At 47.4% G+C, this 68875-nt stretch overlaps 6 protein-coding genes across 7 annotated transcripts; 1 reads left to right on the top strand and 5 right to left on the bottom strand.

The window, feature by feature from the left end:
* Positions 1-2546: 2546 nt before the first annotated feature.
* On the top strand, positions 2547-3555 carry LOC117896938 (allergen Tab y 5.0101-like). Its single transcript, XM_034805480.1, has 3 exons — positions 2547-2677; positions 2737-3131; positions 3195-3555. The coding sequence occupies exons 1-3, from the start codon at positions 2558-2560 to the stop codon at positions 3538-3540; spliced, it is 861 nt and encodes a 286-aa protein (XP_034661371.1). The 5' UTR covers positions 2547-2557; the 3' UTR covers positions 3541-3555.
* Positions 3556-8117: 4562 nt separating this feature from the next.
* LOC117898652 (xanthine dehydrogenase-like) lies at positions 8118-13072 on the bottom strand. The gene is made up of 6 exons (XM_034808224.1): positions 12907-13072; positions 11479-12401; positions 11111-11344; positions 9240-11052; positions 8564-9184; positions 8118-8506 (listed from the first exon to the last, which is right to left on the bottom strand). Exons 1-6 carry the CDS (start codon positions 12947-12949, stop codon positions 8322-8324), a joined length of 3819 nt encoding a protein of 1272 aa, XP_034664115.1. The 5' UTR covers positions 12950-13072; the 3' UTR covers positions 8118-8321.
* Positions 13073-13815: 743 nt separating this feature from the next.
* LOC117898653 (indole-3-acetaldehyde oxidase-like) lies at positions 13816-18811 on the bottom strand. 2 transcript variants are annotated; one of them, XM_034808226.1, is made up of 6 exons: positions 18580-18811; positions 17055-17977; positions 16687-16920; positions 14195-16628; positions 13952-14133; positions 13841-13870 (listed from the first exon to the last, which is right to left on the bottom strand). In XM_034808226.1, the coding sequence occupies exons 1-5, from the start codon at positions 18617-18619 to the stop codon at positions 13952-13954; spliced, it is 3813 nt and encodes a 1270-aa protein (XP_034664117.1). In that variant the 5' UTR covers positions 18620-18811; the 3' UTR covers positions 13841-13870. The 2 variants fall into 2 exon arrangements, with proteins under 2 accessions (XP_034664116.1, XP_034664117.1); XM_034808225.1 differs by having other exon boundaries at positions 13816-14133; positions 18580-18810.
* A 559-nt stretch (positions 18812-19370) lies between these two features.
* LOC117898651 (xanthine dehydrogenase/oxidase) lies at positions 19371-23819 on the bottom strand. The gene is made up of 6 exons (XM_034808222.1): positions 23511-23819; positions 22718-23452; positions 22198-22431; positions 21702-22146; positions 20615-21649; positions 19371-20560 (listed from the first exon to the last, which is right to left on the bottom strand). The coding sequence occupies exons 1-6, from the start codon at positions 23763-23765 to the stop codon at positions 19428-19430; spliced, it is 3837 nt and encodes a 1278-aa protein (XP_034664113.1). The 5' UTR covers positions 23766-23819; the 3' UTR covers positions 19371-19427.
* Positions 23820-23900: 81 nt separating this feature from the next.
* LOC117898654 (abscisic-aldehyde oxidase) lies at positions 23901-29085 on the bottom strand. Its single transcript, XM_034808227.1, has 7 exons — positions 28650-29085; positions 27863-28017; positions 27051-27791; positions 26767-27000; positions 25614-26705; positions 24852-25560; positions 23901-24791 (listed from the first exon to the last, which is right to left on the bottom strand). Exons 1-7 carry the CDS (start codon positions 28687-28689, stop codon positions 23992-23994), a joined length of 3771 nt encoding a protein of 1256 aa, XP_034664118.1. The 5' UTR covers positions 28690-29085; the 3' UTR covers positions 23901-23991.
* On the bottom strand, positions 28929-34343 carry LOC117898655 (xanthine dehydrogenase-like). Its single transcript, XM_034808228.1, has 8 exons — positions 34254-34343; positions 33451-34191; positions 33167-33400; positions 32023-33114; positions 31261-31969; positions 30398-31197; positions 30208-30325; positions 28929-29230 (listed from the first exon to the last, which is right to left on the bottom strand). Exons 1-6 carry the CDS (start codon positions 34326-34328, stop codon positions 30398-30400), a joined length of 3651 nt encoding a protein of 1216 aa, XP_034664119.1. The 5' UTR covers positions 34329-34343; the 3' UTR covers positions 28929-29230; positions 30208-30325.
* Between the last annotated feature and the right edge of the window lie 34532 nt (positions 34344-68875).

The raw sequence follows: 68875 nt of genomic DNA on the forward strand, positions 1-68875 counted from the left end.
TGACGCGCCCACCAGACGCCATTATTGCGCCCAGGGACCCCCCTCAGCACAGCCCCAACCCCCCTCAGTGGTTCCCCCATTGGCAGAGAGCAGACATGAAATGCATTAAACATTCACAATTTGCAGATTATTTTTAACGATTTTAAATACACATAAAAGTGGCTGATGATTCCGCTGCTGTCCTGCTGTCGCGGACTGCCAAATGGATCACAAATGTGCACTGCGGCTGGGGTCGAGCTGAGGGGGGTCTGGGTGCCAAACGGAAGTAGGCAGCCGAGCGGAAGTTGCACCACCCCTCGTTGCACGTTAAACCTGCCACAGCGCAAGATACTAAGCGGATGGGGTGATGACTGTTAAAATCAGAAATCAGCGACAAATGCAAAATTAATTAAATGTTGCGACTTTGAGGCCTTCGTAGAGGTTTATGCGGGTGAACGTGTGCGATGAATTAATGCTGAATTGACACTGAAAAGTATTAATTATTTAACATTTAATGGCAACAAAGAGAACATTAATTTGTGAACATAAATCACAATGCAACAATCTCGCACTGAAATGCCTCATCCAGCTAAAGTTGCACTCAAAATTGTTCCTAATTTTCCCACTTACTGGCTGCACCTGCCCTTTGTGTAGTTCCTCCCCCACTTCCTACTCAAAACCTCTTGATAAGCAGGAAACATTTCAATTACAATCCATAAACAATGAAGCCCCACGGCACTTGAGCATTTTGTTTAATTAATTTTAATTTCGATTCTGCACAGCTCCACGCCAGAGTTGAAATCAAGCCAGGGCCATGGCTGGAATTGGGACTGGGACTGGGACTGGGACTGAGACTGTTGCTGGTCCTGCAGCTTTAGCTCAAGTCCCAATTTGGGGAATATCCGGCCAAAAGTTCAGCTCCTTGAGGATTTCTTTCACGCGGCAAAAAGGCGAGTGCCACAGCTGAGAAAAGCTGATTGCTTCAGTTTCCATTTGTAATTGTTGTTTTCCCGAGCTCCCCCTCCCCGCTCCCACTGCATAATTGTTGTTCTTGTTATGCGCTGCACTTTAATTACACACTTGCGGTCATTTAAAATTATTTCACTGTAGTTGCTCAGCGGCAGGGGCAAGAGCAGCAGCAGCAGCGGCGGCCCCACACAATCCACGGACCCTTCGTTCTGCTTTTTCCGCCAAGCTCATTTTCTTTTTGCGCATTTTGCCCCAGCTTATCTGTGAAATGAATACAAAATAAAGCGCCAAAGAAATGAAAATGAAAATGGCAAAGTTAACACTTGTTAAACTTTCAACGAGATCGTTGCTCTTCCTCCGCTGCCTTCTTATTTTGTTGTTGTAAATGATAGCACAGCAGGGCAGGGCAGGGCAGGGCAAGGGGAAGGACTGCGCAGTTGCTGCAACAAAGTGGCCAAGTGCCCAGGCGAATAATTAGCCAAATAACCGTGGGGCATAAGTTCAAGTGCAACAAAGTTTGTTGTGCTGCCAGCAACAACAATGTTGCTGCCGCTGCCGCCAACCAAGTGATAGACAAATCAGCAGAAAAAAGCCATAACAAAGCTAGCTACACTGAGAAAAAAAAGTCACATAAAAATACACTCTTTGCATCGATGAGAATTTGCATTTGTTATGCAGAGATTTATGGGAAGCTTTATTCGAGAATTTACTCTCTTTGCAAGCAGTTCCTTGCCCTCAGTGTAGCACTAAAGTGCAACTGTAAACTAGTTCACAATGTAGTTCAGCAGCAGGCAACGGTCGGGCGGGGCAGTGAGCAGTTGGGCAAGCAGTTGTAATGCAATACGTGAAGCAGTCCGCTCACGTTGTCAACATGTTGCTGGTGTCCGGGTTCGGGCACCAATACGAATATGTTGCCAGCACAATTGACAGCAAATGCAAAGGCGCTTGGCATGCACCGCATGTTGTCTGCGCGGCGAGTGCTGCAAAACTCACTTCATGGTGCAAAAGACTTCCCAAAGCCATAAATTGTTTATAGTTTTGCAAGGTGGGCGCCTGTTTGTAGCAGCTGGAACGGGGGGTACGATAAGGGGACACACGTACCATATCTTCCATTTAGCACTCGTCTCAAAGGCACAGTCCGAACGAAGTTTTGCACAGTTTTGCTTATGCGTTGGCGCTGATGTTGAAGTTTTGCCGACGACGACTGCCGTTTGACAAATGTGCCAGCCACATGCGCCAAAGAGTGTCGGGCGGCAATGTTGTATCTGGTTTCTACCTACCTCGCTGCCGCCTAATCAATGCATGAATGAGGAATGCCAAATGCACTGCTTGCTTAATTTACAGCAAATGTGCGAGGCATAGCATAATGGCAGAAAGGGAGTGGGAAGAGTGCGGCATATTGGATGGAGCTTTTAAGCGAAATTTCGATATAGAAATTTACAAAGAACAACTGCTGGTGCAACCAGAAAATAGATGTGTATTATTTTAATTTCCTGGCAAATATCTGCCATACGACAGATAATTTCTGAGAACAACCCAAGCGAGGGGCTTTATATGTGCTGTAAATCGGAGACCAAACTGTCAGTTTGCGCCTAGAACTTCCCACAAAATGTGCATCAAATGTTTGATCGTGTTGCTGCTGCTCTTTCTACCCTACGGACTGGGCAGTGGCAAATATTGCGATCTGCCCGCATGCGGCGAAAATAATTTGGCCTGCGACAACAAAGGCGTAAGAGGCGTTACATCTAACGAGGGAAACCTTCAATCAAAAGTTAAATTCTTGCGCAGCAAATCAACTCAAAGTGTGTGCCAAATACACGCATCGTGCCCATGACTGTCTACCGCAATTCGCTGCTGAGTGTCTTCAATGATTTTCGCAACAGTGTGGCACGCGGGGATCGGCGACTCAAGCCAGCGGCACGCATGGCCAAGATGAGTTGGTCCACGGAACTGGAGCACATGGCCAAGCTGTCGGCCATCTCCTGCAGCATGGACAAGTTCTGCCTGAGCACCGAGAACTTCTACTATGTGGGCTCCATCTTCGATGCGTTCAAGTATCCGGGCCGAGTGTACGAATACGAGGATTACGAGATTATTCTATATCTGATCAGTGGGTGGACCAACAGACTGGCGGATATCTCCTTGGGCATGGTCATTTATATGCCGGATTATGTGGCGGATATGTGAGTTTTAGCCACTTTTAATAGTAGTCCTTTAAGGCAGTTTTTATTTTGTTATTTGCCCAGGAAAATCCTCAACGCTGCGCTGCTCATTTCGGAGGCCAACACCCACGTGGGCTGCACGGCCATGCGCTTCACCTTTGCCAGCTTTCATCATTTTGTGCTCGTGTGCGCCTTCAGCACGGATGTCTTTATCAATCGGAGCCTGTACAAGCTGTCAGCCTCGCCGGGCAGCGCCTGCAAGCGGCGCGACTCCACATACCCCGCGCTGTGTGCCGCTGGCGAGCGTTACCACAATGAGCGGCCGCTGGCCAATGCCACGCTGCTGCAGCCACCCGGTGGCAATGCCATGATACAGCGTAATCCAGATTTGGCCACCTTTTATAATTACAATTTGTACAATTACGGCTGAGCAAAGGAAAGCTTTAAGTTCACTTTAAACTAGAAAACATTTCAGAATTTCGGTTCATATTTTTTTCTTGTTCATTGCCCGCTGGCTAGACTAAAGCACACGCCCCCACAGCGTGGAACATTGCCCAATAAAATCAGTGCACAAAAAACACAAATAGTTAACAGCCAGACGGGGCGGTGGGGAGACTGGCAGACAGACAGCCTCGATAATCACGGAACGCATTTGCATATCAACGCGCTTCCGGGCTGATGTCCTTCGCATGCAAATGAAAACATTAGCGGAACACACGCGGGATAAGCTCAGTCCTCTCAGTTCTCTCATCCTTGCCAGAGAGAGAGAGCCAAAAGCGACAGCGACAGATGCAGATGCAGATACGGATACAAGTGACACTCGTCGCTGCTTTCGCTGCTGCTTAAATATATATTTCAATTAAAATTTTACACACGAATAAATGCAGAGCCACGCCCAGCACATTAGGTGCCCATTTCCGAGCTCCCCAGCTACAGCAGAAACTTCCATTCTGGTCCCAGTCCCTGTCCCTGTCCTCCTGCTGCTGCTGCCAGTGTCCAACTTGTGTCGCTTGTTTATGAGCGTCTGAAGGCCATGAGAGCAGACAGGGCCGGGACATGGCCATAAAATGGTCCGAGCTTACGAGAGTGCTGCATGCATAGGGATGAGCACGAGGACGAGGCTGAGGATGGGGCTGAGGCTGAGTGTGCACAGGGATCAGTGCTGGCACAGTGCTGGTGCAGAGGCGGGGCAGACACGGCACCACCAATGGAGCATGCTGAATGTCCACAGAATTATTCAAAAGTTTCATGGCCAGCCAGGGACAACGAGCAGTTTGGCATTGTGACAAGAGGAGGCTGAATGGAGTTTTCCACCGGAGCAAAATGATGAACCAAGGACACATCAAGTGTTTATGCTGCAGGAAGTTTTGAACACAGAATTTGCTGGGGAAAGCGCTTTAAAAATGTCTCAAAATCTGACCAAAATCCTTGTCAGACTTGTGGCAGCAGAAGCAGAAGCAGATCTCTGCTGACTGTCATATCTTATCCACAAATTGGCTGCTGCTGCTGCTCCGCCCTCTGGTTGGGTTTCCATTTCAAGTCGAGGCCCTGAACTTGAACTTGCAACTGTAATAATAATAATAATGCAGATCCCAACTAACAATCCTGCCGCTCCTCTGGGTCCTCTTTTTATTTCTTGTTCATGGCCAGAGCTCACCCTTTTGGCTCTGTCCTTCCGTGTCTGCGGCCATTGTCTGGCTTGCATTTCAAATTCTAAGCAAATTTGTCCACCAAAGGGATTGGCCGGGGGCCGGCGCAACATTTTATGAGCGTGCCCGTGATGCAGCGACTCAGATATGGCCAGAGAAACGTCTGCTCTGGGCTCCGACTCCTCCGACTCTGCTCCAGTTACCAGTACGAGCGCCAGCGCCAGCTCCATTTGAATGGGTTTTCTCTCGCTGCTCGTTGCTGCGTCTGCCGCTGGCACACAAAGATGTCCTGGTGTGATTTATCGCCGGCATAGCTGGGATAATGGCCACGTATTATAATATTTGCCGCGCCCAGTCAGGCAGCGAGGCAGCCACCGAGGCAGCCGTATGCTTATCGGCGGCGACACCACCACCGACAACGACAACGACAACGTCAACGTCTAGACTCCTGCGGTGCAGCTGGGCCCAGCAAGGCTTCCTCTGCTTTCCTTTCCTTTCCTTTCATTTTGTGCTTCTGGCTTGCAGTTTTCATTTGCATTTTGCCAGAGCGGAAAACTGCATGCAGTTTATTAAATAGAGGAGCAAAAAATAAAAAGGGAAAGACAAAAAGCGAACTCGCAAAATTAAGTACATCATTTCGGGGTTGGGTTCTTGGTTTGGGTTTGGGTTGATTGTCGGATGCTTTTGGCGCATATCCTGTGGCCAGGACAGCACTCTCGACACTCGCCTCATTGTTGAATTTTATGCCGCAACGAATGTCTTCCAGACACCACACAGACAGACAGACAGACCGGCAGAGGGGCTTAAATCGTGAGCCAAATACATAAAATCTACGCATGCATGGGCCCCCCTCCGCATGTGCGAGTGTATCCTTTGCCGCATCCTTTTCCACTTAATGCCGACTGCATTGTGCACAGATATACATATCCTTTATGCCACATATATATTTGATATCATTAAAATTTCCAACTTGCCACTGCAGCAGCAGCTTGTCCTTGCCATTGCCACTGCCACGGCTGCAACTCCTTTCCCGGACTCCTCCTCGCCGCGCAAACATGAATAGTCTGAAAAGTCTGGATTTGTGCACACACAAAAAGAGAAAGCAGAAGCAAAAGCAAAACTATGCATTTATGATATTTTTTCAAGTTTATTTGCTCAGCGGACTTCACAAATATTTCTGCAAAAGTTCTGGGAAGAAGGAAGAATTTCGCCTGAGCCGAGCTACTTATTTGCACATTACTTTCCCCACTGTAAAATTCTTAAAGTTTGCATTGGCAGAAACCTCAGCAAAGGAATGATGATCCTCCCACCCCCCGAGAGTCCAACTTTTTATGAAGAAATGCCTGCAGGTATCCCAGTGGGGAAATTTAATTAAATTTAAATCCAAATGGGACTTAATATGCAGTCGCTTCGTTCATAATTAAAAAATACGCAATATCCGATTTTCAATAACCCCAACATAAAAAAAAACAACCAAGTGCCTCCAGATGATGGCAGAAAAAAAGGGAAAGACCGCCAGGACGTCCTGTTCACGGCCAGGGCCAACAGTCGCACGGGACGAATGCCACTGATGGGCGACGACAACGTTGAATCGGACGACTGCAAAGGACAAGCGGGCGTAACTCAATCTGTGGATATGCAAAAGGGAGTCACCAGCCAGACGCACTACCGCGGGGACAATGATAGCCCCAAAGAAACAAAAAAGAAATTACTTAAAGAATAAAATCAATTCCATGGCCATTTGCTGCGCTGTGTGGCACACAAAAAGTAAGGGCATATGTGGCTGGCTATAAAGGAGGTTTCGGACATTTTGGGGCATTATTTTAGGGGATTTTTTGCTGGCAAATAATTGTCTCTGGAGTGCTTTTTGCATTACATTGTTCCAAAATAATTTCTCTAGGGTATTTCTATTTTTCGTACATCTTTTCCACACCCACTAAGCCATCGCAATTGTTTTAATTTGCATTCAACCTTTTCTGAGTAAATTAAAAAAGTAAATTCTTTCACTGCAATGACGACTACGACTCCGTGCAACTTCTCGTCCGGCCAATAATTCAATCAATTTATTTGCACTTTAGTGCCGCGGAAAGGGGTGTCACACACCCACACCCACACCCAGAGCCGTGAATCTCTCTCTCTCTCTTCAGCAAAAGAAAGCTGCCGACGATTCGGGAATAAAAATGAAATCAATTATGTTGAAACTTCTTTTTTTGTGGAGCGCGCCGCACCGCTGGCTATGTTGTAATTAATACAAAATGCTGTGTGGCCTCAGACACAGTCGGGGAACCCCGTAGTCAGGGAGGGAATGGCACGTTATAGCTGGGGGCATGCCAAAAAGTTGAGTCTTTGCCGCAGTGCCCGTTGCCCATTGCCCATTGCGGGCGAACTCAATTTGATAAAAATTTCATTTACAATTGCCGTCGCCATCGTCGCCTCCGCGTGGCAATTGGGGGGCAGTCCCTGCCTGCGCCCAGTCCGTGTGGGAGTCGCCAGTTGGCGCTTTTTGGCCAGCACTCGCCTGCCAATTGTTGTGTTTATTAATTTAATTTGACAGTCGCCTCTGCCTTGGGGCCAATCGACAGCAGCTGTGCACGGTTGTGGTTTTCCAAAGGGTCTGCTGGAAGATGGTTTGCTGGGGCGAGAGACTATATTCGTTTTGCGGTGTCCTCTGTGGTTGCAATTAGAACATTAGAGTGGATGGAAGTATTACAAATAGAAGGGTAAGAATAACAGACAGAATGTTGGGAATTAATTTTACATTCAATTTCCGATTGATGAATGCTTTGCTGATCTTTATCGTGGCAGCAGATTTTCATGCCAATTGACAGTTGGTAAACTCAACAATCTGGCAGAGTAGCTTCCGCCACGATCTATAGCCAAAAACTTGGCTACCTTCAGCCCTCTACTTGACACATTTCTCTATCTAGCTAAGTGCTAAGGACTATCATTTTCCTACACACCCTGGGTGCCATCGTTTGGGCAGGATCAGTCTAACAATGTCATTAGGGCTGTCCTCATTAACGGCACAGCAGTTGGTGAAACTAGAAATATCCATTAGAGCCATCCTGCCGCTGCCTGCCGCCTTATGCCACGACCGCAGGCGCATTAAAGTGCCGCGCGTGAAATTTCAATACAGAAATTTACGTTTGAATTGAATAAAGAAGAACTCCAGCTTGGGGTGTGTCCTGCCTGCCTGCCTGCCTGCCTGCTGCTGGTGTTGAGGTGTTAAGCATTACAAAAACGAAGCAAGAAAAATGAAAAAATAAAAGCGGAGCTGGGGGACTCCACGCCACTCCCTCGTTGACCCAGGCCGGAGGCAGCGTCGCTGTTCGGACGTTCGCAATGAATGTCATTTGGATTAAGCGTTGGATAAGTTTTTAATTTATTGTGCATACAATACCAAGGACTGCTCCTCTAGGTAGGTTAAGTGGGGGGTGTACATCCTATGCATATCTTGGCGTGCTTATCGGAGCGTACCCATCGCTGCCGCAGGCCACGTGCCCGTGTCTCACGCTCTGTCCACCGACGGGCAGCAGATCTTCTGCCCCGCTCCTTGTGCCACTTAGTTCAGCTTGAACTGGCTGGCGGGCTCGGTGCCGGCGTGGAGTACCAGATACTCGGGCGTCATCGGGGCATTGAGGGTGACCCAGGCCCTGGGCACACCGGCATCATCGCGGGCGGATTGCAGGGCTTGCTGCAGGGCAAAGGCCACAGCGATGGCCACACAGATGGCGGGTTCACCGGTGGCTGGAACAGGAACAACTTTCATTGGATGACAGTGGGCAAATGGATTAATAAGCTCACCCTTTGACCTCATAAACCCAACCTTGTTGGGGCTCTTGGGCAGCATTTGGATGCGCAGATCTATGGGAATATCCTTGGCGCCCGGAGGCTTGTAGGTCCACGTGCGATTTGTCAGACATTCGCCGGTCTGCTTGTCCACCACAATCTGCTCACTCGTCCAGTAACCCAGGCCCATCATTAAAGCGCCTTCCATCTGTCCGATGTCCACATAGGGATTCAAACTCTCTCCCGCATCCTCCAGGAGATCCACGCGGCTGATCAGATAGTTGCCCGTCAGAACATCAAATTCCACCTCCGTGAGGCAGAGGCCGCACACCGCATAATTATCCATGTCGCCCTGCTTGTAATGATCATTCGCTATGAGGTTGATCTTGCGATTGTACGCCTCGTTGATGAGCTGCTGCCAGTTGGAGGGCTTCACCTCCTCCCTGACCGGCGCCAGGCGAGAGTTCAGCGTGTCGCAGGCCTTGCGCACAGCAAAGCAAATGGACTCGCTGCCCACGGAGCCGCCTGTGCCCATGGCATTGGCTCCATTGATCGTTTCGCTGGCCTCAATGCGCACCTGTTCCATGGGAATGCCCAGAGAGTGGGCCACCACTTGGGATATCTTTGTGTTCATGCCTGAAATGGATGAGAGTTGAGTTAAGGAAGAGCTGAAGGGTTGAACAATACTCACCCTGTCCCATTTCGATGCCTCCGTGTGTGACCACCACAGTGCCATCGCTGTGGTAGATGGCCACCGTTGCGGGGTACTGTCCAAAGTAGCCCATTTGGTACTCCATGATGGACAGCCCCAATCCGCGCTTGCGCCAGCGATTCTCCTTGTTGTAGGCAATAATCTCAGAGCGACGTTCCTTGTACAGCGTACTAGCCAGGAATCCGGGCATCATTTCACCCATTTTGTGATTGGGCAAAATGTTTGCATAGCGCACATCCGCGGGGTCCTGCCCAGTCTCGAAGGCAATGTGCTCGAGAATGTTCTCTATCATGGCAATGCCTTCCAATGATCCCGGCGCACGACACGGAGTGTTGGTGGGTGCGTCTGTGTACACCAGAAAGCCATCCAACTTATAGTTATCGCTGAACTCGTAGCAGTTCCTGGACACCGCCACGCCATGGCCCATGTGGGATTCGTTGGACAGGTAGCCGGCATCCTCGAAGAAGCGACTGACGAGGCCCACGATCTTGCCCGACTTTTGCACGAAGAAATCGTAGTCACAGTGGAAGGCCCAGCGCTTGCCCAGTGTGCTCATAATGGACTCCAGCGACTGCACAAAGCGCACAGGACGATTCAGCTTGTAGGCAGCGATGGAAGCGGCAGCAGCGGCGAGGTTGCAACGCGTGGCCTTGCCTCCATAGCCACCTCCTAAGCGGCGGGTTTTCACCTGCACTTCGTTGACTTTGAGGTTGAGAATGTTGGCAATGAGATCCTGCGACAGATCCATCCATTGTGTGGTGACATGCACTTGCATTCCACCCTCGAAGGGCACTGCCACAGTCGTTTGTGGCTCCATGTAATAATGATACTGCAGGCCCAAGTCCAGATGTCCGGAGGAACTCACATCGAAGTGTTCTCCCTCCAGATCGAGGTTTTTCAGCGTTGACTTGTATCGATGCTCCAGACGCTCACAGGATGAAGCTCCCACCTTGTTCAGCACATCCTTAAGTGTGGGCAACACTTCCTTGGCTCCTCCTTCGTAGCTCAGCTTCACCAAAGCTGCGGCGCGTTGGGCCAGCGCGTTGGAATTGGCGACAATCACACCCACGGGTTGGTCGTGGAACTTGATCTCGCCCGTGGCAAAAATCTCCTCGTCTTCGGCAAAAAACATTGGCTCGCGTGTCTTGGGTCCGAGATAGTTTGGTCCTGGTATGTCCTTGGCATCCAAATAAGCCACCACTCCGGGTATGGCTAATGCAGGCTGCGGGTCCACCTTCGAGACCTTTGCACCAACTTTTTTGGCGTGCACAAAGGAAGCCCACAGCTGGTTCTGTTGCGTGGGCAGATCGTTGGCGAAGGTTGCTTCCCCAGAGCACTGGATGAGTCCCTCGTGCTTCTCCGTGGGCTTGGTCACCGGATAATGCTCCTCGAAGGTCTCAAAGTTCTGTTTTCCACTCGACACTGGTCGCTGCAGCAGGGCTCCACCCAGAGCGAAGCGACTGCCCACTCCCTGTTTCCTCTGTTCTGCGGTCTTCAGCAGAAACTTATAGAAGAGTCCGCAGGCGAGTTTGCGTCGATAAACGGGAGAGGCATCGGGCAGCACCTCATCGGGTTGCAGAAGAGCCGATAGCTGGCCAAAGGCCTGCTCCACCAGTCCATTCTCATAGGGATTGCGTCCCAGCAGCAACTTCTCAATGGCCGTGGCATGGACAAACTCCGGGTTGATTCCGCCAAAGCAAATTCTCGCAGTTTTCACCTTTGAAGCGTTGTCCAACTCGAGCAGGAAAGCGGCATTGACATAGGCATGAGCATTCTGGGCACGTGGCATGATCTGAGGATAGGAAAACATATGAGTTTCGAGTCTTAAAAGATTATAGGACAGATCTTACCTTATAGGAGTCAAATAGAAAACGATCCTTGGGATAAGCGGGGAGAACTATTCCCCTTATGATCTTGCCTTCCATCGGTGTCTTCAGATAGCAGGCAAGGCTGACAGTCGCCTGCTTGACCAACGACTCCTGGACAATCACCTGTGCGTCCAGAGCCTCGAGGACGATGAACACGTCCGAGGGGAACTCCGGGTGGTCATGCTTGATGGTCAGATTGCCCGCCAAGGTGCCGGCCTGGGTTAATGCAAAACAAATTGATAAGCGAAGAGCGTAAGAGAGTCAAACGATAAGATAATTCGAGTAGTTGCAGGAGAGCCGAAGCTTACACCTTATCAGGAAGATAACTCGACTCTTGTCCATCGACTTACATTGCGAACAGGAACGTTGGCGATCCAATCGAGGTGTTGCCACACCTGAGCCAAGTACTCGAAGCCTTTGGTGTTCTCCAGCTGGCGGCATATGTCCATCGTTTCGGTGAGGCTCAGGTTGCCCCCGAGGGTGAGGGAGCCAGCATCCAGCTTGTGTCCCTTGAGCTCTGCCAAACCTCCGACATCGATGAATGCCTTGATGTCCGCACTGCGGCGGTACACCCCGTGGGCCGTGTTGCCGGCCACCAGCATGATGGGCAGCTTCTCTTTGACGGCGCTCTGCAGGGCTTCAAAGAGCTGGCTGAGGCTCTCGGGCCAGCTCCAGCGGCTGCCATCGAGGTAGATCTGACTCCCCTTGGGCGACTGCTTCTTGCAGGTGCCGGCGCACTGCTTGCCCGTCTTGGGGCACTGCTTTGTGCTCAGATCCTCAATGTCCGCGCACTCCGCGGGAATCTGAATGTTGCTGTCCACCGCAAAGGACTTCATGGCATCCAGGATGGGGCGGTAGCCGGTGCAGCGGCAGATGTTGCCTCCGAAGGAGTTCTCCACCTCCTCCATGGTCACGCGACCCCCTTTGGACTTGAGCAGCCCGTACATGTTCATGACGATGCCCGGCGAGCAGTAGCCGCACTGGGTGCCGTTCATCTTGGCCAGCCGCTCCTGGATGGCGTGGTAGCCCACCCGCTTGTTGCCCAGCCCCTCCGCGGTGGTCACCTCCAGTCCCAGGCAGGTGTTCAGCAGCGTGAGGCACGAGTTGACGGCCCAGGTGCGCACCTCTCCCGCCTCCGGGTGGATGCCGGTCAGAGTGCACACGCAGACGCCGCATCCGCCCTCCTGGCACATGAACTTCGTGGCCGTCAGACCGGCATGCTCTCGGATGAAGGTGTTCAGCGAGATGTCCGCAGGCAGGGCAGCCAGATTAACTGTTGGCAGAGAAAATATTGCATCAGTTTTGGTTTATCTAATCAACATTTATAGGCCACTTCAAGAAGCCGAAAATGTATAAAATTATGGTTAATTTTATAGGAGTGTTGGTTATAGTAATAATAAATGTTTTATAAATAACTTAAGGGCAAAAATAGCATTTAAGATGGCAAGGGTTGGTAAGGCAATTATTGTAGGAACTCCAAGTGCATATCGAAGTGCTGTACTGAAGTACTGAGATTGCCAGAAAGTTGGGGTCAAGTTTTGAATGCACCAACTATGTAAATATTTTTAAAATATGTTAAGATGTAATTCTTTTGTGCATACATACATATGTATGTTGAAGATTATTCAGAATCTTGTGCACTTGTTTTACTATATTTATCATTAGTCTAATAATTATATTCTAATTCATTCTGTATGAAATAGACACGTCAGTGTTCGCACTGTCAAAGCTCTTTGCACAGTGTAAACAATTAATCAATTAACTGCTCACATACTCACCCTCATAGCTGTCGCCGTTGATTGTAATGCTGTTACCAGCCATTATCTGTGTGTTTATATAATCACTTGCAAGGTGCGCCAATTGTTTTATTTGAAATCTGATTGAAGTCTTTCTCGAATTTAAATGTCGTTCGATGTTTTCTTGGAGAAAGTTCTAACCGTGTGGTGTCCAAGCTAATCTCCGATCAACTGTAGGTTAGGTCCCGTACGCATCAAGCTTTTATTGCCTTGCCCAAAAAGTTCTCACGCGCTCAAGTTCTCCGCTCTCGCGCCGGCTCTGGCTTCTAACTGCTGTTCGATTCAAATGTTACATACGCGCATGTGTGTGTGTGTGTGTGTGCATGTGCTGAATGGTTATCGCGCGATCTATTAACCACTCTCCCGCATTCTCTGGCTATACTTACATATACTGATGCCCACTCTCGAGGCACACTTATCTGCTGTTTGTTTAGCACTTTCTGTTTTGCTCGAGTTTCTAAACAAAATGCGAACTGCGCAGCTCTTCTCTTTGCTAAAGTACCGCAAAAGAGACGAAAGCTTTACAGTTGCAAGATAATTCGCAGTGCAAGGAATCGAGCTCGCTTTAATTAATTTAATTTAATATAATTTAATTTTACAATTATTATGCAAATGGTTAAGGCTCAATAAATTCAACTCACCTTATAGCGCTGCATTATTGAATTTATTTGAGTTAAAAAATTAAAAGTAAGAACTATTAGGCGCTGATATTGTCTCTTCCATCATAAGATAACCAACAGCAAGAGCGTGCCCCTCCTTGAGCGTGATGTGTTTCCGGCCGAAGCTTTTGCTGGTGTTGAAGTGTTAAGTGAAAAAAAAGAGTGTTAAAGCGCTCCACGACATGCCCTGCCGGCGGCGGTATTCGGACGTTCGCAATGAATGTCACTTGGATTAAGCGTTGGATAAGTTTTTAATTTATTGTGCATACAATAGAAAGCATGCTGCTCTAGGTTAAGTGGGGGTTAATGTATAGAGGGGTTATCGGAGCGTTCCCATCGAAGTACTTCCTCCCTTCGCTAGGCTTCGCTTAGCTCAGCTTAAACTGGCTGGGCTCGGTGCCGGCATGCAGAACCAAAAGCTCCGGCGTCATCGGGGCATTGAGGGTGACCCAGGCCTTGGGCACACCGGCATCATCGCGCGCAGATTGCAGTGCCTGCTGCAGCGCAAAGGCCACCGCGATGGACAAACAGATCGCAGGTTCACCAGTAGCTGAAAAATTATACCTTTTAGTTACTTCAACTCGGGCAGGAACATGTGATGGTAAACTCACCCTTGGACCGCATAAAGCCCGCCTTGTTGGGGCTCTTTGGCAGCAGCTCAATGCGCAGATCCACGGGAATGTCCTTGGCGCCTGGTGGCTTGTAGGTCCAGGTGCGGTTGGTGAGGCATTCGCCGCTCTGCTTGTCCACCACAATCTGTTCGCTGGTCCAGTAGCCGAGGCCCATCATGAAGGCGCCTTCGATCTGTCCGATATCCACATTGGGATTCAGACTCTCACCCGTGTCCTCGAGGAGATCCACGCGATTCACCAGATAGTTGCCAGTGAGCACATCAAACTCGACCTCCGTGAGGCAGAGACCGCACACCGAGTACGGCTCCATGTCGCCCTGCTTGCACTGATCGCTGGCAATGAGGTTGATCTTCCGGTTGTAAGCCTCATTGATGAGCTGCTGCCAGTTGGAGGGCTTAACCTCCTCCCTGACCGGTTCCAGGCGGGAGTTCAGCGTCTCGCAGGCCTTGCGCACGGCATAGCAAAGAGTTTCACTGCCCACAGCGCCTCCGGTGACCATTGAGTTGGCTCCATTGATGGTATCGCTGGCCTCAATGCGCACCTGTTGCATGGGAATGCCCAGAGTGTGGGCCACCACCTGGGAAATCTTTGTGTTCATGCCTTGACCCATTTCAATGCCTCCGTGGGACACCACCACAGTGCCATCGCTGTGGTAGATGGCCACCGTTGCGGGGTACTGTCCAAAGTACCCGATTTGGTACTCCATAATGCACAGCCCCAATCCGCGCTTGCGCCAGCGATTCTCCTTGTTGTAGGCAATAATATCAGAGCGACGTTCCTTGTAGAGCGTGTTCTTCAGGAATCCTGGCATCATTTCACCCATTTTGTGTGCGGGCAGCATATTGGCATAGCGCACATCGGCGGGATCCTGCCCCGTCTCGAAGGCAATGTGCTCGATGATGTTCTCTATCAAGGCGATGCCCTCGACAGAGCCAGGAGCGCGACAGGGAGTGTTGCTGGGGGAGTCCGTGTAGACGAGGAATCCATCCAATTTGAAGTTATCGCTGAACTCGTAGCAGTTCTTGGACAGCATCACCACGTGGCCCATGGGAGACTCGTTGGACAGGTAGCCGGCATCCTCGAAGAAGCGACTGACGAGGCCCACAATCTTGCCCGATTTCTGCACAAAGAAATCGTAGTCACAGTGGAAGGCCCAGCGCTTGCCAATGGTAGTCATAATGGACTCCAGCGACTGCACAAAGCGCACGGGGCGATTCAGTTTGTTGGCAGCGACAGCAGCGGCCGCAGCGGCGAGGTTGCAGCGAGTGGCCTTGCCTCCATAGCCGCCTCCAATGCGGCGGGTCTTCACCTGCACCTCGTTGGCTTTTAGGTTCAGAATGTTGGCGATTGTATCCTGTGACAGATCCATCCACTGTGTGGCCACATACACTTGCATTCCTCCCTCGAAGGGCACTGCCACAGTGGTCTGTGGCTCCATGTAGTAGTGGTACTGCAAGCCCAAGTCCAGCTGTCCGGAGGAACTCACATCGAAGTGCTCTCCCTCCAGGTCGAGGTTTTCCAGCGTGGACTTTACCTTCTGCTCGAGACGATCGCTTGATGAGGCGCCCACCTTGTCCAGCACATCCTTCAGACTGGCTAGCACCTCCTTGGAGCCTCCGTCGTAGCTCACCTGCACCAATTCCGCGGCACGATGGGCCAATAAGTTGGAGCTGGCGACAATCATACCGATCGGTTGATTGTGGAACTTGATCTCGCCCGTGGCAAAGAGCTGCTCGTCTTGGGCAAAGAAGAATTCATCGCGGGTCTTGGGGCCAATGTAGTTGGGTCCCGGAATGTCCTTGGCATCCAGATAGGCCACAACTCCGGGCAGAGCCAGCGCAGGCTGGGGATCCACCTTCGTCACCTTCGCACCCACCTTCTTGGCTGTGACAAAGGCCGCCCACACCTGATTGTGCTGAGTGGGCAGATCGTTGGCGTAGGTTGCCTCCCCGGAGCACTGGATGAGTCCCTCGTGCTTCTCCGTGGGCTTGGTCACTGGATAATGTTCCTGGAAGGTCTCAAAGTTCTGTTTTCCACTCGACACTGGTCGCTGCAGCAGGGATCCACCCAGAGCGAAGCGACTGCCCACTCCCTGTTTCCTCTGTGCGGCTGTTTTCAGAAGAAACTTGTAGAACAGTCCGCAGGCGAGTTTGCGTCGATACACAGGCGAGGCATCGGGCAGCACCTCATCGGGTTGCAGAAGAGTCGACAGTTGGCTAAAGGCTTGCTCCACCAATCCATTCTCATAGGGATTACGTCCCAAGAGAAGTTTCTCAATGGCCGTGGCATGAACAAACTCCGGGTTGATTCCGCCAAAGCAGATTCTCGCAGTTTTCACCTTTGAAGCGTTGTCCAACTCGAGCAGGAAAGCGGCATTGACATAGGCATGAGCATTCTGGGCACGTGGCATGATCTAAGGATGGGAAAACAGATGAGTTTCGAGTCTTAGAAGATTCTCTGACAGATCTCACCTTGTAGGAGTCAAATAGAAAACGATCCTTGGGATAAGCGGGGAGAACTATTCCTCTTATGATTTTGCCCTCCATCGGTGTCTTCAGATAGCTGGCAAGGCTGACAGTCGCCTGCTTGACCAGCGACTCCTGGACAATCACCTGTGCGTCCAGGGCCTCGAGAACGATGAACACGTCCGAGGGGAACTCCGGGTGGTCATGCTTGATGGTCAGATTGCCCGCCAGGGTGCCGGCCTGGGTTAATGCAAAACAAATTGATAAGCGAAGAGCGTAAGAGAGTCAAACGATAAGATAATTCGACTTGTTGCAGGAGAGCCGAAGCTTACACCTTATCAGGAAGATAACTGGACACTTGTCCATCGACTTACATTGCGCACGGGAACGTTGGCGATCCAATCGAGATGTTGCCACACCTGGGCCAAGTACTCGAAGCCTTTGGTCTGCTCCAGCTGGCGGCAAATGTCCATCGTTTCGGTGAGGCTCAGGTTGCCCCCGAGGGTGAGGGAGCCAGCATCCAGCTTGTGTCCCTTGAGCTCTGCCAAACCTCCGACATCGATGAATGCCTTGATGTCCGCACTGCGGCGGTACACCCCGTGGGCCGTGTTGCCGGCCACCAGCATGATGGGCAGCTTCTCCTTGACGGCGCTCTGCAGGGCTTCAAAGAGTTGACTCAGGCTCTCGGGCCAGCTCCAGCGGCTGCCATCGAGGTAGATCTGACTCCCCTTGGGCGACTGCTTCTTGCAGGTGCCGGCGCACTGCTTGCCCGTCTTGGGGCACTGCTTTGTGCTCAGATCCTCAATGTCCGCGCACTCCGCGGGAATCTGAATGTTGCTGTCCACCGCAAAGGACTTCATGGCATCCAGGATGGGGCGGTAGCCGGTGCAGCGGCAGATGTTGCCTCCGAAGGAGTTCTCCACCTCCTCCATGGTCACGCGACCCCCCTTCGACTTGAGCAGCCCGTACATGTTCATGACGATGCCCGGCGAGCAGTAGCCGCACTGGGTGCCGTTCATCTTGGCCAGCCGCTCCTGGATGGCGTGGTAGCCCACCCGCTTGTTGCCCAGACCCTCTGCGGTGGTCACCTCCAGTCCCAGGCAGGTGTTCAGCAGCGTGAGGCACGAGTTGACGGCCCAGGTGCGCACCTCTCCCGCCTCCGGATGGATGCCGGTCAGAGTGCACACGCAGACGCCGCATCCGCCCTCCTGGCACATGAACTTCGTGGCCGTCAGACCGGCATGCTCTCGGATGAAGGTGTTCAGCGAGATGTCCGCAGGCAGGGCAGCCAGATTAACTGTTGGCAGAGAAAATATTTCATTAGATTAGTGGGCCAGTCAGTCAGTCAGGATTTAATCTAATCTAATGTATCTACAACTAAAACACTTGAACTTTTTTGAAACTGCTAAATTTAGAGGCGCTTTTTTAGCATTACTACCAACCATAATTTTATATGATTAATAAGACACAAATTTCATGTTTTCTGGGCACTTTTCGACACTTTAATAGCACTTTAATGAGTGTTCTTCAGATGTCGAAAATTGGTTTGGACAAACAGAAGAGACGTAAATATGTACAAACAAATGTCATAATTATCTACAAGCATATTGCTATCTCATTTTGACAACATTTTGTGCAAATCATTATCTGCTAATAACTAACTTAACGACCTGATAAATACAACCTTTCAAAATAAGTCAAATTAAAGGCAGGCGTTCTATTGCGTTGCCAAAGTTCTTAACAATTTCCCATAGAAAATATATGAATTTTCAAGTGTGTTGTAATACAACAATAACAACAAAAACATGAGTAACGTGTTTGTAGTTTGTTTTATCTTTTCGATGGCACTTCAGTCAAGCAATCAAAACCAATAATTAACTGCGCTGCCCACACACTCACCGTCATAGCTGTTGCCGTTGATTGTAATACTGCCAGCCATTATCGGTGTCTTATATAATCCCACGGAATCAGCTGGAAGGGGTTGCCTTTATTTGTTGTGAAATTAATTGCAGGCTTTCTCGAATTCAACTGGTGTCTGGCGTTCTAGAAACTGTGTTTGAATTTCACAATGTGGCTGAGGCAAGCGTTCTTTCTGTATGTTCCTTCGTGTGCGTTTTTGACGACGATCCCGGAGCTACTGTACGTTACGGCTCTACCAGTCGCGTATTTATCGCGGAGCCAAAAATGTGTGCTCGCAATTTCAAGTTTAACGGCGCTTCCGCTCCGGCGCTCTGGCACTTCTAACTGCCATACGATCGAGAGGCGTGAACTTCTGCCGCATCACTATCTCCCCCGCTCTCTCTCGCGCTCAGCCACTCTCATACTCTTCTAACAACTCTCACACTCACTCTCTCTACCTGCGTGTGTAAAGCTCTATCTGCTAATTGTTTTTGTTTAGACTTTTCTGTTTTGCTTGAGTTTCTAAACAAACCGGTGAATCGCTTTGGTTTCGGCAGAGGGTGGGCGTCTGTGTGTCTCTCTCTCTCTCTCTCTCTATAAGGCACTGGAAACAGTTGAAAGCTTTATTTGTGCTTTCAAATACGCAGCTGCCAAGGAATTGTGAGGAGGCAAATGAAAGCGCTTTTGTTTCTTGAAAGAGATGGTTTGATCGCTTCAATTAGAAATACAACTAAATGCAATTAAATCATTGAATCAATAAGAAAATATATTTCCCCAACCAACTAAAATCTAATAAAAAGGTAATCCAAGGTAATCCAAGGTAATCCAAATGGTATCCACTTCCCCTCTCAATTCAGCGCAAAGCTGTGCACTTGGCTGCCCGCATTCAGCACCACCGTCTCCGGGGTGGTTGGTGCGCCCAGACGCACCCACTCTCGCGGCAGACCTGCATCCTGTCTGGCCGATTGGATGGCATGCTGCATGGCAAAGAGCACGCCCACAGAGAGGCAGAGCGCTGGCTCACCCGTCGCCTTGGAGCGCATAAAACCCACCGGATTGGGATTCTTCTGCAGCAACTCAATGCGAAAATCAATGGGAATATCTTTGGCCCCAGGCGGATGGTAGTTCCAGGTGCGATTGGTCAGAATGCGACCCGTCTGGCGATCGTAGAGCAGCAGCTCCGTGAGATAGTAGCCCAGGCCCATGACAAAGGCACCCTCCACCTGGCCCACATCGATATTGGGGCTGATGCTCTCGCCAGCATCCTCGAGGATGTCCACGCGGCGTATCAGCTGGCTGCCCGTCAGTATGTCCAGCTCCAGTTCGCAGAGACTCAGCCCAAAGATGCCGTAGTTGGGTATGTCCCCCAGCTTATACGAATCGCTGGCTATGAGGATAACCGACTGCAAGTAGGCAGCCTGCAGGATCTGCAACCAGGTGGCAGCCGCGCCCAAACGTTTCTTCACCGGCTCCAGGCGTTTGTTCAGCGTGTCGCAGGCCTTGCGCACGGCCAGTCCAATCATTTCGCTGCTCATGGAGTTGGCCGTGATCATGGAGTTGGCTCCACTCACCGTATTGCTGCTCTCCACGCTCACACGCTCCAGCGGCACGCCCAGCACAAAGGCGGCCACCTGCGCCGCCTTCGTATTGATGCCCTGACCAATCTCTATGCCACCGTGCGTGATGACCACCGAACCATCCTCGTGGTAAATGGCCACCGTGGTGGGGTAGGTGAAGCCAACGCTCGTGTTCAGCGGAAACTCCATGAGCGTCAGTCCGAGGCCGCGCTTGCGCCAACGATGCTGCGCGTTGAACAAATTGATTTGTTCTCTGCGCTGGCGGTACTCCGTGGTGGCCAGAAAACGAGGCAGCAGCTGCACCATCTTGCTGCCGGGACGCAGATTGACTAGACGCACATCGGCGGGATCCAGCTGACAAGTGAAGGCAATGTGCTCGAGAGCGGTTTCCGTCATGGCAATGGCTGGAAAGGGTTTAAAGTTAGTTAAAGAAAGGAAAATGCCAATCCCGAGCTCACCCTCTGCCGTTCCTGGCGCACGACACCAAGTGGAGCTCGCTGCATCTGTTCGTATGGCACTCCCCTTGGTCTTATAGTTGGCATCCGTCAGATTGTAGACATTCCTCAGCGCTGGCAGTGTGAGAAAATCCACAACATTCTCATTGAGACTGCAGCCCGCATCCTCGTAGTAATTGTTGCTCAACATTGTGATCAGCCCACTGGCCCTGGCCCTAAACTCATAGTCCGAACGGCAGGCCCAACGCTTGCCATTGCACTCCATCATGGACTCGATGGTCTGCACGAATCTTGCGGGTTTGTTCAGCTTGAAGGCGACCAAAGCGGCGGCACAGGCGACGAGATTGCCGCGTGTCACCTTGGCGCCATAGGCACCGCCCACGCGACGCACCTGCAGCTGCACCTTGTTCACGTTCACCTTGAGCATCTGGGCAATGGCACCCTGAGTGCCATCCATCCACTGGGTGGAGCTCCACACCTGCAGCACACTGTCCATGGGCACCACAATCGTTGTCTGCGGCTCCATGGTGAAGTGGTACTGCGACTCCAGTTCGAGGATGCCACGACCCAAGACGTCGCCTGGTGCCAGAGGTGCGGGTTTCGGCTTGCCACTCTCCTTCTTCAGACAGACAATTCGATCCTGCTGCTTGGCGGCCAGCACTTGATTGATGCTCGTGTAGAGCTGCCGCTGATCATTGGCGTAGGTCACCTCCACGAGGCTGGCCGCATAGACAGCCGCGTCCTGCGACAACGCTGCAATCACGCCCAGCGGCTGATCGTAGTACTTGACGCGTCCAGCAGCAAAGATCTCCTCCGCTTCGGGGGTGAGCTGTGTAACCGTCACAAAGTTATTCACTCCGGGGATATCGTTGGCCGCATAGAAGGCCACAACGCCGGGATAGTGCAGCGCAGCTGTGGCATCAATCTGCTCGATGGTGGCACCCACACGCTTGGCCGTGACAAAGGCGCAGTGCACGGCATTCGAGGTGGTCAGAAGATCGTTCATGTAAGTGGCCTCGCCCGAGCATTGAATGAGACCTGCAAGGCAGAACTTTTAATTGATTTTCTCCGCATAGATTCTGGCACTCACCTTCCAGCTTCTGCACCGGCTGTGTCACTGGATAATTCTTCTTGATCGTCTCGAATGTCTGACTGCCCGAGGACAGCGCACGCTCCAGCAACTGTCCGCCGCTGCGATAGCGTTCCCGCACGAGCTCCTTGGGTGCGGAGCCGAGCAGAAATTTGTAGAGCAAGCCGCAGGCCAACATCTCACGATACTCGGGCGAGGCCTCCGGCGGCCGCTCCTCCGCCTGCAGGCTGCCACGCAGCTGCTCAAACATCTGTTGGACTGTGGCTGCATCGTAGAGATCTCTGCCCGGGAGAAGCTGCTCCAGTGGCCGATCGTGCACGTAGTCGGGTCGAATGTTGCCAAAGCAAATGCGAGCGGAGCGCACAATGTGCCGCTGCAGGTCCTGCCATTCGATGAGGAAACCCGCATTGACATAGGCGTGCACATTCTGAGCTCTAGGGAGGATCTGAGGGAACATTTAAGCAACGATCTTTGAGGGGGGAGCCAAAGTTCTTACCTTGTAGGAGCCAAAGAGATATTGCTCCTTGGCATACGCTCTCAATATGAAGCCACCAATGAGCAGCTTGGGTGTGGCATCCGTCAGATAGGAGAGCAAACTCATCACACGCTGACTGCTGGGATTGTCATAGACCAGCACATTGACGTCCAAAGCCTCAAAGGTGATGAACACATCCGAGGGGAACTCGGGATGTTGCTTCTTAATGCTGATATTTCCAGCCAGTGTGCCATTCTGCAGAACGAGTTTGTTACTGGATTAGAAGTTGCTTTTTCGCTCAGTGCATCAGCCGCTGCTTGATTTGATTTAATGTCTATGCGACAGAAATTTGAGAAAGTTAAATAAAAGCCAAAGTGTTGCCCTAACAAAGCGCCAGAGTCTGTGGCCAAAGTGCAGCCATTTGTGGGGGCATCTATCATTAGTTAGGGTGTTAGAGTATCCCCTAGTTGTTGCTACTAATTAATGGATTTTATCCACCAAATTTGGTCAGCGGCGAAACGAGTTTTCTGTCTCTACTCACATTTCGCACTGGAACATTCGCAATCAGGTTAAAGTGCTGCCACAACTGCGCACAATACTCGAAGCCCGGCCGCTTGGCGGCCACCAAAAACTGTTCCATGGCATCGGTGAGCGTGAGATTGCCACCGAGCAGCAGATGATCCGCCTCCAGGCTGTGCTGCTTCAGCTCCGGCACTGCATGTACGTCGATGTAGTGGCGTATGTCTCTGGGTCGTCGGTAGACTCCATGCGCTGTGTTGCCCGCCACCAGGAAGAACGGTTCTCCACTCGCCACCTGGCTGAGCGCGGCGAACAACTCCTGCAGCGTCTTGGGCCAGTACCAGTGTGCGCTGGAGTCCTGCCTGCGCGCTGGCCGCGTGCAGCTGCCTTGACAGGATTGTCCCGTTCGTGGACACAGCAGCTCGAAGGAATCCTCAATGTCCACACATTCGGAGGGCACCTGAATGTCGCTGTCCAGCGCAAACGACTTCATGGCATCCAGTATGGGACGATAGCCGGTGCAGCGGCAAATGTTGCCACCGAAGGCATCCTCCACCTGGGCCATGCTCACCTGCCCGCGATGCTGCTCCAGCAGCCCGTACATGTTCATCACAAAACCCGGCGAGCAGTACCCACACTGGGTGCCATTCAGCTGCGCCAGACGCTTCTGTATGGGATGATAGCCGCTCAGTTGATTGCCCAAGCCCTCGTCCGTTATGATATCCACATCATTGCAGGTGTTCAGCAGCGTCAGGCACTTGAAATAAAGTTTTATTAGCAACCAAGCGAGAGGGTAAGCCAATCCCTGTACTCACCGAATTGGCAGCTCTCGACTGCACCTCGCTGGTGGCCGGCTGGCGTCGTCGAATGACACACACACAGGAGCCACAGCCGCCCTCCAGGCACATGTACTTGGTGGCCGTCAGATGCAGATGCTGGCGCAGGAATGCGTTGAGTGTTATGTCCGGGGCGTAGTCTGCCGCCTGCACCTCGTAGGGGTAGCCATTCACATTGAACTTGATGCTCATCGTTGCAGCGTCGCTGGCCAAATGGTGCGAGCTCTTGGCCATTCGCTTCTATTTCAAAGCACAGCCGCTGGAAACCTGATTACCCGTTAATTAGGCCAAACGAGTTCCCGGCAGAGCCACTGCCAGCCGGCACTGTGCGAAATCTTCAAGCTAATTGCAGACACAAACGGGCGGCAATTATGTGGCAAAAAGTGCACCAAACGCAGAGTAAATATATTTGGAATAGTTACAAAAAGAAACAAAAGAAAACCCCAACCAAAATTATCGTTTACTTAAGCCTAAAGCTCGTCGCCTCATGGCCCGCATTCAGCACCAGCGTCTCGGGTGTGGTGGGCGCGCCCAGACGCACCCACTCCCGCGGCAGACCCGCATCCTGTCTGGCCGACTGCAGCGCCTGCTGCAGCGCAAACACCACGCTGACAGCCAGACAACAAGGCGGCTCTCCCGTGGCCTTGGAACGCATAAAGCCCGGTCCATTGGGATTGGGTTTCTGCGCCAATTCAATGCGAAAATCTATGGGAATATCCTTGGCGCCCGGCGGCTTGTAGTTCCACGAGCGGTTCGTCAGCAGTCGGCCCGTTTCGCGATCGTACACCAACTGTTCGCTCAGCCAGTAGCCCAGACACATGACAAAGGCGCCCTCCACCTGTCCAATGTCGATGAACGGACTGAGACTCTCGCCAGCATCCTCCAGGATGTCCACGCGTTTGATCTGACTGTTGCCCGTGAGCACGTCCAACTCGATTTCGGTAAGGGCCATGCCATACACATGATAGTTCTCCATGTCACCCTCCTTGTAGTGATCGGAGGCAATCAGATTGATGGACTTGCCGTAGGCAGCGCCCACAGTCTGCAGCCAGCTGTCGCCGCTCCTCTTCACCGGCTGCAGGCGTGCGTTGAGGATCTCACAGGTTTTGCGCACCGCAAAGCAGAGACTCTCGCTGCCCACAGCACCGCCAGTGACCATGGAGTTGGCGCCGTTAATGGTGTCCGAGGACTCCACCTTGATGTAGCTCAAATCGATGCCCAAAGTGTAGGCTGCCACCTGAGCCACCTTCGTGTTCATGCCTGGTGGAAAAAGAGAAGAAATTTAATAGAGAAAACAAAACCAAAGAGTGTAATCCCCACCTTGACCCATTTCGATGCCTCCATGGCTGACCACAACAGTTCCATCCACATGATAGATGGCCACCGTGGCGGGATATTGTCCAAAGTAGAAGATGGGATAATCCATGACGGCGAGGCCCAGGCCGCGCTTTAGCCAGCGGTTCTTGGCATTGTGCTCCTCGATCTCCTTCTTCCGCGTGTCGTACTCCCGCGAGGCCAGGAACTGCGGCAACAGCTCCGACAATTTGTTCGTTGCGGCAATGTTGAGGAGTCGCACAGCTGCCGGATCCGCCTGCACCTCAAAGGCCACATGCTCGATGATGTTCTCCATCATGGCAATGCCCTCCACAGAGCCCGGGGCCCGACACCAAGTGGAGCTGGGCGCATCCGTGATCACCGCGTTGCCATTGTTCTTGAAGTTGACGCCCGTAAAGTCGTAGCAATTGGTGGCTGTCAGCGTGGAGTGTCCCTCGATGGGACTCTCGTTGTTCACCCAGCCAGCATCCTCGTAGAAATCGTTGGACAGGCCCACAATCTTGCCGTTGGCCTTGACGTGGCATTGATAGTCGGAGCGACAGGCCCAGCGTTTGCCATTGCAGTCCATCATGGACTCGAGCGACTGCACAAAGCGCACAGGACGATTCAGCTTGAAGGCGGCCAAGGCAGCGGCACAGGCGACCTGATTGCCGCGGGTGATCTTGCAGCCATAGCCACCGCCCAAACGACGAACCTGTAGGGGGAATTGGTGAGCGAAAGACTTGCAGACTGAGAGACAAAACTCACCTGCAGCTGCACATCTTTGGCCTTCATCTGCAGCATGTGTGCAATCACAGCCTGCGTGTGGTCCATCCACTGCGTAGCCGAAAAGACCTTCAACCCATCCTCATAGGGAATCACGACCGTCGTTTGCGGCTCCATTGTAAAGTGATACTGCAGACCCATCTGGAATATGCCGCGAACTTCCTTATCGGGTGTGTCGGAGAATGTCACTTCCTTCAGCTTCGATTTGGCCACTGCAATGATGCGTGAAGGCTCTGGAATTTCCTCAGCAAACACATCCCCAATGCTGGGCATCAGCTTGAAGTCCGCGCTCGCCTTGCTGTACGAGATCTTCACCAGTTTTGCCGCACGCTGAGCCTGATCGGCAGTGAGGGCCACGATCACACCCGCAGGTTGCTCCGAGTGACGCACGACGCCAGCGCAGAAGATCTCCTCCGCCTGGTAGCCAAAACTTGGTTCACAGAAAGTGTTTGTGCCAGGCAAATCCTTGGCACTGTAGAAGGCCAGGACACCCGGTTGCGTGCAGGCCTCCTTGGCATCAATTGCGTCGATCGTGGCTCCCACTTTAGTGGCTCCCACGAAGGCGCAGTACACCGTGTTGGATGGAGTCAGCACATCGTTCATGTAAGTCGCCTCGCCCGAGCACTGGATCATGCCTTCGACCTTCTGCACGGCCTGGGTGACGGGATAGTTCTGCTTCTGGGTCTGGTACACCTGCAGACCCGATGATAATGGACGCCGCAGAATCTGACCGCCACTCATGAAGTTCTCCGCGACCTCCGAGCTCGGGGCATGCTTCAGCAGGAACTTGTAGAGCAATCCGCAGGCCAATTTGGTGCGATAAGCCGGACTGGCATCAGGCAGCACCTCATCTGGATTGAACTGACTTGGGAGTGTGTCGAAAGTCTGTTCTATGAGTCCACTCTCGTAGGGACTGTGTCCCACCATCAACTGCTCAATGGCTGTGGCATGGACAAAGTCAGGACGAATGCCACCAAAGCAGATTCTGGCACTCTTCACCTTTGAAGCGCCGTCCAACTCGAGCAGAAAAGCAGCATTGACATAGGCATGGGCATTCTGGGCACGTGGCATGATCTACAAAGGGAAGAGAGACCTTTAAGAGTAAGAAACTGAATGATATTTCCATTTTAATTACCTTATACGAATCGTAGATAAACTTATCCTTGGGATAGGCAGACACCAGGAACTCCTTGATGATCAATTTCCTATTGGAATCACTCAAGTAATCCGCCAGAGACATTTGCTGCTCTTCTGTGGCGCTCTTCATGGCCACAACTTTGACATCCAATGCCTCAAAGGAGAGAAAGACATCCGATGGGAACTCGGGATGTTGTTTCTTGATCGAAATGTTTCCAGCCAAAGTGCCCGACTGCAAAGGAAGAGATGATTATCCGCTCTGGAAGCTGATTCCACACTCACATTGCGCACGGGAACATTCGCAATGAGATCCAAGTGGTTCCACAGAACCTCGAGATACTCAAAGCCAGGCTGCTTCGATGTCTTGCGAAGGATGTCCATGGTCTGCGTCAGACTGAGGTTCGCTCCCAGCTTCAGCTGCTGCCCCTCAGTGCTGTGTCCATGCAGCTCCTCCACTCCACTCACATCGAGGAAGTGCTTAATGTCCGTCGATCGCCTGTAGACTCCATGCGCCGTGTTGCCAGCCACCAGCATGAACTCCTCTGCCTCTCCGATCTTGTCCAGTGCCTCAAACAGCTCCTTCATGGTCTTGGGCCAGTGCCACTGGCTGCCATCCTCGTAGACCAAAGTGGAACGGTGACAGCTGCCGCTGCAGGGCTGCCCCGTCTTGGGACAGTTGCGGGCCTCCAAGTTTAGATCCTCAATGTCCGCACATTCGGCTGGGATTTGAATGTCGCTGTCCACCGCAAAGGACTTCATGGCATCCAGTATGGGACGGTAGCCGGTGCAGCGGCAAATGTTGCCACCGAAGGAGTTCTCCACCTCCGCCATGCTCACCTGTCCCTGGTGCTGCTCCAGCAGCCCGTACATGTTCATCACGAATCCCGGGGAGCAATACCCACACTGGGTGCCATTCATCTTGGCCAGACGCTTCTGTATGGGATTATAGCCGGTGCGCTGATTGCCCAACCCCTCGGCAGTGACGATCTCCAGCTGGGCGCAGGTATTGAGCAGCGTCAAGCACTACAAAGGAGAACATAAACGATTTGTGGTTAGAGGTTGAATAAGTGACTCAATTGGATCTCGATACGAACCGAATTAACAGCCCAGCTGCGGGTTCCATTGCGGAGTACGCAAACGCAGGCTCCACATCCTCCCTCCTGGCACATGAACTTCGTGGCCGTCAGTTGGGCATGTTCCCTGATGAAGGTATTCAGCGTGATGTCGGGTGGCAGATTGGTGAGATTCACTGTGGAAAATAGAGAGTGGAAATGTGTGCTAAATGTAGGGGCTTACAGTTGGTCAACGATTGCGTGCAGTGTCAAATGCATTTGTATGAATTTTTACTCGTATTATTACTATGCTTATCATATCATAATAAATGATATATGATCAAGTTTTGTAAACACTACAATTTGTTTAAAACAGAATTGTTTAGTCATTGTTTCGGAGTTTGCAAGTGGAGACTGCAGGCAGAGTAATAATACATACAAATGGGAATACAATGGGCACAGAATCTGTTTGACTTTTTGGTACAAAAACAAACGCAGTAAGAAGAGCTTTCAGAATCTCTAGAGCTTTCATCTTGAGAGTTATGATGAAATTCACATTGATTTTAGTTTTTCTATATGGCTCGAATTATTATGAAGTTAGACACTTATTTTATTGTTATATAGGTATTTAAATATTTATTTTCTCATGATTCCAACCATCCAGAAGAATCCCCGAAGCATGCAAATTAAACTTCAACTAAAGGATTATCTTCCCATGTAAAGTTATTTTTACTATATACACCATTTACATTATGTATATGTACAATGTATGTATGTACATGGATATGTAATTTGTAAAATCTTTGCAGTTACTTGCTGTAACACTCACCCGTGTACGGCTGCCCATTGATTGTAAATTTCGTCGTCATTTTGCTAGTTAACACAGCACAACAAAACAAAATCACTCAAATGTCAGCTGCTAATGTTTTTTTCTATAAATAATTCAGTTAGTTGCCAGTTTTTAAATATTTTCCGTCTGGCGTTCGTTCCACTGCGAAATGCTGCCTGCCTCAAGCACTGCCGTTGCTTAACTGAACGCTCGCGCTTCAATCACCATCGCCTCCTCTTGACGATCTGTTCAACAGAGTTTGATTGCCATTTTTGTGTATGGCAGCCGTAAATAAATATCAGTTTGACGGGAACTCTGTATAAATTAACAATAATTTGGTTAAATTTTCATGCCTTGCAATCGCCGATCGGAAATAATTGCAGTCTATCCGCGCTTCCACAGCTCCGTTACGTTCCGTTTCGTTTCGTTTTCGTTTTAGCTGCTGCTCCGTGAAAACTGTTTGGCGATTGCCGTGCCGGCGCTCTGGCTTCTGATTGTTTCTTTGCCTTCTTTTTTTGTTCGCGATTCGTCAGCTGTTTTTTGCTGCTGTGTTTTGGCAGCTGTGCCGCCTGGTCACGATACTTGCGAGAATAGCAAAAAAATAAAAGAGAAAAAGAGGTCAAGCTTTGGTTGCAACGAAGCGGGGAATACACTTTGTGGGACAATGATGAGGGAACGGATAAACAAGTGACGTTTGCAGCTTGGGATTTTGATTGAAAAATCTATTCTAAATGTTAATTTTTAACAAATATATTCAGAGAGTTGTTAATGGACATTTTTTTAATGAAAAGATATTGGTTCTACCAACGTAAAAATGTACCCTTGGGATACCCTACCCTGAAAAACGTTTGGCGCTTCGTTGCGTCAACAAATAACTATATACAAACACATGTAAGAGAGGCTTTGTTGAAGTTGCAATTGCACATACAAATTTATATTTGTTTTTTGATTGCACACTGTGGATAATAGTCATTATATCTGCCTTTTCAGTGTCTAACCATTTATATATGTATGTATATTTGCTTTGTGTTTATTTAATGACTTTTCAAACCAAGCAAAAATGCTAATCTGCATTTGATTTGCCTTAAACGCAATAGCGAGTCACGTGTACACTCAAAACAGAAGTGTACTCATCGAAGATGTATTTTTGTTATAACCGTAAAGTTTCTCAAGAGTTTAATAGAGAGAGAGTGAGAGAATGTGTGTGAGAGAGTGTGCAAGCATTTGCCGGCCGGCATAATTGCCTAATTTTTGCGCTCTCCTTCCTCTACCATTCTCACTCTCGCCCATGTTCGGCAGACACAACAAAAATTGTATTTGAAAAGCTTCAACAATCGAAAAACTAGAAAAACAAGCTTTTAAGTGATATTAATTAAAACACTCAAGTCAAGCGTTCGAACAAAGTCAAAAGTTAAACAGCAATTGAAAAAGTGTTGCGCTGCCGAATAATTAATGTTAGTCGTGAGAGAGCGGCATGGAACACAAACAAAACAAAACGGGACGACACGTGAAGCTTTTATGGCATATATGTATGTATGTGGGAAGAGAGCAAATATACAAATCACTGAAGCTTTTGCGTTGTAGCAGATCTGGCAATGCTGTTGTTTATTTTGAGAGCGGCGATCCATCACCAAAGCACGAATAAACTTTAATTTGAAGAGCAATTCATTTGGGTGCTGCAAAACAACTTTAATAGGAAAAGGTGAGCGGAACGTGGGTACAATCCATAATTTATATTCATGCCATACCTATTTCAGCTTAAAATCCGACACCTCATGGCCCGCGCTGAGCAACAGCGTCTCTGGCGTTGTTGGCGCCCCCAGTCGCAGCCACTCCCGTGGCAGTCCCGCATCCTGTCGAGCGGATTGCAACGCCTGCTGCAGGGCAAATATCACACTCACAGCCAGGCAACAGGGCGGCTCTCCAGTGGCCTTGGAACGCATGAAACCCGCGCCATTGGGTTTGGGATTATGCACCAGTTCAATGCGAAAATCTATGGGAATGTCCTTGGCCCCCAGTGGATGGTAGTTCCAGGTGCGATTGGTCAGCAGGCGGCCATTGTCGCCCTCGTAGATGAGCTGTTCGCTGAGCCAGTAGCCCAGGCCCATGACAAAGGCGCCCTCGATCTGTCCCACATCGATATACGGACTGAGACTCTCGCCAGCATCCTCGAGGATATCCACGCGGCGCATCAGAATGTTGCCAGTGAGCACATCCATTTCGATTTCAGAGAGTGCCAGTCCTAGCACATGATAATTCTGCATGTCACCCGTTTTGTAGTGATCCGAGGCAATCAGATTAATCAGCGCCGCATTGGCGGCTTCAACGGTCTCCACCCAGCTGGCCTTGCTCTTGCGCACGGGCTTCAGACGCGCGTTGAGTGTGTCGCAGATCTTGCGCACCGCATAGCAGACACTCTCACTGCCAATGGCATAGCCCGTCACCATGGAGTTGGCGCCATTGATGGTGTCCGAGGACTCCACTTTGATGTAACTCAAATCGATGCCCAAAGTGTAGGCAGCCACTTGGGCGATCTTTGTGTTCATGCCTGGAAGGAGAGATCGAGAAGGGTTCCAGGAGAACGTAAACACAGATGGAAGTTCCGCCTTACCTTGTCCCATTTCAATGCCTCCGTGGGTGACCACAACAGTGCCATCCACATGGTAAATGGCCACCGTAGCCGGAAACTGTCCAATATAAATGACGGGAAAATTCATGACGGACAGTCCGAGACCTCGCTTCGTCCAGCGATTGTTCGCGTTGTGCGCACCGATCTCCTTCCTCCTGGCATAGTACTCCCGCGACTGCAGGAACTCTGGCAGCAGCGTGGCCATCTTGGTCTTCTTGCTGATGTTTGCCAGTCGCACATCCGCCGGATCCCGCTGCACCTCAAAGGCCACATGCTCGATGATGTTCTCCATCATGGCCAGACCCTCCACAGAGCCTGGGGCACGACACCACGTGGAGCTGGGCGCATCTGTGAGCACCTCGTGGCCGCTGAGCTTGAAGTTTTTGTCCGTGAACTCGTAGCAATTGCCCGCCGTGTAGGTGGAGTGACCCTCCACCGGACTCTCGTTGGTATTCCAGCCAGCATCCTCGTAGAAATCGTTGGACAGGCCCACAATCTTGCCACTGGCCTGCACGTGGCACTCGTATTCAGAGCGGCAGGCCCAGCGTTTGCCATTGCAGTCCATCATGGACTCGAGCGACTGCACAAAGCGCACAGGACGATTCAGCTTGAAGGCGGCCAAGGCAGCGGCACAGGCGACCTGATTGCCGCGGGAGATCTTGCAGCCATAGCCACCGCCCAAACGACGAACCTGGAGGAAGGATTTGTTAGCGAAAATCTTAGAAATTCAAAGCTAAATCCCACCTGCAGCTGCACATCTTTGGCCTTCATCTGCAGCATGTGTGCAATCACAGCCTGCGTGTGGTCCATCCACTGCGTAGCCGAAAAGACCTTCAAGCCATCCTCAAAGGGAATCACGACCGTCGTTTGTGGCTCCATGGTAAAGTGATACTGCAGACCCATCTGGAATATGCCGCGAACTTCCTTATCGGGTGTGTCGGAGAATGTCACTTCCTTCAGCTTCGATGTGGCCACTGCAATGATGCGTGACGGATCCGGTGTGCCAGAGGCAAAGACATGCTTCAGGCTGGGCAACAATTTGAAGTCGGAGCTGGCCTGACTGTAGCTAATCTTGACCAGCGCTGCCGCACGCTGAGCCTGATCGGCAGTGAGGGCCACGACCACACCCGCTGGTTGTTCGGAGTGCCTCACGAGTCCGGAGCAGAATATCTCCTCGGGCTGATAGCCGAAGCTGGGATCAGAGAAGGTGTTTGCACCGGGCACATCCTTGGCACAGTAGAAAGCCACCACGCCAGGCTGCAGCAGCGCCTCTCGCGCATCAATGTCATCGATTGTGGCTCCCACTCTGGTGGCCCCCACAAAGGCACAGTGAACGGTGTTGGAGGTGGTCGGCACATCGTTCATGTACGTCGCTTCCCCCGAGCACTGGATCATTCCCTCCAACTTCTGCACTGCCTGAGTGACGGGATAGTTCTGCTTTTGGGTATGGAAAAGCTGCAGACCGGAGGAGAGTTGCCGCTGCAGAAGCTGACCGCCGCTCTTGTACTTTTCCCCGACCTCCGCATCTGGGGCATGCTTCAGCAGAAACTTGTAGAGCAATCCGCAGGCCAATTTCGAACGATAAGCCGGACTGGGATCGGGCAGCACCTCATCAGGATTGAACTGACTTGGGAGTGTATCGAATGTCTGTTCTATGAGTCCACTCTCGTAGGGACTGTGCCCCACCATCAGCTGCTCAAGGGCTGTGGCATGGACAAAGTCAGGGCGAATGCCACCAAAGCAGATTCTGGCACTCTTCACCTTTGAAGCGCCGTCCAACTCGAGCAGAAAAGCAGCATTGACATAGGCATGGGCATTCTGGGCACGTGGCATGATCTACAGAAGAAGAATATGAGTGGGGAACCATTGAAATCTTTATCATATTCACCTTATACGAATCGTAGATAAACTTATCCTTGGGATAGGCAGACAGCAGGAACTCCTTGATGATAAATTTCCTATTGGAATCGCTCAAGTAATCCGCCAGAGACATTTGCTGCTCCTCCGTGGCGCTCTTCATGGCCACAACCTTGGCATCCAATGCCTCAAAGGAGAGAAATACATCCGATGGGAACTCGGGATGTTGTTTCTTGATCGAAATGTTTCCAGCCAAAGTGCCCGACTGCAAAGGAAGAGATGATTATCCGCTCTGGAATATAATTCCACACTCACATTGCGCACGGGAACATTCGCAATGAGATCCAAGTGGTTCCACAGAACCTCGAGATACTCAAAGCCAGGCTGCTTCGATGTCTTGCGAAGGATGTCCATGGTCTGCGTCAGACTGAGGTTCGCTCCCAGCTTCAGCTGCTGCCCCTCAGTGCTGTGTCCATGCAGCTCCTCCACTCCACTCACATCGAGGAAGTGCTTAATGTCCGTCGATCGCCTGTAGACACCATGCGCCGTGTTGCCAGCCACCAGCATGAACTCCTCTGCCTCTCCGATCTTGTCCAGTGCCTCAAACAGCTCCTTCAAGGTCTTGGGCCAGTGCCACTGGCTGCCATCTTCGTAGACCAAAGTGGAACGATGACAGCTGCCGCTGCAGGGCTGCCCCGTCTTGGGACAGTTGCGGGCCTCCAAGTTTAGATCCTCAATGTCCGCACATTCGGCTGGGATTTGAATGTCGCTGTCCACCGCAAAGGACTTCATGGCATCCAGTATGGGACGGTAGCCGGTGCAGCGGCAAATGTTGCCACCGAAGGAGTTCTCCACCTCCGCCATGCTCACCTGTCCCTGGTGCTGCTCCAGCAGCCCGTACATGTTCATCACGAATCCCGGGGAGCAGTACCCACACTGGGTGCCATTCATCTTGGCCAGACGCTTCTGTATGGGATGATAGCCGCTGCGTTGATTGCCCAACCCCTCCGCAGTGACGATCTCCAGCTGGGCGCAGGTATTCAGTAGTTTGAGGCACTGCAAAGCGATGGGAGTTCATTGTTAGCGTTTGGAATGATTCAGTTGATCTTTGACCCAACCGAGTTGATGGCTCTGGGTCCGTTGGCATCGCGCACAACGCACACACAGGCACCACAGCCGCCCTCCAGGCACATGAACTTGGTGGCCGTCAGCTGGGCATGTTCCCTGATGAAGGTGTTCAGGGTGATGTCGGGTGGCAGATCAGCGAGGTTCACTGTGGGCAGATGTGGAGGGGAATTCATGGAGTATAAATTAGTTGGCAGAATATCCTTCTATTTATCCTTTTACCCACCTGTATAGGGCTCTCCGTTAATGTTAAATGTTGTCGACATTTCACTTTGTTTGTTGCTGCTGGCTCAAACTCTGCTCAACTGCTGGTCCCTGCGGACTGTACTTGTATTTATTCTGCAAATCACTTAACAAATGCAATGTTTGCCCAGAGAGTAAGTGGAAACGTTTATGAAATTACCAAATAATTTGTGGAAATTTTTTGTAAATTGCAATTGCTCTTCGCTTTGTTGTTGCCCCATGCCAAATGCAACATGCAACAGATTTATTTGCCGATTTGTGTAATTTCCATTGTGCAAATGGAATTATTTATTGTTTGTTTGCCAGTAATATTCATTTAAGAGTTAAGGTTTTCCATTAGTTATCAATTTTGTGAGTAATTTGAGGGTTTATAGCTACAGTTTATAGAGCGGAGTTCCATGGATTTTATCAACAATTTTGTGGATATTTTTTAGCGCAGAGTTCTTTGGGTTTTAATACCATTTTGGTTATATTTTTTGTAACGCTAACAAGCCCGAATATTTTTTCATTATTGGCCCTATCCCATTGCCTTTCGTTTTTGTGTTTCTTTGACGCGGCTTAATTAATTAAATACATGTTGCCTCCTCCTCTCTCCCTCTCCCTCTCTCTTTTATTATTAACTCGAATACTGAAAACTGTCAACTCATTGGGAAATCATTTGTCAAAATATAAATCGATGTTTCCCCCCCCCCGACAAAACTTACATAATCATCCCACAAAGGAACAACAAAGCGAAGAACGTTCCGTTCCGCCCTGCCACCTTATCGATATTCAAGAATCGTTTCGAATCGTTTTCAAAAAAAATAAACGAATAATAATCAAAATACAACAAAAATATGAAAAAAGGGGCAAAGATGATACAAAAAACTGTGGAAAAAAAAGAGTGAGGAACATTTTTTGGTACAAGTAAAATTAAAATATGAATAACGCAATCTTTTCTCACATGGCTGAGCATTTTGGTATCCAACGGGGCAAGGGCAACCCGCTGTCAAACAGGTAAGCAGCTAGAGCCAGAGCCAGAGCCAGTGGAGAGTCCAGGGTCTGAGGTCTCAGTTCTGACCCAACCGCTCCTTGTTGTTCATTCGGGGGAGTGTCCATTGTTCGTTCTTTTCGTTCGTTTTTGGAGCTGTCATGCATAATAAAATTCCAATATATTTGACCGTGTGTACGTACGCCTTCGCCTTGTCTTCGTTTCTCCTTCTCCGATTGCGGATCCTTATCAAACACGAAAAGTGACGTGAGCCTCCTCCATCTGCAGCTCCAGCTCCGTATCCCACTCAAAACTGCGTAAAAGATGAGACACTGGACAGTCCGCACACACCCATAGGAAAGTGTTGGGTTTTATTGGCCAACGGGCATTTGATGCTCCAGCAAGTCCGATGATGACACTGACCCACTGAAAAGTCAAGACCAAGACCAAGCCCAGGTTCTGTTTGAGGTCCCCAGGCCATGGCAAGGTGAGACAGACGCCTCACTCAATTGGCAACATCTTTCGGCTCATTCCACAAATATGCGATGGCCTTTGACTTGGAAGATTAACTCAAGTTTATAGGCAAAACTTTTGCGGTTTCAGATAGTGCATGGACAACAGTGAATAAAGTTCCAAAAATGCTAACAAATGTTCATTATAATCACATCTTTCCGATACCAGCTGCCCATTATCCATCCATCACTCACCCTTGCATTGGATGTTAGCCCGCTTTTGGTAGGGTTCAAATATATAAATGTGTAACTAGTCGATGGTGACATTGTTTAACCCTTTGTCACTTCCATTGACAGTTCAATAATGCGTCATTTGGTGTGCAACTCACTGACAGCAGGAGAGGCAGAGCTGGGACTCTTTGACAGCAAGAGCTGGCACACCGTTTGGAAGAGGGGAAGCTGCGACTCTCCTGACACGAAGAGGGTACACTGCTGTCACACCAAACTGGACAGCGGGAAGACTTGAAACTGCCAGCAGGTATCAAGAAACAGCTTCGGGATAGGTTCAAGATGAGTTAACACGTGCAGAATGAAACTGAGAAAGATTATTGGGCAGCTTACTGGGGTTTATGATTGTAAGTTTGTAAAGGGTTTAAGGTGCTTAAGGAAAATGTATTTAATTGGTGGAAATCAATGACTAAATCTGCGCCTATTGCTAAGGAGAATTCTATAATTTACTACAGTTTATTTACTCTACTCCATTATTTATAAGGAATAACTTTGTGGCACTACAAATAGAGCTCTCTCCATTGATACAACGTAGAAGTTTTATATCTCTAAAAAAAATTGAAATAAATATATTTCTCTTATGTAAGAGCATTCCCACTTCTCTCTACCTTCAAATCGCAGGTTCACCCCCCACACTTTTGCCTTTTGTGCGGTCCGTTCTTGGCCTTCTTGCTGGCATTCATTGGCTTGTTGGCTGCACTCCTCGCAGTTCTCTTTCGCTGTCTTTCTCTGTCGCTTGTCGCCTGTCGGATGTCACATTAAATTCGCATTATTTGCTTGAAATAATTTCTGCGTTTATCGTTTTGAGGGCCGGCAACAACCACTTCCACCGCTGAGTCTGTTTTCTTCTCCTCTGCTGTTATTTTGATGCATGTTGCAGCCGTGTGGATAAGGCGGTTAGGATAAGGAGACATCGTCGCAGACGACGCATTTTAATGACTTTTGGCGGACTCGTTGGCAGCTTCTTTATGCCCCGCGTGATAAATGGCTGGTGCTTATGGAGCCCAAATGCCATTTAATTGATTCATCAGCGTTTCATTATTGATTAGCAACGATTTTTGGTATCGGTGGTTTTTTGGGTTTTGGGTTACTGGGTTACACCCCCCAACAAGGTGCAGCCATTGAGGGTTGGGCTTGGGTCAGTCTGCTGCACCTGCCACTGGCCCGTTCCCCCTGTCTGTCGTCAAGCTCATTTGCGGCAGACTCTAATTTAACATTTCTCATTTTACGAGTTCAACGAAAAATCTATAAAAATAAAAACAAAACAAGCAAAAAAACTCTTTAAATGGAACTCTCCCGCTGTCATTTTATTTGCGACAAATAAACAAATAACAAATTTTCTATGTATTTAAGTGAAATGAGAGAGGGAGAGAGGGGGAGAGCGGGAGAGACTAGACAGAGGGAACCGAGCGGAAACCTAATTGAAAGAAGCCACGCAAATTGAGTTAACCAAGCGGAAAACCAGGCCATTAAATTCCAACTCTGAAGTGTGGGAGTGCGCGGGTCACAACATGGACATGGACTCGAAACATTCGTACTCCATGTTGGACATGAAAGTGTGGAACTGAACTCAGCCCAACTCGAGCTTCGATTCGTTGCGTTTCATTTCGTTTCATTTCAATCCCATTCGATTTATGGCATTTTGCAATTGTGTGGCAATTTAATAGCAATTTGCTGCCCGAAAAAATTCAACAACGAACACTTTTTGATGAAATGCAATTGGAAAATTGTCACGGCTTGACGAGCGATCAACCACCCAAAATTCAAACTGTCCGCACAACGGTAACAATGGTAACGACACGACGACCATACGAGCGGATAGAGAGAGAGAGAGAGAGAGAGAGAGAGAGCACTGGCAACAATCACTTGTCATGTGACCTGACAAACTATTTCGATTCAGAAATCGAAAATTGCAATGACAAGCGACAACTGGTGGGCGGCACAATCAACCAACGGCAGGGCATCCTGTCCTGCGGCGGTAGGATGATTTGGTGGCTGTACTTTATATCCACTTCAATCTGATTAATTATGGATTGGTTGGCAAAGTGTAGGATGGGTGTTTTGATAAGCTTTATCGCTCATTTTCGAGTATTCGATTTGATGTATTTCCTGCCACTTATCCCACACAAATATCTGTCTCTCCCTCTCTCTCTTTTTTTTTGCTTGCACAACTTGGCAAAGCTCCTGCCTAGCAGCTACTTTCAGAGATAACTTAGCCGACGACGAACAGCGAAACATTAAGATAAAAAGATAATATAAAAACAAGAGAGGGAAAGAGAGTGAGAGAGAGGCGTAGTGCATCGGCAGAAGTCGAAGAGCAAATGCTCTTATAAAAAGCAAAAGTAAGAGTAGTCTTTCAGGGGAATGTGCAAGCTTTTAATAATTAATTCTTGTATTAGTTCAGTTTATAGTGCTTCTTGTTGTATCCTCTGTGAGAGTATCATCTTCAACAGCAGAAAGGCAAAACGCACGCACCAAAAGTAGGCGCGATAAATTATTAAGTGACTGTGACGGGGCGCACAGACTGCGACTACCTGCCCAAAAGCTTCTTCTACCTGCCTGCCAGCCTGTCGTCTGCCGCTTGTCACGCGCTTTCGCTCTCTGCCGCGCTCTCCCTCTCTCTCTCTTCTTTTCCGTCTGCCAGCTTTCGCGTCATCCTCCTGTGGCGTGGATTTTGTCACCCAAACAAGGCGGCGCAGCAGACGCTTGTCGCGCTGCGCTTATCTCTCCGAAGACGCGCGTTATTTTGCTTTATTTTATTTGTGTTTTATTTTGCTGCCTCCTTCCCCTGGTTAACTGTGGTAGCCAACAGCTTAATTTGTGATTTATTTTGTATGCCCTATAAAAGTGCGCAAAGGAGTTCAAGGGGTTCAAGTTTGAGTCGCAAAAATCACCAAAAACAAAATACTTTGACGCACTTAAAGTTCTGCTAACTAACGTTCTACCAATAATTCTTATGATCTTCCAAATGTTAATCTCAGCACCAGGGTACCTCCCTGTCGTAGCCACTCCCTTGCAGCCTTTACTTATATTTTTTTTGTTCCTGTGTGGAATAGTTGCAAAGATTTATGCAGCCCGCGGAGTTGCTTAATTTATAAAATGAGTGGAAAAAAAATTAACTTGCGTTGATAATAAATCAATTTCCTGCCTACACATTAAATTATACAGTTAATAATAAGCCAAGCCAACATTTGGCTGGGGCCCACGTCTCAGTCTGCGGCTGGACTGGCTCTGGCTCTGCGTCTGTCCTGCCTCCGTCCACAGACTCTGAAACTGGTACCCGATCATGACTGGCTGCGCTGCTCCTCTGGCTCCTCTTCTGTCTTTGCTGGGGCCTGCTCTTTATCTCACAAATCCATTTGCATCTCATCAAGTTTTGGCTTAACACTCAACTCGATGCGAGCGACTCGTTCGATTGGGTTCTGGTTTCGGTTTCGGTTTTTTTGTGCGTGCCTTTGCCAATTTGTTGCCAGTTTGAACAAATTTCCTGCCAACGTTGGGGCCACGCAATTTGTTCACATATGCTTAGGATCATCATCGAGTCCGTCTAAATAATACTCGTAGCATGTGGGGGATATGCAATGTAAACCTGTTGGCAAATTTCCGCAACAACATTGTTAACACAACATCTTTAAAGATCGTTGGGGGATAAGTAGAAGAGTTTTCCACGAGCAGCGGGCACAGGCACAACTTTCCACCACTAATTGCTGCTGGCAAACAGATTCGTTTCTAGCTGGAATTTGGAGATAAATGAATGCCGTAAAAAATGTTATGGCATTCCATCTTTAAAGAAGTTTGCCCCGACTTCTTCGCCCATCATTTTGCCGCCTTGGGGGTGGCCCCCATTTCGCGTCTTAGCCGCTTAATGCACACTCGGCTCGGTCCTTTTTTAATTAAAAACTTGCAGACTGCTTAATTTTGTTTGCCCAAATCCCGGGACAACAATGAAACTTTTTTTCTGCCTGAGAGGCAGTCGTCCGACTCTTCTACAAATCCTTCCCGAGTGTGCCTCGAGTGAGAGCTTTTCAATTTGAGCAAGGTACAAGTGCCACACAGGAGTGGCCCAGGATGAGGTTGAGGTTGAGCACTTTTTTTTACACTTTCAACGTTTCAGCATTTCCCCTCAACGTTTCCGAAACTACTTACGATGCCTTGAACTTCATTTCCTGGCCCGGGACCTTTCTGGCCTTTGGCCATAAATCATTGCTGCCTCAAAAGAAAGGCGGAAAGGGGGTAAAACCAAGCAACAAACAAAATAAAAATAAAAGCAGAGCAAAAATAAAAAGGTAGAGTTGAACATTATTTTCTTTTTTTTTGTGTTTTGTTGATATGAAAAACCCAAAGGCGCGCAACAAGTTTTGAGTTTGTTTTCATCTTTTGCAGACGAAAATAATACAGAGCCCGCTGCCGCCTTCGGCTGCTTTATTATTAACCAAGGTAAATAGCAAAAGGGCTAACACACAGTGCAAAAAGGTAAGGATCCGCTCGAGCTTGAGTGTCCTTCTCCTCGTCGTCGTCGTTGCTGAGGATATTAATGAGTTTTGGCGTTAAAATTAATTGCATTCTGGAACTTTGAGGAAGATTTCCATTTCAATGCTGGCCAAGTGGCCGGGGTCCTGTGTTGGCTGTCCTTTCGAGGTTTAGCAACAGCAGCGCCACTGACCAGAAAAGGACGATAGTTTCCGCAGCACTCAGCATGGAGCAGCAGGCAAGGGTTCTGCCCTCGCTGATACAGCACACAGCAGGCGGTCTGGTCTAAATATTTAACATAAAACCGAAAAATGAAATGAAATGCGACAAGTCTCCACTCCACTGTCCACGAACTGAATGGAATGTCTCTGCTCCTTTGCCGAATGGCGGATGATGGCAAAACCTTTGTCAAGCCCTCAAAGGACATTTCCAGAGGGTTGGGCGGTGCGAGGCTTTGGCCTAATGAGCTGCTCGGTAAATAACTTTGCTTTTAATGGGACTGCAGGGGAGGAGAAGTAAAGACAAAGTTATGACAGTCAAAGAATATTTTGAAAATATATTAAAATTTCTGTTACCTTTGTAGTTTGTTTTGTTTATGGAAAAGTGAGTGAAGAAAGGGTTGCCGTACAGTCTGGCATTAGTCATTATGTCAGCTGAGGATCCACTTAATTTCCAGCCAAAGATCACAACAGAAATTCAACTCTTCAACTCTGCATAATGAACTGTGCAAAAATTCCAACCAACATGTCTGAACACACTTTTGGCAAAGTACTCGCTGGGCCATATCCATGCCCCATCTATGGCGCTTATGTCCGCCGCATCCTTGTTTATCATTTATGTTATATGCCAAACTTAATGAAAGGGCCGAGCCGAAACGTGTAAAGTGCTTTCGGTGTCTGCTCGATGGCCACACACACACACGGGCATTATAATGAAATGGCCCCCGCCCCTTGTTAGGGCTAACAAATATGAAAGTTCCCATCCCGCAGGCTAGCAAAATCTCATCAGGGCTGGGCAGGGGGACTCGAGTCTTTGTCTCTGGCTCACTCTCTCTCTCCCCCTCGCTGGTCATCAGCATAATTTAAATGCTTTTTAATTTCGGGACAGCTAAAGTGCAACAACAGCAAAACATTTGACAGGCACGGGCCAGCGTGGTAACCCTGGTTAGCCCCTGACACTCCACCAGTCCTACCCCTCCCCAACTCCATAGTTAACGCAGAAATGAGCTGGGGGGAGAGAGGCTTTGCCCCCACTAGGCCGTGGCTTTTTAAGTGGACTTTTGCTCCCGCCGCCGCCGCTGCTGCTGTCGCGTTTCTCATTACAAAAGCTGAATCAATATTAAATTTATTTTAACAAGGAGCGGGCACAGGATGGGGCTATGGGGCAGCGTTGGAGTTTTGTTTGCTGCGGTTGTTTGTTTCATAATTTCCACCAAAATGAGGGCGTGGGGGTGGTTGTACCAGAGACCTCAATAAACAATTGTTTGAATTTTGGTGTCTGCCTGCCGGTGTGTGCTTAACGATTATTAGCTAAACCCGTGGGGGAATCAAAGACAATGGATGTGGTGGCTTTGGTTCTAGTTCGAGTGGAGGAACTAGTTCGATGGGGAACTGCTTTCAGCACACCTGATGGTGGCCGAGTTGCTCATAAAGCAGTGCGGAAGATCCTCAAGCAGTGTTGCTCATCCTCAAACAGTGTTGTATTGTAAAGCGACGAATAAAGATTTGAAGACCTAAAGATATTTTTATGCATTTATTTCATTTTCTTTTTATTCTTTATTTTATTTTAAAATATTTTTCTTGTAATAACTTCAAATATGAATATTAAAATAAAGTCTATTAGTTAAAAAGCAGTGTTGCACATCTCTAACAGTGCTGTAAAGTGATAAACAGTTACTGAGAAGAACATTTTTAGTTCATGGAATTCATAAAGGTTTTTTCTTTCAAAAAATAAAATCTATTAGTTCGAAAAAAACCGCTCACCTCTCATCTCAAAGTTATTTACTTTTACCAGCCAAACATTTCACCTGCTCGAATGTACTAACCAGCTTCCATAGTAATTTACACAAATCTGATGGCCATCAGGTAAATGGAGCAGACCCAGAGCCAGCCAGCACCCATACCCTATCTCCCATATCCCCGCTAAAATCACTCCTCGATCCCTCTGCGGACTTCAGCTCCAACTGCTGACTCTCACCAATGCTTACACCGTAATGCCTGCATATAAATTGGCTCACGTTTCCTTGGCTTTGAGGATTATTACACTTAAATTAGCAACTTGGGAGCTCTGTGCGTGCAATGCGCTAGAAACAGAATGAGTGGCTGGATGGCGCGGGAGGCACAACATTGCATAAAACATGCGTTTCGGGGGTTGCTCTCGACCATTCCATTCCATTCCCCCCATGCCACTGTGATGTTTACGTGCCTCGGCAACGACTCTGCCCCCCCCCAACTCAGGAGCATCTCTCCAGCACTCGTATCTGTATCTTTGTCTGTGGAGTGGAGTGGAGTGGAGCAGCGCCCGGGCTTGCTCTGCCCGAAAATCTGACAAAAATCAAATTGTTGCCATTTTTACGCATTTCATTTAATTTGAAGAACGTCCGGGTCCGAAACACCTGTGGGACTGGGACCCTGCCTGAGCTTCGGTTGCTTTGGGGTGTGGAGCGCTTTAAGTGCCACATTTGACGTTTTATGGGGGAAAATTATGGCTGGCACTGTACCGGACTCGTACGAGGGGAGGTGTGTGTCTGCCTGTGTGTGCTCAAGTAATGAGAAAATTTTAGATGCTTTTGTTTAGCTTAAATTAGCTCCAGTGATGAGTTTTCCTTTTTTTTTTGGGGGGCATGGAATGGGTGTGTTGGGGAGTCATAGACAAACACTTTTTCCACTTATGCAGATACCCATCGGAGTTTCCACTTTCCATCCAGCAGAAACTTCAATCCGTAGACGACTGCCGCTGACACTTCAAGCTCCATTTGGTTGCATTAATTGAAGTTTTTCCGTAGCACAAAAGGGAACACTTTGATGGTCGCTTGGGACGCTTTTAATTAATTTTCTTTTACTTTTTTTTTGCGACTCTGGAACTTCGATTGCGTTGCAAACTCCATTGATATCTGTGTTGACTTGTACTCGATTTTTACATTAATCTGAAGCCAGCAAACGGTCGAGTCGAGTTGTGTCGAGTGTTGGCATCAAACGATTTTTAATTTCATTTCCCTCTGCGGTGCGAGTCTCTCCCTTCCTTGTTGTTGTCTCTACCGTCCCCTGTCCTGAAGTGGAATGCAATTTGTAACAGCGACATTGTTAGCATTGATCCCAGCCACGACTTTTGTGGTCAATAATGAGAAATTCCTTTGGCTGCGCTTTGTAATCATCGAATGAATGAAACGAAAAAAAATCGAATCAAAAAAGGAAAATCCCTGCGCAAAAACAAAGCAAAGTATTTGCACTCGATTCAATTAAGTAATGGCAAAAAGCAAGGCAAAACGGGAAAGTTTTACTTCTCCCTTTTTTTGTTGTGTATTAAATAATTTGAATTCTTGACATTGCGTTGGGTCTGCCCCTGCCCCTGCTCCATCCTTATATGACATGTGCACGAGTGAGTTTTTGGTGTCCCAGCCCGAATGCTGCTCCTTCTGCACCACTCAGGGAACTCCTCCTCCTTCTTCACCATTCAGGAAGTTGCTCCTTGTGCTCGCTTGTCTTTGGGTGTCCCAGGAGTGCCATAGACTTGAGCATACAAAACACTTTTGGGCCGACAGAACTGACTGTTGTTTTTCCAGGCATTTTCCAACGCCTTTTGTTTGGGTCTTGGCTCAAGTTTTTGGTTTTATTTTGACGCTTTGCCTAAATGTCAGTTACATGTGCATAAAGTTATAAGTTAAGTCCACTTCAACGGCCATGGAGTGCGAGTACGAGCACGAGTAGCCCGCAGAAGACAACCGAGAATGGCAAATGATTGCCAGTGAGTAAAAAGAGGAGCTACAGAGCTCAGCCATTAACAGTATTAAAATGTTGATATGGGGCTGCTTGATGTGGGATTTTAGTGGGATTTTTAAGTGCATAAACTTTGTGGGGAGGCCTGAAAAATTTTAATATTAAAGATCAAATATGAGCTGGCAATTTTTGTGATTTGAGTGGTTTTTGCTGTGCCTCAAGCTATCAGAAGATGGAAGCAATTGGAGAGCTCTTCCTAATAAATTATTAAATAAGATAAGCCTTTGCTTTGGTTAAATATTTAAGAAGAATTAGGAACTATTCATATTTAAATGAAGCAATTTCCGCACTAAATCCTCTCTCCATTCCTTAAACTTCTTCCAATACTTAAAATAAATCTGCATAAAATTCCCCCATCTTTGAGGACATTCCGCATTCAACTTTCACTTGGCTCTTAGCTCCATCTCCTAGCGCACATTTTAGTTAAATCTAATTAGCCTTTCCAGCTCATCTATTGGCTTACATTGTCTTTACTTTTACCTTCACAGAAATCGCTAAGTTCCCGTTCAACTTTCTCCATCAGCGATTTGTCGCCTAATTGTTTGGACAATTAAATCATTAAAATGTTCAATGGGCGAATAAATTCTTTTGTCTTTCAACGTTCAAATCTATTTGTTGGGTTCTCCCCACACCGTTTGTTGGTTGGTGGGGGGGGCCTGCAAATTCCTTGTTTGTCCGCAAACTTTTAATCAAATTAAGTCAGCAGCAAAGCCGGAAATGTAGCTGACACAAAGGTGGACTTCGGACATGTGGCTTTGACGGTTTGCAGGCAAAACTTTTGGCCTGTCAACTGGCGGCAATTGGTGTCGACAAGTGGCGCTGTGGGTAGTCCCCCGTTTCCCATCTTAAGCTGCGGCTCTGCCTACCCGCTCCCTGTTTGGAAGCCGCACAAATGCTCAATTAATAGAAGTCCGTTCGTTGACTTAATGAAATGCTGAAGGAATTTGAGGCAGGCATAAGGACAAGAGCCGTGGATCATGTGGCTTAGGGTTCGGTCTGCTGGCTGCTGGCTGCTGGCTAATTGAATCAAAGCAAATGTCCTGCGTCTCTGGTGTCCTTGGTGTTGTTGTGCTGTGCCACACGCGTTTGGTCTTAATTGCAAAATTGGAAAGCATACTTTTGGGCGTGCCAGCGGCTGTCAAAGACATTCAATAAGGGCCAACTCACTTACACTCTCCTCGCTCTCACTTTTTCCCCACTTTTCGCTCACTGCTTTGCCCACTTCGCTCTCCATTTCTTTACCTCTCAAAGGGGGGTTGTGCCCCCGTGTAAAGTGGACAGACAACAACCCTTTTGCCCACCCCCACCCCGCATTGTAAGTGCTGAAACGGTAAAAACAATTAATATTATGACCTGCAGGCACATTATCTACCAAACGGTCTAACGGTAACGCCAACCCCCTGCCATGGTGCTGGGCTGCTGCTGGCTGCTGGCTCCCCCATCATTTGTCTGTGTGTGTGTGGCTGTGTGTGTGTGTTGTTTGCCTATCGCCTGTCACTGACAACAGAGCAAAAAGGGTGGAGGCTTTCGCCTGTCAGTGAAGAGAGGCGAGTCAGAGAGGGTGCGACTGGAGCACAGGGATTCCCCGGCTTGCCTTTTAAATGTCGAGAGTCTGCTCTCTGTTTCTCTGCCTTTGGTGTCCTTGTTTTTTGCTGCTGATGCTGCTGTTTGTTGGCTTAGAATCTCCTTAATTATGCACTTGTTTACTTAACACTAAAATGCGCTTAAAGGGTTTCTGGGGAAATAGACTGGAAGAACAAGCGAACGGATAAATAGTTGTGGGACCCTGCAGGGCAATCCTGAGCACAGAGCACAGAACCGAACGGAGAACAACAACCAAACGCCTTGGGGTGCAGCATAAATTTTGTTTTTGCCAGGGCTTATAGAGGTGGATTCTGTGAAATAAAGCAGGAATTCATTGAGTAGCGTAACAGTAGCCTTAATCTAGCCTGAATCTAGTCTAAATTTTAATCTAGTCTGACCAAGGCTTTATCTGGTCTGAGTCTAGTCTGAATCTAGCCTGAATCTAGCCTGAATCTAGCCTGAATTTACTCCAATTGTAGTCTGAATCTATCCTGAATCTAGTCTGAATCTAGCCCTAACACAGTCTGAATCTAGCATAGAACTAGTCTGAATTTAGTCGGAAACTAGTCTGAATTTTTAAGGATCTACTCTGAATTTAGTCTAAATCTAGTCTGACTTTAGTATGAATTTAGTATGAATCTAGCCTAAATTTAGTATGCATTTAGTCTGAATCTAGCCCAAATCAATCCTTAATCTAGTTTGAATCTATCCTGAATCTAGTCTGAATTTAGTATGAATCTTGTCTGAATGTAACATAAATCTAGCCTGAATCTAGTCTAAATCCAGCCTGAATCTGCTCCTAAAATCCATTGACATGAAGTGCATTTTCTCTGATATTTCTAAAGCTTTTATATAGTCATTCCACTGTTGGCTAACAAGCTGACAAGACACACACACAACTTGCCGCAGCAGCCAAATTCCATTATGCTCACACCTTCTACCTAACAAGGAAGAATCACTTTACAAGAGGGAAGAGCGAGAGAGAGCGAGGGAGAGAGTTTCTCAGTCAAACTTGAATTGTTTGAGAGTGCGCTCAAGGCGCCGGCGGTTCACATTTTCAGGGGGCTTGGGATGTGAGGGGGCCAAAAAGCTTCACAAAATTTCCATACAGCTCAGACGCAAATAATTGCATTTGCAGCCATTGCTGCTGCCACTGCCACTGCCACACAGCCTCTTACTGACTTTTCTGCATTGCAATTTCCTTAACAAGTTTTACGTGCAACTTTTGGGGGGTGCCACTGCTGCTGCTGGTGGGGGGGGGGCAGCGCAGAGTCAACAATTGTGGGGCGTTGGCCATATGATATCAATTAAAAATTTGTCTAATTAAATTTGAAACTTGTACGGGTGGTAACAATGCCGTTGGAAAAGCCACTTGAACCCCAGCCAACCTCTCGACACAAAAAAAGAAGAACAAAAGGCAGCGACGACACCCACTCAATGCGCAAATGAACGTTAGTTTAGGGGGTTGCAAGGACACTCCACTCTTCGAGAAGAGTTCACCTTTTCGGTGATTGCCAATTTGTAGTAAATTTGCAGACAGCCACGCCTCCTAGAAATGTCAATAAATGCTGAGAAATATTTGAGTGGTGGCAGAGAATGAGTGGACAGACTTGAGGTTGGACTAGCCCTGAAACTATAAGTGGGGGAAGGGGCTGACTGTGCACTTTGGACCTTTGCTTAATTGCTCGCTGCAGTTTTTGGGTGCCAGGAGGAACAGCCGGAACAGCAAGAACAGCAGCTGGAGAGAAGAGACAGCAGTTGGAGACCAGAGACAGCAGCCGAAGTCTCCACTCCACTCCACTCCACTAGCTGTTGATTTTTACTACCAAATGAACACACACACAATCCTCTCTTCTCTCCCTATTAAAAGTTGCTAAATGCTTGTCGGGCTGATGGCTAGCAGCAGTGGCTTTTGGGTAGCACAAGGTCCCGGGGTCCAGTGCCAGGGCCAAGTCAAGTCGAGTGTTTGTCGGTTGCTTGCTAATGAAGTTATTGTCCAAAAAGCTGCAAACAAAAAAGGGATTTTGAACAAATAGAGACTGAGGCTAGACAGTGGCAAAAAGTGCTCATAAAAATAATGAAAAACTCCGCACAAATAGAAGCATAAACAGGCATAATTATTCATTGTTGCTGATCGATCATCAGACCTGTTATAATGCCAAATGGAAATGCCACTGCACTTGTCGCCGCACTGCCAAATCGTTTGGGCGCCGCACAGATTTTGACAGACACAAGTTCCAGCTTAAAAGCAAACATTTTGGAAACGATTTTGCAGCTAAAACCCCTGCCCCAACAATCCTGTGCTTTTCCCAAACTGATTGCATTAAATCGCAAATCGAAATCGACTCATGTTTTATGGATCAAATGTGACTGTGAACCATGAATGGCGGGCGGTTGTCCCTGGCACTGGTTTCTGTCTGTGGATCTAACTGCACATTTGAATGGACAAAGCAGTGGAGTGGAGAGTGGAGAGAGCAGCAGCGTGGAGAGTAGGAGCGACAGAGAGCAGGCAAGACACAGGGCAGAGCGATGGAGAGAGGGAGAGCAAGCGCCCGAGCGGGTTATGGAGAACAACGTCGAATTTTGCATAAATATTCCCTCAAGTGGGGAACAAAACAGAACAGAGGCAAGCCGCCGCCGCCGCCGCCTGAGCAGGACAACGATGATGTCTGTCGATGATGATTGTCTCTCGATGATGATGATGAGTTGAATGCGGACTGTGGAGTGTGGAATTTTAGCAGCTATGTGTGTCCCACCAGGCTAAAGACACACATTTTCCACAACAATTGACGTTGTTGTCGCTGCTGTGATTCTCATATTTGCGTGCAAACAGCAATCGTTACAGCAAACCAGGAGACGGCGCCTTACCCTGGGGAACCCAGGAACCCCGGAACCCCAGCCAAAAGACAATAGTTGCAAACGGCCTAACCTAAGCTGTCTCGCGAGGCAACAAAAACCTCTCCAAAAACAACAAACTTTTGGCCGACAATAAACGAACTTTGGCTTTGATTTTTGGCTGGCAAAAACCCGCCAACTCCTTTGGCCAGAGTGACCGAAAAGACAGGTCCCAATGGGAGTAAGACAAGACCCAACAAGACACACACTCAAAATATGCAAATGTTTTTGTTGTTTTTTGTTTTTTTTGCACTGCCGTGTTCCGCCTTCGGTCTTCGGTCTAACCAATCTAACAACCATATTTGGCCACTCCGCTTGACAGACAACAAAAAGCTGCAACACACAGCAGTCCAGTCCAGCAGTCCCCAGTCGACAGACGACCCTAGAACCCAGTGCCCAGTGCCAGTCTGCCAGACATGCTCCCCGCAACGCCCACCAAACACACATTTTTGGTAGCCACTAACGCGGCAAAGTCTCTTCTTTGACTTTTGCCAACTTGTTGTGAGGTTTGCTTGCTTTTTCTTGGTAAGAGAACTCGAGGTAGCTTAGCTTTTTGATGGGGTTTGTGGTGCAGAAGGTAGGGAATATTTTTAGAGCATCCAAACTTCATGGCAATCCCTTGCCCCGCTGCTCCTTTTGTTTTCCTTTTTTTGTTGTTATTGTTTGTTGCTGTGGTAAATTCTCTGCGGCATGCAATTTTCGCTTATGCATGCAACTGTGTGTGGTGCCTCCTATTCCCCACCCCAATCCCATCCCACCCCGCGTGTGTGTGTTTGTGTTTTTGGTGCGTCCGGTGTGAGTGGCTAACTTGATTTACTACTCAAAACCCACAACTCCATTTAGTCTGTCAATATGTCGATTTGCCCCGCCTTGTTGTCCACCCCTTCCGGTCCAGCCCATCCTCCTACCAGCCGCCTCCTCGTTTACGTTTCCTCTTTTCTTCAATCTTTTTGGTGCTTCTCTTTCGCATATGGAAAATACGCGTTTGGGTTACAGCAGTATGTAACAGAAACTACGATATAACAAAAGGAACAGCAGCGGCAAAAGAAAATAATTTCGGGGGAACGAAGCTTTTGATGCCCTGCAGAGAATATTTTCTAAGATATTCCAAGGAATTTATATGAACCAAAGAAGCAAAGGGATCCTCGAAAGTAAAAGTACGAGAATGTTAATCGAATAAAATAATGAGCAATTCCACCACCCGAAATTTGCATTGCCTGTCAAAAGAAATGAACTATCGAACCTTAAAAAGATTTATTTAGTATCAATATGTGGAGAATATCTCTTAATATCTATTTCCAGAGTACATAAAGTTACAGAGGATCGAAAAATCTACAAGAAAGAGTTAAGAGAGATGGCTTGGAAGAGAAAGAAATAATAACAAATAATTTCTTAGAAATTCAAATATTTAAATATTTAGAAAGCTGAGAGGAGACTTCGGAATGGAAATAAATTCTCTTAAAATTTCATAGCTGAAACCTCAGAGATCTCAGCAGCATATTCACCAATAAAATTAATATTATTTCTGGCTAACTTTAACGATTACAGTTTACCAATTGCAATGTTTATAACTTTCGTATAATACCTATTGGAAATGCTCTGCAAAATCCCAATATCCTCTCGGCTGGCGTGTTACCTCGTATAATTTTTCCTTTTCCTTAAAGGTTTCTACTGCTGTTCTGCTGGTCTCTTGTTTGCTGCTGTCTTGCTGCTTGTCCTGTCCTCTGCTGGTCACTCTTAATGTCCTCATCCATAATTGACTGACTGTAAAATTCCTGTCATTTTTTTTTTGGTTACCATTTGCCATTTCTCCGCTTAGTCGGCAGCCGGCCCCATGCTTCCTACTGTTGCGCTCTTCGTTTCATTTTGTATATTTTTTGCTGCCTTTTTTTTGCGTTGAGGTTACCCTGTTGAGGGCGTGATTTGTGGGCGTAACGGTATGCCGTCTGCAAGACAAACCTTTTGTTGTCTAGCCTTTGATTTTGGTTTGATTTCCTCGTGTTTTTTGTGTGCTGTCTGTGTGTTAGTGCTGTGTGGGAAAGGACATTTGGCTAAGCTAATGGGCAACGACTGGTCAGGGCAGACTGTGAAACAATCGAAAGATGTTTGGCTTTGGGAGGTTAGCCTTTGGGGTGGAGTTGTAGTCCGATTCTTATGGTCTTCACTGATTGACACTCCACATGGCCAGTCATGGGTGTGGCTAGAGGAGTGTGAGAGGCAGTTGCTTCTACGAAAAAGGGTTATGCATTTGTTAATGGAACTTTCAGTTTACTTGGTTAATAAACAGGATTGTGTGCACATTAGAAATGCACAGACAAACACAAACCACACCCATTGTAATTAGACAATGCGTCTGACCGCTCTCTACCCGCAAACTGGGAGAGAAAGCTCCGCTTGCTTCCCACAAACTGAGCGGCAATCCTCCACTCTCCACTCTCCACTCACCACTCTCCACTCTCTCTCTCTCTCTCTTTCGCCTGATCAAGCTCCCTTGCACTGTGAACATGTTTTTGCAATTAAGTTACGGTTTTTGTTGTCCAAATATTAGCACTTACATTTTCAATAAATGTCCGGAACTCAGGGACACTCGACGACGACGACAGCAGAAGCAGCAACCACTCATCGAAGGCAAGTCCGAGGCTCTCTGCCTCTTGCCTCATTTGCATGGAAAGTCATTTGTGTTTGGCAGTTCAATAAGTTGGAGACTTCAGCTTCAGGTTCAGCAATGCAGACACAAAGAGCCACGCTTCATTTAGCCAAAAGGGGAGGGGAGGGGCTGGAGGCAGTAAGGAGTGTCGTCGGTAGCCAAGAGCCAGCCATGAAGGTAGAATCTGGACATGGACTGACAACAGTTGAAAGATAAACAACAATGGCAGCACGCACTGATTTGCACGGGACGAGGAACGAAACGGGAACGGAACGAGAACGAGAATGGGAACGGGCCACAGAGCGCAGACCTTTGGCTGGGACAGCTGACAACACTTGAGAGCTTTGATTGGCAAGTGGAAGGCAAGGCAGAAGAGACTAAAGAGGGGTGGGTGGGATAGTCGGCAATTAGCACAGAGAGAAATCCATCCGTTGGTCGGTCGGTCTCTGGCAATGAAGCTGAAGCTTGAGAGCGTTGAGAATGCCTCACCAAGTGCATGAATAAATAAACCCAAAAGACACTTGACGGGGTAAGTCTGAACACATTCCATATACCATCCTTGGGCACAACCCCCCCGGTCTCCCCCTCCCTGCTGCCCAACACATGTTAACAACTTGATGGACGAAAAGTCAAACTGCCCAAAAGCTTACATTGTAAGCAAACACACACACAGAGACGGGAGCCAAGAGGCAACGCCACAAGCAGAGTGAAAAAAGAGAAGCCTGACGGGACAGGAGTGCGGCACTACGGAAAGACATATGCAAATTGAAAGGCAAATAAAATTATTATTCACATTTTTGGCATGCCCCATGAGCACTAAACTAACAGCCAAGAGAACAATGGACAACATGTGCCCCGAACAAAAACGATGAGGAGTAGATAGGTAGGTGTTGGGGCTGCGCCTTTGGGGACCAACTTTGTTTGGGTGTGACAGAAGTCCGCAGGAACAACTCACAGAGAGAGAGCTTCATGAAAGTCATCAGTATTTTGAGGAAGCTGATGTGAAGGCCGTAAATGTGACTATGAATGTGACAGTGAATAGCTCTGTGGCTGTGACAGGGAATGGGTGAGCGGAGTTGGGTTTGGAAAGCTGAATAGTTGGCCTTTTGAAGTCAAGTGTATAATTGGAATGGAAATGGGCATAGAAGAAGTTGGAGCTCAGCATATCACTGCCCATGAATAAAAGGCCCCCAAAATATTCCACACTAAAGTTCACTCCCCTGCACTCACTCTCAGCTCATTATGCCACTCATTAAGATATTAAAAATTCACTTGGCTCCACACTTAATGGACAATGGCTGCCCCTCGGGATGGGGCCAATAATTTCAACAGTTTTGCCAATTGCTCGGCTACTAAATAACTAATTGCCCTCAGAGCACTGAGCACAGAGGATGCCAATGGACAGGACAGGTCAACACACATCTGCCAGAGTGTACAACAATTTGCTTTATGTATAAATTAAATAATGGAAATTTTGCTAATTGCAAAACTGAAAATGGCAACACGACAAGCGGCCAGACAGGGCAGACAGACAGACGAAAAGTCAAAAAGCATCTTGAGGGCATCAACTTGAGGATTTAATTTAATTTTTAATGCTTAAGTTTCTGGCCAGCCATAAATAAATAAAGTCAGAGCAGACACACTGGAAAGGCAAACCATCAGCATCTGTGTGTGTCTGCCATGTGTATCTGCGAGTACGTGTAATCTTATCGAACATCTTTTGGCAGTGCTGGCAAATGCCAATATTTGTCTGGAGAGAGTTGCCAAAATGATTGAATGAATGTGCGTTGCTGTGAGTGAGTGTCTCTGTGCGAGTGAGTTGTTCACTTAACTTTTTGCCCTGGCCAAGACAGGATTTTCAATTAAAATTGATTTTATGCAAATTTTCAATTAGTACAAACACCAGACTGTGCAGCGAGGAAGGGGCAAATAGACAAACAAACAAACAAACAGACAAACAAGCAAGCAAACAAAATTGTTGTAAGAGATTTTGCTGGGCTTTGGTCGTGGACCTTGGCTCGAGATGTTCTCACATGTTATCGCTTCTTGTAAATATTATGTTTGGGTCTTGGAATTGCGTTAAATAAAAGTTAATTTAATTTGTATTCTTTTCCGCCATGTCCCTGTTTCCCGGGCTGTGCTTTGGCTCTAAATATTTATTTTTTATTTCTTCTTTTAAATATTATTCTATAAATTGTTGGGCTTTAGTTCCGATCTCTAAGTTTTGGCTGTGAATTTTTATTTGCTAGATTTTCTCTTCTTTTAATCTTTGGCAGTTGCATTTAATTTATATTTTTAAACATTTATTTCTTAACCATTTCCCATTCGTGGGATTACTTTTATTATTTTACTCCCCCATGTCTCTGTATCTTTGGGCTTTTGGGAGCGTTTTCTGTCTGTAGGCTGTTCTGCCTCCGCCTCTGCCTCTGCCTGCGTGAATGCTGATTACGTAATTGCATTTTAGACGTCGCAAAATTTTCGTACAACATTTTGGCGTTGACTTCATTTGCAGCGCCTTTCAGCTTCAATTAGAGGCGACCGACAGCGGCCATGTGTGTGTGAGTCTCTCTCTTTCTGCTGCTCTCTTTCTCCCTGTGTGTGTGTGCAGTCTGTCTTTCGTTCTATGTGTGTGTGTGTGCGAGTGTGTGTGTTAAATGTTTTCCAGCATTCACTAATTGCATTAAAAAAGAAGTTCGCACCGAGCACCCCTGCCAGTCCGTGCTCCCCTCCTCATCCTCAGGCGTTGTCTGGCGCTTTCGCTAAATTATACAAAATAGAACAGACAGCAAGGATACGGCAGGGGGGCAGCATGGACACGCCTTCACTCCGGTTAGCGCTGCTGCTCCTTTGGCTGTCTTTGCCCGTTTAAGTTGCAATTTGGTTGCATGTCACTTGGAAATGCTTTCAGACAATGTTAACCAGCTGAAGCAGCAGCCAGAGCCGGGACAGGACACTTTATCCTCTTGCCTTCAGCCTCATGCCTTCTGCTCATGCCAATGCATTAGTCAGAAGCGTTGCAAACACTTTACGAGCATGGAATGCCATTTGGCTACCTGATGAACGTGCAAAGGCCATGGTAGAGGGTAGCCAACAGGTAGATTGGCACTTAAGTTATTTAATTAAAGAAGAATTTAAGCGGCTTAAGTGATAACAAAATAAATATAGTAGCTAAATTGGCTATGAGGCTTTAATTTTCCATTTCTAATATTTGTATACTATTTTAAAACAAGCTTTTCAGGCTTCAATCATCAATTTCTAATATTTTTAACTATTTTAAACCGCTTTTTAGTCTTCCATCATCACTTTGTAGTATTTAGAATCGATTCTTAAAAGCTTTCCTGTCTTCAATCATCACTTTCTAATAATTTGTGATCTATTCTTAACAGCTTTTCTGTCTTCAATCATCACTTTCTAATATCTGAAATCTATTCTAAAACTATTTTTAGTGTTCAATCATCCCGTTCTTATATTTATAATCGATTCCTAAAAGCTTTTCAGGCTTCACTCATCACTTGCTAATATTCATAACCGATTCTTAACAGCTTTTTAGTCTTCAATCATCACTTTCTAATACTTCCAATGAAGAACTCCCCCCACTTAACCCCAAAACACCCCTCAAATATCAACAAAAAACTCCCCCCCTTGAAATAACAACTAAAATTCCACTCGCTAAAGCTCGTTTCAATAACAATTGTGCAGCTGAGCCCAAAAGTTCAATTAAAACTCACATATCGATGTTATCACAAAAGTTAACATTAACCCATTAAAGCCCCCAGTGCCTGAGTGAGGTGCTGTAACACCTAAAAGTGTCGCTGTTACGTTTGCCAAATCCCTGACACTAACAAAATAAAAACTAAAACTAAACGAGAATTGTGAACAGAAACATGGACACACCACACACCGGGCGGAAACATGCCCAAAATTGACATACAAACTGGTAAACCTTTCAATGAAACTGAGCCGCAAAATTGCTTTTTAATGCCACAGCGGTAGCAGAGAGAGAGACAGTTGCGGGACATAGTACATATATCTATGGCCATCCTTTTTCTGTTCAGAGTTTTGCCTAATTTCCGCTGCCAGCCAACCCGACTAAGCCATCAGATCAATGGGAAAACTATGTCAGCAAAGGGATTTTTGTGTGTGTGAGTTTTTGGCATGCTGATGCTCTGGGTATGAGAGTTTTGAGCAGTGGAATGGCAGGGAAATGGGGGGTATATCAAGAGGGCCATCATACTACTCACTTCTAAGGTCTTAAAATCAGTGGAAGTTTTAGTAATGTTTGCTCTAAAATGAGCTTTTAGGTTGAAGAATTATCAAAAGTTTACCTCACAAGTTTTGCTCACAGGTTTTGCTCACAATTATTTCTATCAAGGTTATCTTATGTTATGTTCTCTCAAACGTTTCCCTCACAAATTTCCCTCCCAAGTTTCCCTCACAATTTTCTCTCCATGCCCAAAAAGGGTATTCCCATCTTCCACCTGTCCGTTACTTTCCGTTTCTTTGCCCAATTTTGTTTGTGTTGACTTTCCCCTGCCGTGAAAATCGGTTTAAAAATTGTTGACTCTAGCGAAAGTTTGGTTATGCTACGACGGGGGGACGGCACGGCTATCAGGGGCAATTAGGAAATTGAATAAAGGTATTGATTGCCTGTGCGCCCGAAAATATGCTACGATTTCGAGTAGAGAAACCAAATTGAAAACAGAATTTGGTGCAATTGCCACACACAGAGAATTTGCATTCCTCTGTCTTAGTTCTGGCGACATTTACTGGTCTGGTCGTGTCGGGTCTTCAAGCCGGATCAACACTGGACAGGTGTAAATTGCCGAAGCTTAACAAAAGCCACAGCAAAGCTCTCGCCCGCCCATAAGCAGTGCAGAGAGCGCCCAAGCAGTGCTGTGTCTTTGGTGTGCGTTTAATTAATTTGACAAGCAGCCAGCCAGCAGCAGCCCGTTCCATTCAGTCAGCCAGCACCACACTACAGCCATGCCTGTGGAACGTCACTTAATTAATTTGCCTGACTGCCAGCCTGACTGCCCGTCAGTGTGCACTTAATGCCGGAAGTTGAAGAAATACGGCCGTATATTTTGGGTGTGCTGGTGGTGGGCTTCATGCCAAATTTCAACACAAGGCAAAGATCTACATAAACACACACACGGCAGGACGGCCACAGGCCGAGGCAGGCTCCTTTATGTGTTTGTAAATCAATCAAAATGCTTCCGCCAAGTCAGAGTCGAGCAGGAGCTCTCTCAGCGGCCACTCAATTTGTGGCAAATCTCATGCAAAAGTCTAAGAAGCTTACAAACGCCCCCAAAAATCGTTTACGCATTTTTAACCCATTATGCGATGTTGTTGGGGGGCAGCAAAAGGGATGCGGCGCGTTGCTCTAAGCTGGTTGTTGGGGCGCCACATAGCTCAGGCCTCTGCTCCATACAGTCATTCCCTACAGCCATTCCATACCTCTGCTGTGAGTGATGCCGACAAACTCATTAGAAGCCAAAGGCAAGTCATAAATTTACAAACAGTCCAGAGAGACCACAGCCCGAGAGAGGAACTCTGTCTGCCGCTCTATCTGCCTGTAAGAGGCACTCCACTTGGCTCTCTGTTGGCTTTTGGGTTTCGTGCCGGACTCTATGCTGTGTGCCTTGTGGCACGTGGAAATGCTGTTAAACTTCAACTTCCTTAAACTGTCAGAGACTCCGACTCGGTTTTGTGTCGACTTCAAACTCAACTCCGCATTTCCTGACTATGTTTTTGATTAAAAAGGAACCTAAGACAGGGGTAAACATGCTGCTGTAAGAGGAGCAAAAAGGACTCACCGTTTTGTGTGTAGAATTTTGTGTTTTTTGTATAATTTAAGACAATTTTTAAACAGGTTTTAGGGGCAGTTGAATGAAGATTAAATGTGTTCAGCACTTACCCCAGTTATGGCCATACAGTTCGCATGGCGATCTGAAATAAATAGCAAGAAAATTGTTAAATTAAATTAACTGATTAAGGCTCATGTTTGTGGTAAATATTATGGCAAATGAATTACTAACTCTACAACATTTTCTCCCCATTTGAACCCTCATCTAATCACAATTTTCTGACCAGCTCTTCCAGTGTTATTCCCTCACCAAATTATGCAAATCGAAGGGCCTCACTCCACGCCAACATTAATTAATGGCTGCCAAAGAAGCAGGATTAACCCCCACTCGCATAAAGTAAACTTCCCCGAACAACATCCTCATCAAATGCTGCCTCAAATGCTGGTGTTGGGCAATCACTTCAATGCACTAAAATCCTATTAAATCTCGTGTGCAGTCAAAGCCAAACACAGGCACCAACAACAAAGCCAAAAGCCAAAGCCACACACAGCCACAGCCACAGCCAAAAACATTAGTCAAGCATTTTCTCTTTTTTTTTTTTGCAATTTTTGGCTCACGAATAATGCAAATAAGTCGAATGGCATTGCCACTTGCCACGAGTACGATAGAGTCTAGCCCGAAACATAATGAATGCAATGCCCCGTGCCCCCCTGCCAGCGATCCGCTGTTGCGTGTCGTTTTTAGAGTATTTCCAAGGAGTGATTTTTCTTTATGCTGAGTGGGTTTCGGGCACGTAAAAATGAAAGGCGGGCTCAGGCACCCCACGAAAAACCATTTGAAATTTAAAACCAAACATCGACTACGCATAATTTACAGAGTACTCCTGCAGCTCCATCTCCATCTCCAGCTTGGCCCTCACTGCAGCAAAGCCTGTCAAATCGTCAGCTCATGGAAATGTTTTATTCCCTGCCCCGAAACACACACACACACAGGCAGAGGAGAGAGCGAGCGCGCTGCGTGCGTTGGGATTCGATCAGCCAGCACCAAGGTGAAAAACCAACAAGGTGACATTGCCCGCTGTGGTGAGAGCGCAAGCTTACTCCCACGCTCTCTCGGCGCGCAGAGAGCGTCAAGGGTTTGTTTGAAAGAGAAGGAGAGAGAAGGTGTGAGGCTGTGCTGAAGCTGACGTCACCTTGCAAATAAATTCCCCTTGCACTGCTCCTTCTCCCATGCCATTTCGTGTGCGCGTGGGTGGTGGTGGGGATTTAGCTTCAAGTCTCTTGGCTGCTCCACTAATGATTATGGCAGCTGGCAGCTCAAGTCAAGTCCACAGCTCAAGCGCTCTCTCGCATTGATGGCTGCGCTGCGCTGCCTCACGTGCTGCTGACTGCAATCGAATCGAAATTGCAGGCGAAAACAAGTGAGTTTTGAGTGAGTTACGAATGGGTATTAGGCAAAGCCAAAAGTGGGGTTTTGAAAGCCCCAAGTAGCATCTGTCTATGCTTAATTGTGGTCTTAGCGTTTGCCTGTTAAATGCTGTAAAATATTAATTGTTTCTCGGCTAACTGCCCACCTTTAAGCCCTGTTTTAGCTGTGTTTTAAGTCTGCTTCTTAGTAATTTGATAAGCACAACTAATAACCTGACTTTTAACCACGCCAACACACAGCTAGTACGTGTACTTGCAGCTTTTATGGACTAACTTGAGCGTCCACTTGTGCGCCCTCTAAGCTGACCCAATTAGCCAGCCCGCAGCCCTGCAGGCGGCAGCAAAAGTTCTCCTCCTGCTGCTGCTGCTGCTGCTGCTCCCTTTTGCCCTTTTGCGCTGCTCTCTGCTCTGCTCTGCTCTGCTCTGCTTCAAATATTACATTAAACATATTTTTATTTAATTCTCGTTTTTAAGCCACACTCTGCTGCCGCCCCACCCTATGCGCTTGCTGTTCATGTTGCAGTTTTAATAATTTATTAAATTTGTAGCTATCTTCCTCTATCTCTCCCACTCTTTCTGCTCCTCCCCCGCTGTAGCTGAGACCCTGCCAGCTTTACTTGTGCGGCTTCTCCGCTCAGTTTTCGCTCTCTCGCTCTCGTTGTGGGAGCATCGCATTAGCTGCAATTAATTAAGTTTTACGCTGTCCATTTTACAGTGGCCACTGTATGTGTTCGCACAGCAAATTAACAGTTCATAAATACACCACATGCAGCCATAAATAGCACATGAAGGTGCTCCCAGCTCGAAGTTTTAGTCGTGGGGGTGGAAAGTTGAAGGGATTCTGGCTGGAAAGCAACTAAAGAGAGGATAAAGGGTACTTTTCTTTATAAGATTATGAGGGTATCAGGTTCAGAGTACAGCAAACACTTCATATATAAATATGTAATAATGGTTCAGCCATAGATCTTTGGTAAGTCAACTTAAAAATTGGTTTTCGTTTCCACTGAGAAGTTCTTTGCAAATTTCTCTAACATGATTCAAAAACAGTCCATACTTGACTTTATTTAGGTTCTAGATCCTGCGACAAATGATCTGCAGAAACATTCCAATATCCATAAAGATTCTTTCTCTATATAATGCCCATTTCCATTCATATTGACTCCCAAGGAAAAAAAAAGGTTAACCCACAGCTGCAAGCCGATAATTTTGACTTAGTCTCAGGATCATGCGTTTCCCATATATTTCCGAGCAAATATTTATGCTGTTTATAAACCTCAAACAGGCCGCAGACAGCACGTATTCAATTTGTCAAAAAAGAAGAGAAAAAGTAGAAAAAGATAGGAAAAACATGCCCAAATAATAAGCCAAAGCCGAGGGGCAAAAATTGCAAAATCCAAAGCCTCAGTTCTCGGTTCGAGTCGCTGCATTCGCATCCGCATCAGCATCAAGCATCAGCACCAGAGTTTGGCTCACAAATCCGCACATTGTCGCCCAGTCGGCAAAAGCAAATGTCAATTGTGTGCGCCCGCCTTTTGGGACCAAGGACCGACCAGCAGCGAAGTAGGAAATGTCCAAATGGTGGGGTTGAGCTAGGGACACACTCAACAAATTGCATGTCAACAGCTCTGACTCTCTCTCGCTCTCTCTTTCTCTTTCTCCCTCTCTCTGTCAGCGCATTGTGGCCCGACAGGATTATCCCCCGAGGTGCACCTACGACCCAATCCGGGCTTAAGGCTGACAAATAAAGGGAACGACAGCGGAAAGGATATGGATAGATGAGGTATATGACAATTCCAGCATTTGTACGAGTATTTCCCTCTCCATGGACATGAGAAGTGGAAAATAATTACCAGGCAAACATTGCAAAATCAATCGTGCTTGTAATGCTGAGACTGAGACTGAGACCTTTGACCTGCGCCTACACGCAGCTGTTTGAATACTTTTATGGTCCGCTCAACTCAATTTAAATTTACAATTTCACGAACTGTCCATCAAATGGCATTGTCAACACAGTCGCCGCCGACAATCGTAAATTATTTTTTAGGTCTCTAAAAATTAATTGCTATCACTGCGAGTTTATCGCTTGGAACTTGCGCGGTTTTTATTTTATTCGTTGTCCCCCCCACCCACAACTATCTACCGTTAGCGAGTGAAACTAATTAAGTTTCCACAGTGGGTTTTCATCCAGTCCATCCACTTGGTTTACATTTTTATGGCTTTATTTACGACCTGGGGAATTGTGTGTGAATTTCTTTCAACTTGTCTTCTTTTTTATTTTTTTAATGCATTTTAATACTAATTACCACACGATCCACAGCCACAACCATTGGTGGCTGCTGCCCTTTTACTTCTACTTCTTTTCTTTGCTCTGCTCTGCTGCTGCTTCCCACTACCAATTTTTAGTTTACGACTTTTTCACATTTTAATGGGCAACGCCAAGCAGCAATCCGTTAAGAGAGTTTGTGGCTGGAGCCTGAAATTCTGTATACAATTTTGTGTGCATCATTAAAAAGGTAAAATGTTTGCGTCTGCACTAATTTCGTGGCTTAATATTTTTTCAAACACCTGAAAAACACTTCCCACTGACGGGGGCTAAAAGGTATCTGACGGATTCTAATGATCCAAAAGCAGACACTTAGCCAGTCTCAGCCTCATTCTCAGCCACTCCTCTTCCATCCATCTATCTGCCTGTTAAGTGTACAATTTTATGGTTCATTTTCGTGTGGATTTTCGATTTGTTTGTTGTTATTTTGGCTGGCTCCGCTCACTGCACTTAATGCAGCGTATCGTTATTTTTGGGAACTTTTTTCGATTGGTTTTTGATTCTTGTGGAATAAATGTACCTGTTCCAACGAGATTTTTGTGGGTAAGAAGAGATTGTTTATGGGTGCTCAAAGTTCTCATTGTTGATCTTTTGGGAAAGTAGATCTTTAAACAATTTCTTACGGTTTTAGCTAATTAAACTAAGGTTTCATTTGGGCATTTGTTACACTTTTACCAAACAAAAGGCAGCCCTTTGGGACTTGCCGCAACAAAAGATTTTAAGTATATAATTAACACTAAATTTAACTTTAAATTAGATAGTTTTAAGCTTGAGTAAAAGTTGATTTCTTTATTAAAAAAATCCTCAAATTCATCCTCAAATCTTTACTTTTTTGCTGCAACTTGTCACCCATTTTAGCTACATTTTAGTTACCATTTTAATCTAATTTTTGACAATTACAAATTTCTCACACACTTCTTGCGCCACTTCACCAATCTAAATCACACTTTAAGCTTTTGACAGGCTGGGTACCAGGGTGCTAACCCACAAAACCAAATTACTGGGCAATTAGTTGACACCCAAAGAGAGAGAGAGAGCGAGACGAAATCCACCAAAAACTCATTCGGTTGGGGGCCATGACAACTTTGCTGGCGGCTAATCTCTCGTTTAGACAATTATTTATGAACCTTTAAATGTGCGAGTAGCAGTCACAGTCACAGTCGCAGACTGGGAGCAGTCACACAACTGCGGCAGTTGGTGACTGCGAGCAGAGAGGCAAAGTCAAAAATGGATTTATGAGACTTTTTGCAAGAGGGAGGAAGGGAGAGAGTGGGAGCCAGCCAAGTGCATTTTATGTGATTAACTTTTTATCAAATTCGTTCAGCAGTGGGAACCTGCCCCTTCCCCCCTCCTTGTTCGAGTGAGCTGCCTTCCCGCAGGTCCTTTTTGGGGCGAATGCTACGAGTTGTATTCTAAATATGCGTTTATTTATTTACGCTGTGGCCAAGGATCCATTCACACAGCTGCCTGAGTGTACCCACTCCCACCCAGCTGCTCCCCTTCATGTTTGCACAATTTTCTGCTCCAAATCACTTTTGCCCGAGCTTTGGGGCAGCAACTGTTGCATCCTCCTCGGCACTGGCTGTGGCCTGCTGTGGATCAGGGTTGTATGACATGTTTGCAATTAAGGAAACTCTTAACTAAATGACAATGGCAAACGGATGGTGCACCCACACAAAGCACCCCCCCTCAACCCTGCTGCTGCTGCTGCTGCATGTTGCATGCATTAGTTATAGTCCCTCCTGCCTCCTGCCTCCCCCTGCAAGCTCTGCTCTGGCGCTGCGGATGGAATTGTTAACTCGGAAATTATGCCATCTACTAGAATAAATGTTGACAAATTGTTTTGTAAATTTCAAAAGTTATTTACATTTATTTAATATTATGCCAGCATACATAAATGTTTATCTGGACAACTTTGGGGCTGCTGCTGCTGCTGGACATCGTCTGGAGGTTATCAATAGTGGCTGCAAGTGTCACGAGGCACGAGGCATGCAGCTTACCAATCAGGGAAATGCCTACAACAGATTTACATAGAGATATGAAGTTTTGCATTTACATTTTACATAAATGAAATTCAAATATTCAACGGTTTGTCAATTGGGTTTGAAATGGTAGAAGCAAGATTACGCAGAATTTAATTTGTTTAAGCACAGATGAGCTGACAGTTCTTTAGTGTTAGAAAAGCCATTTCAAGCGATCGATTCATTGACTAAATATAGTGTGGAAGCTTGAAGATTATTCTTTTACCAATCTATTCATTTGAGATCATTTTTCTGAGTGCCAAAAGTACTGCGTGAATAGTTTTAAATGTTTCAAAATGTAATGTGACCTTCCTGGAAAATATTTTCAAAAATAACTAAAATATTTGCAGCAATCAAAGTTTGGTTTTTCCAAGGCTTAGATTCAATAGCTATTCTTTACGGGCTGGAAATATTATATTCCTTTATAAAATGTACTCAGAATTATATCTTTAACAGAACCATGATATATTCAGTATCTAAATCAATTTTAATTATATTTTATACATTTATGATCTATAATTTATTTATACCTAATTGTAGCTCTGGGAAATATGTTGAAGTACAAAAAAAATTATATATGCAAAAAAACGATTCTTTCCCAGTGAATAAAATATTTATCTAAATTTATCTATTCAAAATTAAATATTAAAAATATTTATTAAATTCCCAATAAATTATAAGAGGAATATTTCTCTCTGTAAGTGTTTAGTTGATGTAATTTCAAGTAATTTCTTTCAAGTTCTAAGCACTTTGTACATTTTCCCAATCTGTCAGAAGCATTTACCATTTAAATCAAGCAAAATCCAAAATACATATACAATTTCCACTTTCTCACACTGTCAAACGGCAGTCAGTCAGTCCCCTGCCACTGCACACTCTTGCGGGGCTCTCCCCTGCCCAAAAATGTGTGGTAAATCTTTATCAACGAACACATTGTCCCCTGTAATGCCAACTAACCCCGCTGCTACTCTGCCACACTGCCACTCGTGGATTTAAACACCCCACACCCTGCCAGCCGTTGGCCAGGCTGCAAGCGCAGATAACATTAAAAGTGCATTGCGAAAATTGAACTTGACTTTGGGTTGGCACCGGGGTCTGCCTGCCTGCCTATCGCAGAAAATCGTTTGCTAAATACGCAAACACACACCCACGCAGGCTTTGGCCGGGAGTGTGGTGTCCTTGCACTACTGATATGCGGCCTGTCATTTGTTAGGGTCTTATCGGTGATGGGAACGCCCCAGAGTTGCCTTGAAGTATGCATTAAAAGTGCGATTGCTGCTCGTGATGTGTTTGGCAAACGTCGAGGACGCTGAAGGAACTGTTGTGAACTGCGAACAAACAAACAAATATCCTGCCGCTGCATGCATGCTGCACACGCTTTTATCCTGCATCTGACACTTAACACTTGAACGGATCGGAGAGCGTAGTCCATTAAGGAGGGGGGACACCCCTTGCTCACTCACCCAGTCAGTGTCCCGGACTCGCTCTCTCGTGGCAATATGCTTATCGAGGCAGTGGCACAACAATTATTATTATTATTGCTTGGGAACTGCAAGGGAAATTCCAATTCTTTTCCTCCATCGCCCTGCTGCCACATACGATATTTTTCCCCACAGCATTTTGTGATTTCTGATTTGTGCATTCGATTTCATTTGAGTGGACAATCGAATTATGATGCCTGGCGTTTTGTGCTAAAGATTTCCCCCTCTTCTATAGGTACATGAACATTTCCCAGACATTTTTTTTATGGCTTCCCTCTGTGGCTGCTCATTTGTTGCGGACACGTTTCGGTACAAAAAAGAACTCTCTCGAGTGTAAATTAAAGTGTGATTCCTGATGCACGCTCATGAAGCCACACGACTGCGGAAGCGAGTGGCTCTCGTCTATGCCCAGGATAAGCCCAGTGACAACATATTTCCTCCCTTCAAACCAAAGCCCGAACCCAATCGCTGGCCAACGCCATCGCCTTTCCTCATCGCCTCTTTTGAGTGGCAACTTCCTTTGCTGCATTCAACGCGTATTTGTCAGGCGTCAACTTCTTCATTATCATCCTCATACTCCTCATTGTCCTCTTCAATCCGCCAGAGACTCTTGCTCTTGCTCCACTGCTCTCTGCTTCTGGTTTATTATTTTGATATTTCCTGTGCATATTTATTTCCTCAATGCTGAATCCGCCTTCAGCTGACTTTAATGGAGTCAACATGAATTAGCATTTCCGATTCAGGTGAATGGTAGCCAAAAAAAAATGTGTTCAAAGGATTGGGGCAGGCACGAGTATAAGGCGTTAAATATATAAATGGAAGTTCTCAAAGATGCGGGTAGAAGTGAGTTCGAATTTTACATTTATATCAGAAACATTTTATTTCTAACTGAAAGTTGTTAAAGTTTTGACTGAAATGTTTCACTGGTCATTCAAATAGGATTAAAAAACGCTGATCCCATGTCTATTCCTTCGACTTCTAAATTTATTCAGTTATATATCGTTCTCCCTCCCCAAATGCGGTTCATACGCCGCTTCCTTTGATAGTCATCCACACTCCACTTTCGCGGTAAATCTCACTTTTCTTTCCAAAAATTGTATCACTTTCCCTGGGCACAAGCTGCATCCAAAATCCCATTCCTGCCCTGCCCCAATCGTGCTGCCTTGCCGGGCATGCTAATTTCTTGAACAAGCCTAAGTCTGGGCATGTCGGCTTAATGTCGATTACACAATCACCTTGACAGGGAGGGGCGGGGCCTCTCTGTTTGCGCTCTCTTCTCCTACTCTCTGGGCAATCGGCAATTCCTTGTATTGTTTGTCGAACGTCGCGCGTCGCTTCAAGAAAAAAGGTGCAACGCTATTCGCGCGCTCTCACTCTTTCTCACTCTCTCTTGGATATTCTCAATCTCTCTCTGTGTGTGTACAGCACCGCGCACTGAAGTGTGGCCAATGCAGTTTCACAATCTTTAAATCAACAGCCGAAACTGCAGCATCCAACAAAATTGTTCATTCTGTGTGTTTTTGTGTGAGGTTCTGTTTGTGCAACGTACGAGGACGGGTCCCGGGGACCCTGTGCCTTGGGCTGCGTTTATCCGTTTGCCATAATCAAACAAGAAATGGTAATAAAAGGAAGAAAACAAAACAAAAACGACAGAAATCTCGAGCTGCATGTGCCACAAGCGACTTCAAAGCGAAAGGCCGTGCCCAGTCCTTGTTTTGATGTTTGATCAACCTGCTCGTTAGGTTTTTTGGTTGTTTTTTCGGTGATTTTTGTTCCCTTTTCTGTTCTCTCTCTCTCTATTTCTGTTCCTTGTTTAATTTTCTCGTTAACGCAGGCAATCTTTAATGATCTGCAGGGTGTGGGGTTGGTATCTCTAAGGGGGGGTTGCATCTCCCTTCCTTGCTTGATTTGATGCAATAAATCAATAATTAAATATTATGGCCCACGGTGGTCGATGCGCAATGGCTCACTGGAACGTGTGAAAATCCTTTGCCAGTGTAAACAGAATAATATTTTTCCAATTTCCAATAAACGCGTATGGGAAAACAATAGCAAAAACAAACACAAGCGACCCTCGAGGCTACCAATGACGTGTGTGTGTGTGCGGCGGGGGGAGGGTTGCTTAATAAGTTTTTGGGTTTGCCACAGAACTTTCGTTGGTTTCCGTTCACGTAACCCTCTGGGATTGCCGTTGATTGCATTTCTACTGCTGAATACATCTCCGGTTTGTTTCGGAAATTTGCGAATTTAGGAATTTTGATTAGAGATTAAATTGTCTCTGGCGATTAGCATCAAATCATCGTTCGCTCTGTCGGTCGGTCGGCCGCTCATTGCGCGGTTATGAGCAGAGCCAGAGCAGAGCAGAGCATAGCAAAGCGCTGTGCAAATAACCGTATGTTTGCATTATCTCTCACCCACTCTTCCTCTCTCTCACAGAATGCAATAGGCACGACCTAACGGAGACGCACACACACGCACCCACCCCCAGAGTGCAGCCCATACGCATGGAAACGAAACGGCCTGCCAGAGAGAGCGCCTCAGCTAGAGCCGGAGCTAAGGCCGAAGGCGCACTTTGCGCTTCGTTTGTTTTAGTTTTGTGCTCATTAATTTTGCGGTTCACATTTTGTCTTGCAAGTTGCGGTACACGCGAGAGCGCAGGGCATATTGGTTTACCAGGGAAGGAAAAATCAAAGCTTAATAAATGTCAGGAGTGGAAAAAGTTATTTCTAATTAGCAAATATTTGTATCAATATTTATATTTATATCATTAAATATACTTCTGCTTCTGCTCCTCCGTGTTATTTTATTTCCCACCGCATTTCAGAATTCCTTCCACTGTACCGCACTCTTTGCGTCATCTAAATCGAACCACAAATTGCCTCTCACATGCCTCTCTCTCTATTTGTCTCTCTCACTCTTCCTCCCCCCCTATGGACCAGACATCATCGCCTGCTGACATCCCCAGATAAATGCTGTGCGGTGCGTCGGGGCGGGCGGCTTATGAATATAATCCTTAAATTATTGCAATAACAACAACTACAATTTGACGCAAAACGGGACAAAATAAAAACCCAACTATTACGTGTGAATAAGCCACAGTACAGTCCCTGGGTACACCCCTCGGACAGAGATGAACACATCCTAGAATTAGAGAGAGAACCCACGGCCCAAAGCAATTCCCCGTGGCCGGGGATCCGCGTGTCTCTGCAATTATGAGGCAACAATTATGAGTGGAAATGCTCCGCGCTCTTCCTATCTCTCTCTCCCTCTCTCTCTTTCTCTTGGTTGGATGATTAGCTTTTTGGGCTGCGAATGCGGACAATGGCAATGTCGCTGCCGCTGCTGCTGCTCCTGCCATTATCCTCTGCACATGAACCGCAACACCATGGAAAACACGTCACATGTCAATATTTTTGCACCGTTATGCTGCGGCGCATCCAATTGATGCGGTCGCTTGGTCGCTCGGTGGACCCTTTTGGGCCCGTTCCTTAATGATACTTGCTGCAGCATGTGCCAGCCGGGAACGCCCATAACTGGGGGACCCATCAACGTAATGGAGGCTGGACAATTATGCGGCAATTAAATGAGCTCAACGGTAGGAAAACGATTTGAATCCCCTTCGTAATTATAGAAAAATTATGCAAATTTCTAGCAAAGTTTACCCGAAATATTTTCAGGCTTGAAACACATTTGCTGCGTGTGTCAATCAGCATTAGAAATCGATGGGAGACAGGGAGCACAAACAGAGAGAGAGAGAGAGAGAGAGGAGGCCTCGGGACACGCATATTTTTGCGTACATGTCATGGCAGCAGCAGGAGTAGTCCCTCAGGCTAAGGATTATGAGCGTAAATTAACCCTTATTGCAAAATATATGCGACAGTTGATTGACAGACAAATGACAGAACACACCGAAAATGTTCAACCGAAAACAGCAGAGAAGTGGAAATTGTGTCCCCCCCTCTGTCGTTCGTGATGGAAACCCATTCGGCTGCTGCTTTGTCACTCTCTCTAT

The sequence above is a fragment of the Drosophila subobscura genome, chromosome O, assembly GCF_008121235.1.
Source record: "Drosophila subobscura isolate 14011-0131.10 chromosome O, UCBerk_Dsub_1.0, whole genome shotgun sequence".
Classification (NCBI taxonomy): Eukaryota; Metazoa; Arthropoda; class Insecta; order Diptera; family Drosophilidae; genus Drosophila; species Drosophila subobscura.

What these genes read in the sequence shown, in the direction of transcription:
- LOC117898655 (XM_034808228.1), bottom strand. Translation starts at nt 34,328, where the DNA reads ATGTGCCTGGAGGGCGGCTGTGGTGCCTGTGTGTGCGTTGTGCGCGAT. An exon ending in GACCCAGAGCCATCAACTCG is followed by an intron (nt 34,192 to 34,253) that starts GTTGGGTCAAAG and finishes ATCGCTTTGCAG; the next exon opens with TGCCTCAAACTACTGAATAC. An exon ending in AGGCATTGAAATGGGACAAG is followed by an intron (nt 31,198 to 31,260) that starts GTAAGGCGGAAC and finishes CTCTCCTTCCAG; the next exon opens with GCATGAACACAAAGATCGCC.
- LOC117898654 (XM_034808227.1), bottom strand. Translation starts at nt 28,689, where the DNA reads ATGACGACGAAATTTACAATCAATGGGCAGCCGTACACGG. An exon ending in CAATGGGCAGCCGTACACGG is followed by an intron (nt 28,018 to 28,649) that starts GTGAGTGTTACA and finishes TATTTTCCACAG; the next exon opens with TGAATCTCACCAATCTGCCA. An exon ending in AGGCATCGAAATGGGTCAAG is followed by an intron (nt 24,792 to 24,851) that starts GTGGGGATTACA and finishes TTTTTCCACCAG; the next exon opens with GCATGAACACGAAGGTGGCT.
- LOC117898652 (XM_034808224.1), bottom strand. Translation starts at nt 12,949, where the DNA reads ATGGCTGGTAACAGCATTACAATCAACGGCGACAGCTATGAGG. An exon ending in CCAACGTTCCTGTTCGCAAT is followed by an intron (nt 11,345 to 11,478) that starts GTAAGTCGATGG and finishes GCATTAACCCAG; the next exon opens with GCCGGCACCTTGGCGGGCAA. An exon ending in TGGGTTTATGAGGTCAAAGG is followed by an intron (nt 8,507 to 8,563) that starts GTGAGCTTATTA and finishes TTCCTGTTCCAG; the next exon opens with CCACCGGTGAACCCGCCATC.
- LOC117898651 (XM_034808222.1), bottom strand. Translation starts at nt 23,765, where the DNA reads ATGGCCAAGAGCTCGCACCATTTGGCCAGCGACGCTGCAACGATGAGC. An exon ending in AGTCGAGAGCTGCCAATTCG is followed by an intron (nt 23,453 to 23,510) that starts GTGAGTACAGGG and finishes CTTTATTTCAAG; the next exon opens with TGCCTGACGCTGCTGAACAC. An exon ending in TGCGCCAGGAACGGCAGAGG is followed by an intron (nt 20,561 to 20,614) that starts GTGAGCTCGGGA and finishes AACCCTTTCCAG; the next exon opens with CCATTGCCATGACGGAAACC.
- LOC117898653 (XM_034808225.1), bottom strand. Translation starts at nt 18,619, where the DNA reads ATGGCTGGCAGTATTACAATCAACGGCAACAGCTATGACG. An exon ending in CAACGGCAACAGCTATGACG is followed by an intron (nt 17,978 to 18,579) that starts GTGAGTGTGTGG and finishes CTCTGCCAACAG; the next exon opens with TTAATCTGGCTGCCCTGCCT. An exon ending in CCAACGTTCCCGTGCGCAAT is followed by an intron (nt 16,921 to 17,054) that starts GTAAGTCGATGG and finishes GCATTAACCCAG; the next exon opens with GCCGGCACCCTGGCGGGCAA.
- LOC117896938 (XM_034805480.1), top strand. Translation starts at nt 2,558, where the DNA reads ATGTGCATCAAATGTTTGATCGTGTTGCTGCTGCTCTTTCTACCCTAC. An exon ending in TGGCCTGCGACAACAAAGGC is followed by an intron (nt 2,678 to 2,736) that starts GTAAGAGGCGTT and finishes ATTCTTGCGCAG; the next exon opens with CAAATCAACTCAAAGTGTGT. An exon ending in CCGGATTATGTGGCGGATAT is followed by an intron (nt 3,132 to 3,194) that starts GTGAGTTTTAGC and finishes TTATTTGCCCAG; the next exon opens with GAAAATCCTCAACGCTGCGC.